Below are 72,089 nucleotides of genomic sequence, written 5' to 3' on the forward strand. Positions count from 1 at the left end.
ACCAGACACCATATAATCACCACCAGACACCATATAATCACCACCAGACACCATATAATCACCACCAGACACCATGTAATCACCACCAGACACCATATAATCACCACCAGACACCATATAATCACCACCAGACACCATATAATCACCACCAGACACCATATAATCACCACCAGACACCATATAATCACCACCAGACACCATATAATCACCACCAGACACCATATAATCACCACCAGACACCATATAATCACCACCAGAACCATATAATCACCACCAGACACCATATAATCACCACCAGACACCATATAATCACCACCAGACACCATATAATCACCACCAGACACCATGTAATCACCACCAGACACAATAAAATCACCACCAGACACCATATAATCACCAGACACCATATAATCACCACCAGACACCATATAATCACCACCAGACACCATATAATCACCACCAGACACCATATAATCACCAGACACCATATAATCACCACCAGACACCATATAATCACCACCAGATACCATATAATCACCACCAGACACCATGTAATCACCACCAGACACCATAAAATCACCACCAGACACCATATAATCACCAGACACCATATAATCACCACCAGACACCATATAATCACCACCAGACACCATATAATCACCACCTGACACCATATAATCACCACGAAACACCATATAATCACCACCAGACACCATATAATCACAACCAGACACCATATAATCACCAGACACCATATAATCACCACCAGACACCACATAATCACCACCAGACACCATATAATCACCACCAGACACCATATAATCACCACCAGACACCATATAATCACCACCATACACCATATAATCACCACCAGACACCATATAATCACAACCAGACACCATATAATCACCAGACACCATATAATCACCACCAGACACTATATAATCACCACCAGACACCATATAATCACCACCAGACACCATATAATCACCACCAGACACCATATAATCACCACCAGACACCATATATCACCACCAGACACCATATAATCACCACCAGACACCATATAATCATAACCAGATAACAGAGAAAGAAAGAAAAAAATATAGCGGTGTGTATTCGTTGTTGATTATCCAGTGATTTCTCATACATGACAGCTGCTTTTTGTGGCCTTTTAATGGGAGTGCCAATCAATATATTTTTCACCCACCAACTTAAAATCGCTGAGTTATCTCATATAACCCATAGTCTCGAGCTCAGAAGTCAATATTCAGGTCAGCCATCTCGTCTCATACTGTACATCAGATCACCCCTCCACTCAACAATTCAGAGACCTGTGGTCAATTTTTTGCAACCTTCTAAAAAATTAGTCCGTAAAAACAGCCAATTCAAGCAAGAACGTGGGTTTGATGAAAGGGAGAGGGAGTGCAGTATACACTACACTGCTATTCTTTAATTGGATCATTGATATATTTCTTATAGTATTGTTTTAACCTTAAAAAAAATATAGGGTCTAGTATTCATAAGTCAACTTATCGTCAGATTTCAATGCTTCTAAAAAGAAATCATTATAAATTGTCCGTATACAAATACAAAGTTTTTATTAGACCCTAGTAATAGAAATATTATAAAACCATTACTCAGAGCAGATTTATTAAATAGTCTAAGCATCACGCAACAAAAAACATGTTTTAATACATGGTTTATTCTGAAAAAGCCCATACACAGTACGCTACACAGTACACTACATTCAACACCGTAAAAGTCAAAGGAAAAAGAACTCTTGCAGCTTTATCCACTTGGCTGACGCTATTGCTAAACACCGATAGCTTCCCTTTTGGACGAACTCGTCTGCTTTTTGTCCTGTAAAGAAAGAGAGAAATTAATCGTTCGACAATCTGAAAAAATCTGACATACCAATTTTGAGTAATTTATAAATGGCTTCATGCACTTTTGCCGAAATTTGTACTAACCCCCCCCCCCCCCCCCCGCTCCACCCACCCACCCTCTATCGTCAGACGACGATCAAATCGCCAGACCTATCCCCATACAAGTTGTCATTAATTTACTCCATCAGAAAATTTGAACATTATGATTTTGATATTTAAGACCTATTCAGGCCTACACATTTTAAGCCCCGCCCCCTTCCAGTCACAAAATTAAAACAACCGCCCCGCTCTATGCAAGTGAGGTCATTTATGGACGAGTCCTTGCAAAAAATATTGTTATTGCAACTGGCTAGGCGATAAAGCTTTTTCCGAATAGAACAGGTGAAATAGAGTTCATCGACTCCTGCAACTACGGCAAATAAGAGATAGTTTGGTCACTTCTATGCCCAGAATGCCTTTATTTTCCCTAATTGGAACAAGTGCACCTCAATATCTAAACATCAATAGTATTAACCATCGAGCGCGACAGGTTGTAAAATATAGATGAATAGCTCCAAAATCAATGTACGAGTGTTTATTTGTTGTATATTGGTGAGCTATTTATAAGTTGGGAGAATACAACCTCACTATAGCAAACTGTCTGGTCAGGTTGTGGCACTATTTGGCAACTTTCGCATACTAGCTAAACTTTACCTAAACAAGACAGAGCTTGGTGAGTGTCCCAACATTACCTGGCCAAAACTTTATCTGGCCAAATGTTACTCGCCCAAAACATTACCTGGACAAAACATTACCTGGCCAAACATTACCAGGCCAAACATTACCTGGCCAAAAACTTTATCTGGCAAATGTTACTTGTCCAAAACATTACCTGGCCAACAGTACTGGCCAAATATTACCTGGGCAAAACATTACCTTGCCAACACTACCTGCCCAAATATTACCTGGTCAAACAGTGGCACAACTTGGCAAGTATCCCGACCTTGACATTGACTTGGTTTGGTGGCCAGGGATAATTTTGAACCTTGAACTTCCCGTTTTGCATTGTTAATGAATCCACTGGTGTGTTGTCGTCAGACAGCTAGAATGTAATGAGATACCTACTTAATTAATTACATGTAATGAGATACCAACTTAATTAATTGCATAAATTAATGTCATCAGATAGCTAGAATTTAATGAGATACCTGCTTAATTAATTACATACATTAAATGGATGTACTCATATATCGCGTTATAATCTTATTAAAAGATATATTAATTACATTAAAACAGTTAATGAGCTTATTTCTGCATCGTGAAATCATATAGAATTGTCGAGCTTATTATGTATTTAATTAAATCAATTTGATGAGTCAGATAATTAGGTGTACTATACTATAAATATAAATACAAGAATCTAATAAGACACCGCGAATTTTTTCCAACCAGTAATAAATTAATTTAGAAGATCATCCCGTTAGAATGCCACAGAATTAAATATTACTCCTTGTCATTTAGCATATAGTAGAATTTAAAAAAAAAACCGATTCTTTAAAACGCGACAAATAAAAATTTAAACAAATGGCTGGAATAAAAAAAGAAGTAACTGTTGTTTTATTTTACCTACTACAGTTACCTTGCTAGTGCCCTTCAAAATTAATATCCTAAGAATATGTGTGTGTGTGTGTGTGGGGGGGGGGGGGGTGTTGAAGAAACATCTGCAGTAGGGGTGTGGATGTGGATACATTACTTAATGGTGTGAACAAGGGCGATAATTCCTAGCTCATACTTGGGTCTGTGGACACAATCTTAAATATGCGACTAATTAACCGTTTCACTAAAACAACAGTGAAATAACAATCATAAATCTAGAAGCTAACGAATACTTAATCTTAAGCCCTTAAAATTATAACTTTTAACCATGCTTTAAAATTTTATAATCTGCTGGTTCTAATGCTTTTAAATACTTAAAAACCTAACATTTTTTTTGTGTTTGGCCACGAGGATTAGGCCATTGATAGATGGGGCCCCTATAGGTGGGCGTGCCTCTAGCCCAAGCAAATCTATATATAGAAAATAAATGTATCCGAAATGGTCCCCCTAGATGCGAACTCGTTGAAAAGCTGTGTTTATTTTAAGGGGCGAACACTCCTCCACGCCAACCATTTACAACTTGCGTCCCTTTCATCCCCGCTCACTCAACCCCTCGGGGCTAAAACACTTGTCAAATCGCGAGCACACGTAAAACACGCGCGCTGTTAATATTTCATAACCCTCCCCTATAAAAACAACTCCTACGGAGTCATTGGGTACACACACAAAATAATCTCCACGCCCGTTAATCTATCACTGTCAACGGGCAAAAATTAACTTCTCATTAACTCGTTCATGCAAGATTTCTTTTTTATTAAATTTCTGTGTTTTTTTTACCTCGTCGGTGGAACTGTCGTCATCACTTGATAGCATGAGAGGCTCGCCCGTGCCGTACTTGGTGAAGTAGTGGACCACGGCGAACTCCAGCGTTGTGGCGATGACGAAGACGAAGCAGAGCGCCACGTAGACGTCCAGGGCGGTGATGTAGGAGACTTTGGGCAGCTGGCTTTTGTTTTCGATGCCCAGGATGGTCATGGTCAAGGCCGTCATGGAACCTGGTACGTTGGAGAGGTTTGTTCATTGAGCGGTACACACTTTAGGCGTTGGTACAGTCAGGCACGAGTACAGCTGGACATTGGTACAGATGGACATTCGTACAGATAAATATTAGAACATCTAGACCTTTGTACAGCTGGACATTGGTACAGTCAGGCATGAGTACAGCTGGACATTGGTAGATATTGGACCACTAGACATTGGTACAGATAGTACAGTTGGACATTGGTACAGCTAGACATCTGTACCACTAGATATTGGTACATCTATACTTGGTACAGTCAGACATCTTACATACTCTAGTAGCCCCAGAAACCTAGCTCAAGACATCTCTCTAGCAAGCACGTGCTGTACCTCTAGACCACGGGCCAGTACTCACCTAGAGCGATCCTATCAGCAGTTGCCTCCCTGTTGATCCAGAACGAGACCCAAGAGAGGACAACTAGCAAGCAACAGGGGAGGTAAAGGTTGATCAGGAAGTAGCCGGCATGACGGCTTAACTTGAACGTCACACAAAGAACAGAGTGCATGGCTGGAGACAAAAGGGACATAAGTTCGTCTTGACAATAGTAAAGAAATTATATAATAATTTAGAGTTTAAACTTTAGTTCTAACAAATTTGTAAATATTCTGTACAATATATTGTAAAGCTTTCTGACTTAGAACTCTGTCGGTGAAGCTATGGTTATGAAAAGAAATTTGGCGTCGAAAGACGTTCTCCAACATCAAGTAAGAATGTTATCGCCTTAGACTAAAGAACAGCTGGGTAGCCAGGATACAAATTGTGGTTAAATATCTGCTTTATTTTAACTCATGTTCGTAAGGGTCAAGAAAAATTACAATAGTAAAGGCAGATATAGGCTTAGTGCCACTGCTATGCCTATACTTGTTCCTTCTAAAGTGGTTGCTGTATGAATGGTGAATAGGTTCCATGACTTAACCTCATACATACTCGCCCCATTTTGTTGGACTAAGTTTGACTTACTGTTGTATAGTCCACCCCCGCGGTCTAGGCTTAACGGGGATTGACAAAGATCAATACAAATGAAAACAAATGCTAAAACTGCTGTGTTTGCTCCATTTTTGATTGGCAAAATCGATGAGCTCTAGTCTCGCCGGACCAGACCCCAACCGACATTTATGGGTCGAAAACCATTCTTTATGTCGTCCGTTTATCGTCTTGTGGAATCTGCCAGCCGCAGCCCGTTTGTAACACCACTTTCTATTAGACACAGATGGTAAAATATGTCCGGCACAGCAGCTTCATCCTGACACCTTCGATCGCATCGGCTCCCGGGAAAATTATTTATTTATATCTGATTGATTTTCCTGACCCATGTTTTCCTCAAGCTTAAGATTTTTTTAAAAGTTTAATTTATTTCTTGAGACTTGATATGACGTGAATGGGGTGCTCGAAATTTAAATCTAATTTTAAGTTTCAACATTTTGCACATCATTTTCTGTTGCTCCCCTTTTCAAATAAAATATTGTTAATATAAATTGCATAATGTTTGAATGAATATGTTTGAAAATGAAAAAAAAAGCTCAAACAGAAAAACGATTGAATAAACTCTAAGACTAACTCTGGAATAAACAATGACACACACAAAATAAAATTCTAATGAGACTATATAAACAAACATTTCTCTAAAATTACATCAACTTATCGGGCCAAATTTAATGAGGGGTTTGCTGGACAAATCTAGATCGAACCAAAATTAGGACCAAAAACATTTTCGTTTACATAGTAACGCTGTTATATGGTAAGGAAAATCTCTCACCCTACCAAATTGAAAGCTTATGATGTAAGCATCAAAGGCCAGCATTGGAGTGGTGTTATTAAAGTTATTATTGTATTGCATGTTAGTCGTTGACCAGGCGAGGTACAGGTACAGAAACAGATTTTTAAAAAAATTCAATCTATTGAGATTCTAGCAGTTGACAGATGGTGAAGATATGTTAATTTAATTGGTGCAAACTGTTGACGGGTTGTTAAGATATGTTAATTTCATTAGTGCAATGTAGCCTACAGGGTCAAGCCCATACAAAATTTCTTTCTAAAAATCAAACTGCCATTTATCTTTATCAAGCTTTCTATTTTTAGTTTGGTTTTTATTGAATTAATCCGCTCTTTGCACTTCATTCGTATAGAACTTTCAAAACAAAATATGCGTAAAAATGTTTTATCGTTAAATTATGGAAATCCTACTAGTTTTCCTCCGTAGGAAGGCCCTATATAATCTTAATATTCTTTAATATTTTTTCCTGGTTTTCCCCTATAATGATGTACAATTTTTTACCCAACTGCACTTTTTTCCCGCCACTATCACACGCTGTTTATTTCCGGTTTAGGATGACAATTTAGCGTGTCATCAAGTCTGGAGCACGAGCCACCATAAATCCGGGCCGAGTTATCCCCCTGTTCATCACATCTCCCAGCTGGGAAACCCCAAAAGGGGCGCTACTCTTCCGGTCGTGGACGTCCCCGCAAGTTATCTTTTCAAGGCATGGAAAGCGCGCGGAGTGTTGAGACAATCGTCTGCTGAGAGAAGAGCCCCGACAATGGAGCACCCAAGACAAAACAGCCGACTCGAGACAGGCGTTTAAAAGCTGACCGGCGTAAAATCAGAACACTGGACGTCATTGCTTGCTAAAATACACATCTTTAGCTGGTAATGGATTTCACGGCAATCGATTTAAAAAAAAATGGTTTAATGGCATCTTGTGTGTTTAGCTTTGGTCTAGACACACAATTATATCTTTGATTTTTGGCGTTAGTAATCGGAAATCGCTAACGATATTTTCAACAACTTGTAAAAAAAAAACATAAACACATTTTACAGTACACGTTTTGTAAGTATTTGGATAATATGGTTTACATATATACCAATATATATATATATATATATATATATATATATATATATATATATATATATATATATATATATATATATATATATATATATATATATATATATATATATATACCAATATATATATATATATATATATATATATATACATATATATATATATACATACATATATATATATATATATATATATATATATATATATATATATATATATATATATATATATATATATATATATATATATATATATATATATATATATAATTCATTATGGACCGCTATTACAACCGAAGGAGTTACGTACTTTGAATTTGAACGCAGTATCTCAAAAAGCGACATGTTTCGTTATCTATTTATTTTGTTTCGTTCAATGCAGTCAAGTGCCAGTCAACTTTTGCCTGTGTCAGTCAGACGACATGAGATTCGACGGAAGAAGAATCGCAGCGCCCCCTAAAGTGAACGGCTTAAGTGACGGGTCGGGGATAAACGTGGCCAGCGGGAAAGAATCGAACCAGCCACACCCGCTTCAGTCGGGGAATTTTCTCCGGTGGTCAAGGGTTTCGATTACCGGATAGCCTTACACAATCTGTCTCGATCATCGATCGGGAATGCCGGGAAGTTTTCCTTGAGTCGGGAGTTTTAGGAAAGTTGGAATAATTTCTGTGCCCGTCGGATTATGACAATGTTGTCCGACAATGGCGTTTTAAACGTATTCTAGTTGAAACAAATTAAAAAATAATTTGTGTAACATTTGTAATTTTTTTGTAAATTAAAAAAAAAATTTTTTTCGCCGGGTATAGTTTTATAAATATATTTTAAAAGAAACACAGTCGACTTAACCCGTGACTTTCATCCGGGAAAAACAGCTAGTACATCTGGTAAAAAATTCAAATAACACATCCCAGTTGAAAAAGGATCTTATCGTCTTGCCAGTGTCTGGGCTAATGGTAACGTAACATACGTCAAGCCTTGTATGGGATGTTACGAACAACATTTTAATGGTGGCTTTTTGCAATCGATCCAAAATTCAATATTATTTTCTACTCTGGAAGTTTGTATTTTTTTAAATTTATGTAACCGAAGCCATCTTGTAAAATTGACGAATTATTACAGTAGTGCCCAGACCAATACGTCATATGTATGGGGAATAAATGATTTATCTTTACACAGATAGGAAAACACCGTCAATATTTAACCATCTTTAACTTCAGGCAATAATATATGTATATGTTACTGTATTGACATATAGCTTCCTAAACAACCCTGGATTACCGAACTTTGGCTGAACCATTGCGGTAAGCTCCCCTGGTCCCGAGTACTTAAATCTTGTCTTCCCATCTTCAAAGATATCTTTGCTGTCATCTCTCTCTAAATAAAACTCAACCACGTTTTTATCTCGCCAACTTTATGTACTAAACACTAAACTAGTGGGTGGAGGGTTTATTTTCTTGTGGGGTCCGACAGTTAAACGTTTCCTGCTAGAATGTGTATCTTACATTTGGTTTCTGTATGTTTTGTTGGTGTTTGTATTTTCATTTGGTATTTGTATGTTTATGTGTATGTTTATTTTGGTATTTATGACTGTGTTTTTTTTTGTTACTCGTATGTTGTGTTTGAATTTTTTTATGTTTATTTTTGTTGGTCTTTATGTGGATTGGTCTGTTTCTTTTGTTGGTGTCTGTGTTTTGACTGTTATTGGTCTGTTTCTTTTGTTGGTGTCTGTGTGTTTTGACTGTTATTGGTCTGTTTCTTTTGTTGGTGTCTATGTGTTTTGACTGTTATTGGTCTGTTTCTTTTGTTGGTGTCTATGTGTTTTGACTATTATTGGTCCTTTTCTTTTGTTGGTGTCTGTGTTTTGACCGTTATTGGTCTGTTTCTATTGTTGGTGTCTGTGTGTTTTGACTGTTATTTGTCTGTTTCTTCTATTTCCACACACACCGAACGACAAAGTATTTAGTTTGTTGTGTCGATAATGGCAAACTTTTTGTAAGTTGTACCAGCATAATGAGTTGTATGTTATACTGGTATAATTAACTATAATTTCTATTGCAACCTTTTTCAAAAATTGTACGGCAAATCCTGGGTCAGTCGTTTAAGATTACCGGTAATTATTTGATTCCCTACCAGTTCATCTCGCCAATCATATTATTGTTTGTACAATTCAAAGTCTGTTTGGTACGCTGGATTACATACACAAAACACGCACTCCAATTTATGGATCTGGCCTAAATCAATGACATTACCGGAAGTATGACATTTGAGTATGACATTTGATTCGGGGATCCAAGACAATGTCGGCAGCGGGCGGAGAATATTCCGGATCTGCCCTCAAAAATTTCTTCCCCTCGCCGGCCAACAAACAGGGGCTCGGGCAATTATGCTAAGCCGGGAATAAAATCAATAATTGTGTGTGGGTTATCTTATCTTGGTGTATTTACCCTCCGCATCAGCAGGGGGCGCTGTGTCTACAACAACGGCCAACAGCAACATGAGAAATGGTTGACGGCGGTTGGTGGAATGGTCGTGTTGGCGCGCATTTACAAATTCTTAAATAGCATGTCGGTCTCAATCTACCATAGGTCTGATTTGTTTTAGTATATTTTGTACTCAAGTGATTTTATTTTTCTTTGTCTAATACTTCAAAAGTTGTCGATTTACGGTCTGGTGTAGAGTAGTATAAAAAAAAGTGCTTTACCTCCCTTGATCATGCCCGTGTAGTTGGTGAGGGGGAAACCCACCAGGTCAAACTGTGACAGACGTAGGTCCGGTGCCAGTTCTATGGAACCTTTCTGACCATAGCGCCACTTGTAGACTACGTCATCAGTGGAGTAAGCGACTGTGTAAATACATGGGGGTTAATGGGCTACAGGCAGATCAGGGACAATCAGAACTCTTAATTGAAATACTTCTTTACATACTTTTCTACTTCTATAGACTTATAACATAAAAAAATATAACTATTACAACTTTATAACACAAAACAGGTAAACAAACACAACACAGGTAACCAAACACAACACAGGTAGCCAAACACAACACAGGTAGCCAAACACAACACAGGTAACCACACACAACACAGGTTACCAAACAAAACAGGTAACCAAACACAACACAGGTAACCTAACACAACAAAGGTAACCAAACACAACATAGCTAACCAAACACACCACAGGTAACCACACACAACACAGGTAACCAAGTCTTACAACTTCCAAAGAGCAGAGGACAGTGTTGGATATCCATTGGAAAGTTCTCCAGGTGCATCCTGCAAGTTGCTTGAATGGTCAGCCTACAGAAATACACATTTTAACGTCAGGTTAAATCAAGGTTTTTGTTTTTGTTTAATGGTTTTTGTTTCAGTGAAAATTGAGCTAGAAAACAATTGTTTAGAAAATTGGAGTATACATTGACACAATTTATAAATGAATCGTGAAACTGTATACAAAACTGTTACATAGAATCTAAAATTAATTTGAAACATTAGCAACAAGGCAAATATATTTAACGTACACAACAATTCTCTTATTTTCGAGGCAGTAAAACTATGTAAAAAGCAAACGAAATGTATTAATACGGAACTGACTTTCATGAGGGCAGATGAAGTAGAGCTTCCCTGTTTCTGTTGCTTCCGTTTAAGAGAGGATATACATGTCAGGTAATCCTTAAGACTGGGTTGTCCTGGGTATATCTTACTGATTCAAACATGATTGGAACTCGATATTTTCGAGTTAGTAGTCGTGAGCTCTACCGTATGACCACGATATTCAACTATGTTTTAAATATCTGCAGATGATTCCTACCTTTGAGAAAACAACACGGTTCCATTAGCACCTATTCTAAGGAACCGGTTGTGTGACGTAATGGCGTGCAGGTAGCTCTTCTGTCCGTTGTAGAAGACCGTGTCTGGGTGCCAAATCCGCTCTAGAATCTTGATGCCGAGGGTCAGATTCTCCAGGGACACGTTCATGGCCAGTCGTTGGTCGATCCATCTCTGCCGGAAGTAGCAGTCGAGTGTGTAGATCTACAGACACGAAGGGTCAATTAGTGCAACCAGCCATCGGGTTTAACAGAACAATTAAACTGTTTAGGGTAATTAGACGCACTAATTGATTATACACTTAGCTTGAGCTCGATGTACATGAAAATGATTTGTCTTAACCTACGCTTAAACGTTTTCACAACTTTTTTTACGCAGGACAGAAGCTTTTTGGTATTGTAGTTATTGAATATATCAACTTCTAAATTTATTACAAAACCTACCATATATATCACAAACAGCCTAGCACATCTATCTGCTGCAACTTACCCTATCCAGCTACCTACGATATCCATCTACAACAACCTACCATATCCAGCTCCAACAACCTACCCTTATGAAAATGCTAAAACCTACCATATCATCCTGCTAAAACCTACTATATCAAGCTCAGGTTGAACCCACACACTACCCTATGAACCGGCTAAAACCAACCATACCCAGCTCCCACAACCTACCGTATAAACCTGCTAAACCTACCATATCCATCTCCCACAACCTACCCTATAAACCTGCTAAACCTACCATATCCACCTCCCACAACCTACCCTATGAACCAGCTAAACCTACCATATCCATCTCCCAAAACCTACCGTATAAACCTGTTAAACCTACCATATCCATCTCCTACAACCTACCACATAAACCTGCTAAACCTACCATATCCAGCTCTGAGATGGGCCCCATCGACCGCAGGCTTAAATCAGCGTTCACCGTCACCGCCTCACCTGTCAATCAAAGATCACACGCATTATGAGAGCTCCGTGATATGAAACTGTTGGCGTGAGCTTAACGCTAGATGAGCTCAGCTCAACTGGAGCTTAACGCTAGATGAATGAATTCAGCGCAACTTGAGCTTAACGCTAGATGAGTTTAGCTCAATTTGAGCTTAACGTTAGATGAGTTCAGCTCATGAGCTTAACGCTAGATTAAAGAATTCAGCTCATGAGCTTAACGCTAGATGAGGTTAGCTCAACTTAAGCTTAACGCTAGATGAGTTTAGCTCAATTTGAGCTTAACTTTAGATGAGTTCAGCTCATGAGCTTAACGCTAGATGAAAGAATTCAGCTCATGATCTTAACGCTAGATGAGGTTAGCTCAACTTAAGCTTAACGCTAGATGAGCTCAGCTCAACTTGAGCTTAACGCTAGATGAGTTCAGCTCATGAGCTTAACGCCAGATAAATTCAGCTCAACTTGAACTTAACTTAAGATGTGTGTGGTTCACGTTGAGCTAAGTACTTCAAGCTGAGCTTTAGTCAACCGGTTTTGTCCATTTTAAGCCGATTGATTGACGTTTGGTTGTCCCTTTTGAGATGGCGTATCTAACATTTGTATTTGACCTTTGGGTACAAGTTAACCTTCAATGTTAGAGGGCAGATAAATCTGTTTCCACGATAAGTCTAAATGTGTAAAAACGTAAATAACCTCCACTCCACATCATGTTAAAGGTCTTTGACCTGTAACCTTGTGTACTCAACTTCTAGACGAATAGGACTTTAGAAAAAACCCTCTACTCACTTGTCAGTCAAGTCTGCAAAATGCTATGCCATTTTTTTTTACTCAAGTTGTGGGAAAATGTATACTTTGTTCCCTTTTTCCTGGTCTTCCGGTATAAACGTTTGGTATGTAAACTCAAACTTCAGACAATTGATCTGATGTAACTTTCCTATATTTAACATAAAGAGTTCTTGTGTATCCTTTCTATATTCAATTTACGGGCAACTCAGTTCTTACGTAAACTCTCCATAATCAGTTTCCGGTCAACTAATTTCTTATATAATCTGCCATAACTTCAGGTCAAAGCCGCTAGACTGCAACCTTCTTAACTCAAGTTCCTGTCAAACCGGCTAGACTGCAACATCCTTATATCAACTTCCGGTCGAACCGGCTAGACTGCAACCTCCTTAACTCAAGTTCCGGTCAAACCGGCTAGACTGCAACCTGCTTAACTCATCTCTTGGACAAACCGGCTAGACTGCAACCTCCTTATCTCAACTTCCGGTCAAATCACTTCATCTGTAAACTCTCCTCAACTTCCGGTCAAACGGCCCCTGGCCTGTCATCAATCTATCCCCTACACCCAATTACTAGCCGTCGGTCGGCGGTCTATCAGGGTAACGACGTTCCGATGATTCGGGCCAAAAGTAATGGTACGCCGCCCCCTACACCTCATCAACCAACGTCCCGCCTCGTAGACGCGAGAAACGACGAGATCATTACAGCTTACATCGCATCTTCATACGACGAGCAGTAGATTCTATGAAACAGACGTTATCGTCTGCCCTGAGCACGGGTTGCGGGGGTCCGTGGAGCAATTATTTTCCTTTCTATCCAACTAGGACGAATGAAATAGGATTGCGTTAGGGTATTTGGGACACAATTTGTAAGTAGATTGTAAAGAAACTGGAATTTTGAAGTCAGTTTTACTGTGATTGTTCTACATTAGATCTATATCGCGAACAACCAAAGATAGAGATAGGGTTGATAAAAATAGTAGACCAGAGAAACGAATAAAACTGAGTGAAAAATTTGACAATACTTGTAAATTTTGGTAGTTTTGGAGGGAATTCGAGTTTAGCACGGTGTTGGTGTATTGATATTTGTAAGAATATATAGCTGTATGTCTGGCTGATGAAGCTTCAGTATATTGTCGGCCAAAATACCGAGCAGACACAGACATTAGGCGAACATTTCCGATAGCAGACACAGACATTAGGCAAACTATGTCTATAGCAGACACAGACATTAGGCGAACTATTTCTGTAGCAGACACAGACATTCTACAGTCGGTAAAGTGTGTCGGTGTGTCTGTCGTCGTGTCGGGAAAAAACACACTTTTGTCGGACGCCCACTTCCGTTGGCCAAATATTTGTAAGAGACGTAAATGCACTTCCCTTGCCATCCCTGGCTTCCCCGTCAGAATATCTGGCCAAAAACTGACAATTCATGCATGATAAATATTGTATATGTCCACATTAGGCCGATTTTTATTTTTATTCGTTTCCCCTTTTTCATTCCATTCATGATTTTTATCATTTTCAAATATAAAAAGAATTGTAGAATTTCCATGATAATGTGTAATTTGCGAGACGCATAGGATCAAAATCAAACGAAATTAGCTTAGCTTTAAGATAGGCAGCCGCTTAGCAAATACAGGGAGGTAAGCAATTATTGATAATGAACTTCAAGCTTCATTCGACTGGAGTTAGTGTTCGTGGGGAGGGATATTTTCTCTGTATGGAGTTTTCGACATAAACATAAATAGGATCAAGACCAGATTCTTCCTATGTAAAGGAGAAAGAGGAGTTTAATTGTATGTGTTGCTGGCACGTGATGAGAGAGAATGCGCACGCATGCGGAGTCGTTCCGCTATTTCCTTTAAATCGTCACATCCGTGTTTTCAATCGGGATGTTTATTTTTAGAATCGGGGGATTGGGAGTTGCAACAAAGACAAGAAATAATCGTGTGTATACGTTTGGGGAAGGGTGGATGAGGGGTGAGCATGGGGGGGGGGGCGGGGTGAGTTGTGTGAAGTTTGAGGGGTAGGGGTTTGATAGCTGTGGGATTTTGACTTCAAATCGTATCCGTCTGGTAAGCCTGTAGACATGGTCAAGTCCGACAATTTCGTCTGCGAACCGGTGACTATTCTAGATGGGCAGTAACACCTATACATGGGCGGTAACTCTATGTGTAGATTGAAGATAGATTAGCACTGAGTTCTCAAGTCACATTTGCTGTGACCCTATGTCACGCTAACACCTGGTTCTCAAGTTAAATTTCTAGGCCATACTTGTTAAGCTTGTGAAGGCGAATAAAACAACCGTTTTTTCGGTTCGTATCTTTCTTCCAGAAATATATTTTAAAAACACTTATGAGAAATCCCCCCACCCCTCATCCCCTCCCCACAATCCAGGTTTCCGTTACATTTTGGCATCACGTTTGCCCAGTGGAGACCTGTTTGAAGATTGGGTCTCGTATGTTTAAAGAAATCTTCACTTCTCCAAGAGTTGGTATTTTTATTCGATCTAGTTTTTTCTTGCCCACCGAGGCGACCGTGGTTAAATATTTGCCCACTCAGACCCATGGCCTCGGCAAACCATCTGTGACAACTTTACTGTTCACGTTCAACATCTCACTTTTTAAAGTCTGTTTTGTGTCTGTCTGATGTATGTCTAAAGTCTGTCTGGAGTCTGTCTTATATCTGTCTGACCTTGCTTCATGTGTGAAAACTTCACTGTTCATGTTCAACAGCTCACTTTTTAAAGTCTGTCTAAAGTCTGTCTGATGTCTGTCTGACCCTTGCTTCATCTGCTACAATTGTACTGTTCTTGTAACTAAACCTTAGACATCTAAGCCTAACCTGACATTATCAGTGACCAGAGTTTCTTCCAGGCGAAGCCCCCCCCCCCCCCCCCCCGAAATTTTTTTACCGCCCTCCCCCCCCCCCCCCCCGAACGAAATGAAATTTATAAAATGTATATAGAAAATATATATTTTTAACAGTGTCCGCCCCCCCCCCCCCCCGAAGAAAGTCTACCGCCCCCCCCGAAAATTTCAAGTGCTCCCCCGGAGAAAAAAGTCTGGAAGAAACACTGTCAGTGACCATAATTATAATCCTAAATCTACTATCGTTTTTTAAAAATTGTATGGGAACGATAATGTCTAAATTTTTGTATAACCAGCTTTCGGCTTAAATAATGTCTTGAAGTCGTAGGATGATGGAACCATCACCAACACTGTAGTAGTAAAACCTTCCAGATCACAACACTTCAACCGACCCAATGTTCAAATTATACGTCGTCTCTCTACTCTGCTGATATCAAAGCCTCCCGGATTGGCTGTAAATTGTCGAATCAACACAGCTCTCTTAAACGCAGTAGAAATATAGCAAGCACTCAACGGCGATTGATGACTGGTTCGCGTCGCAAGAAAATAAATAAAAAATTAAATTTACGTTAGCTGCTAATCTATGTTGGGGTTCAAGAAGCTATATAATGTGTTCATTAACTGATTCAATTTCGTTAGGATTATTCCTCCCAGAAAAATGAACTAAAGCACAAAACTAAGAAGTAATCTTAGACACTTCATATGAACAACACAGAGATATTTTGCATTCGCAAGATTTGCTGCAGAAGTTACAAATATTTTAATTAGCACATAGGACGTGGAAAAAGAGGGAGGGGGGGGGGGAGGATAGTGACATATTGTCACGAAATACGAGATCAACAATAGTCCATTCACTTATTCGAACGTTTGAGAAAATCTTAAATATAAAGATAATCCTTATGTTAACCTTAACTTTTAAGCTAATCCGAATATTAAAGTTAACTCTAACGTCAAAACTAATCATTATGCTAACGTCATTAATGTGTCGTTAAAACTGCTTTTATTTGACAACCAAATTACACAACACCATCAACTTGTTATTATTTTCACAAATGTCGTTTTCAAAACTCTTCATCAAATTTCAATGTATCCTAACAAATCACATCAGAACGTCCCCGGAAAAAAGATGGAGAATCGCTGTTCTGACTTCCCTCAATAGAAAACCACAATTTCATTACTGTTTACGCCAAGTGCAAGAAATGGGATTCTAACGCAGCCTCGGGCGGTTTCTTTCTGTTATTTAAAGTGTGGGGGGGGGGTGCATCGTGATGCAAACTAGATAGAGTTGAAAGCAAAGGGAGAGAAATATGTTCTTGAAGATGTAGATCTTAGCATTATGTTGCCAGATTTATGTAGCGGAGGTGAGAGTGATATGTGAGACTGGTGTAAACATAGTGGAGTGGTTATGATATGTGGAATTGTTGGTTATGTTATCTTTAAAAGAAAATAAATTAATACACATTCTTTATCGCATGAAAGATATTTTACTAGCCACATACAAAGATGATACCGAATATGAAACAATATTGATATATATGAGACAACATATGAGACATTTTACTAGCCACATATAAAGGTGATACCGAATGTGAATTAATATTGGTATATATGAGACAACACATACACATGAGGGCCAGATGGATCATATGTTTGTGTATGAACATATTAATTCAAGCTACACTCAGAAGTTGTCCAACACACATACGTTTTGGCACAAGGCATAGGCATTGATGAATGTGAACATTTTAGTTCAAGCTACATACAGAAGTGTCTATACTATTCGATACAAGAAACACAACTTATGATGAACCTTGTAAGTAAAAAGTCTAGATATCTACCCCCTTGTGATGGGGTATTGATGTTAAAGAATGTTTACATTTTGGATGTTTAATGTATGATATTTAAAGCTAATAGAGGGTTAGATGAAACAGCATTAATTGACAAGTTCTGCTCGAGAGATGATGCGTAGTGGATTCAATGACGTCACCCAGTCCGGTAAACTGAGTCAATTGGTATGACGTCACCCAGTCCGGTAAACTGAGTCAATTGGTATGACGTCACCCAGTCCGGTAAACTGAGTCAATAAGTATGACGTCACACAGTCCGGTAAACTGAGTGTAGTTTTCCCCCACTAACCACAGATATGTATTAAAATAAATATGTTACCTTCATACTACAATGACTATGACACGTTAATGGTTCCCCCCCCCCCCTCCATCGTTAACACAGAACGCCCAGGAGAAATGCCGACACCACCTACTATAGTCTCTGTCTGGGGAAGATGATGAATTGTCTTAGCATGTCAGGAAAGTCTCTTTTATGGCGCCAAACTTCAACTCAGGTACATCTTCAGATATTTAACACTACTGTGTATCTATCGAGGTCCATCTATGACATTTAACACTCTACTGCCCACTGTGTATCTATCGAGGTCCATCTATGACATTTAACACTCTACTGCCCACTATGTATCTATCGAGGTCCATCTACTGCCCACTATGTATCTATTGAGGTCCATCTACTGCCCACTATTTATCTATCGAGGTCCATCTACTGCCCACTATGTATCTATCGAGGTCCATCTACTGCCCACTATTTATCTATCGAGGTCCATCTACTGCCCACTATGTATCTATCGAGGTCCATCTACTGCCCACTATGTATCTATCGAGGTCCATCTACTGACTTAACACTCTGCTGTCCACTGTGTATCTATCGAGGTCCATCTACTGACTTAACACTCTGCTGTCCACTATGTATCTATCGAGGTCCATCTACTGCCCCTATGTATCTATCGAGGTCCATCTACTGACCACTGCTGGAAACATTCCCACACTGGCTATAGGTCAATACGCGCTTGGTTTAAACGTGAGCTTTTCAGCGGCTCCTGGTGGAGTAGTATTAAAATTAGTAAAAGCTAATTACTTCCCTTTTACAAGTCTTTAATTGCAAACAAGGAAGGCAGCTTAATAAAAATTTCTCAAAAATAAAATAAATTAATTGAATTTTCGTTTACTTAAATAGAAATAGTTCTTTTAATTTTTAACTAAGTTCAATAACTGTGTCGAGACTATGTTGTAATGTTGTACATTTAAAAAAATATTACAATATGTGTTTCATTAAAAATAATAGTAAAAAACTTTAGCCTTTACTCATATTATTTATATTTAAATAAAACGTAGACAATTCTACAACATTCTCTTCTTCAAGTTTTCTTGTTATAAAAATAAGTAAAGTATTATTTACACGTAATACTAAATTGTGTTTTGTATTAGCGGGAATCTCTTCCAACACTAAACAACTAAAGAACAAATAAACTACTTGAGCAGTCGTAATCCACCTATTTTATCCGAAATTGATTTTTAAAAGCATTCCAGGCAGAAAACAAGCCTGCCAACACTGCTCATCAACGCAACACTAGACAAACCAGTGCAACCAACCACACCTGAAACCACCGCAGCAGACAACCCCAAAACCAGCACCACGATCAACCTCAAAATCAACAACGCATATTACAACAGGGATCGCAATATACAAAGTCATTTCCGTTCCCCAAAGCCCAACTATCGACACATCTGAGGTAACTGTCTAGAAGACGCCAACAACTGACCATGGCGAAGCAGCACAACAGCCAGTAACAAGCATATATGCAGTCACCACCCAGATCTCGACATAACAGAAAGAAACTTCCGGCCCTCAAATCTCACAACAGTAAACAATCGTGTAAACAACAACAACCAAGAGAAAGAAAGAGGACAGCCCAGAACCGGAGAGGACATCAAAAGCAGCTAAAGTCATTGAAGGTGACAACGAGTCAGCAGCCACCACCCCGTCCAAAAACACCGATTGAAAACCGACTCAACAATTGCCTGCTCTGCTCTTGTTTGTACTTCGGACCACGGGCAAACCATATAGTTAAGGAACACTTCGACACCCTACATTGTCGCAACTGCAAACGTACAATAGAGAAAAACGTGCTTGAACATTTTGCAACAAACATCCAAGGAATGGCCGGTAAAAAAATAAAAAGAGAAAATTTTCATGGCTCTATTAAAAAAAATCAAAGCACTGAACAGGCCTAGACACGTTATATCCGGTCAACGGGGATTTTCCCCGGTGTTCCGGTTGTCCAGTCCTGCCATGTGTGTAATAGCCCAGTGTATCCCTTGTGTGGGCGCTCTTTAAAACGAACGTAGGCGCAATAGTATTCATGGTGGACCGCGGATCGCCAGGGGACGCCCCATGTTTAGTTGAAATATTAGGAGGAGAGGCTCCACGGGTCTGTATGGTGAGGCGCCACAAGTTTCCCCGTCGTTACATAAACACTTGCAGTTAGCTGAATGGGCGTCCTGCACAGGGGGAGTGGCGGTGCTACTTGAATCAATGGTTAAACTATCACAGGGGCGTCGTCCACTGTCATATGACCAGAAGGGTTAGGGTTCGAAACATACAATATAGGGAACGGTGGAGCTTTATACAGCCTTTTACGGGCTAGGTAATCCTTAAAAACAACTTTATACTCTTTTCAAACTTTACCCAAAATAAGCGACCTCCCCCCCCCCCCCCTAAAATTAATTATATTTCAACAAATTCGAACATCACAATACCATATTTTAAATTATTAAAATCACAAATAAGTCTCTCTCAGTAGTCCTGGCTGTCTTGTAATCGTGCACACCCTTCACAAGGGGCATTAACAATATAGTGGTGCTCTCCCCTTGTTCACTACATGTAACAGTCCACTTGAAGATGTCTTACAGTATTCTGTAGTAAGCGGGGAGATCATTATCCGTCTGATACTTTGGGAAGCGAACATTAAGGGGCAATAACTACTGCTAGAAAGAGTTACGATGATTTAGGGACGACTTTTTCCTGTCCAATCTAATACACTACTTACGGAACCCTATCTAGTCTGGATCTGCCGATAACTGTATGAGCATAATACATATTACTTGAACACATACTTCTAACTTAATGTATTGACAACATATTTTCGTATGTAGTAAGGGCATGAGGTCAGAAAACAAGATGTTTGGGAAGAGAGCGATACAGTGTTTCATCCAGACTTTTTTCTCCGGGGGTGGGGGGGGGGGGGGACTTTTCGGGGGGGGGGGGGGGTCGGTAGACTTTCTTCGGGTGGGGGGGGGAGGACGAACACTGTTAAAAGTATATAAATTTCATTTCGTTCGGGGGGGGGGGGGGGAGGGGCGGTAAACTTTCTGCAAGGGGGGGGGGGGGCGAAGAGATGCCTGGAATAAACTCTGGAGCGATACTAATCTAGCTCAACTTGATCAGAACATCATTTTACAAATGCTGTACTCTACAGCCGAATCTAAGTCATGTCACACACATTGAAGTCAACAACTGGCCAAAAAGCAGGTAAATTGAAAATATCCTCATTAAATATCATCGGACCATCTACTCCCCCCCCCCAACAACACAAATTTCGTCCCCTATAACTCAATTGCCAACCACCACCACAATCAATCGCCTACGTATCGAGTTTATAAGATCAGCTTCAAGTGCTACCACATCAATACGAACACTCCAAGTCAGTTACTTTTTATACAAATGTATAATGAAGACGACTTTCAATAAATAAAATAATAAACCACTTCTGTGAATTGCATCTTGAGGAAAATATAGACGTTGATTTTTATATGTTAAATTTAATATTGTAACAAAATTAATTCTGTTCAGCTAAAAATCTCTAAAATCTGAAAACTGCTTCAAGTTTCTCTACTATGTGATTGGAACATAAAAAATTAGATCACTAAAAAATCAATAAACCTGGCAAATAAAAATATCAGTCTCTTATGTACAGAAAAATATCAATTTTCCTAGTACTAAAAATGATCACTATGTCTAATTCACGAAAACAGCAATGTGCATAGCACGCTAAAATATCAACATGCCTAGTTATTAGTACACATAATATCCAGCTGAACTTAATTAAATTTTCCAAGATGCAGCAATGTTTTGATCTGCGGGTACAGCCTCCAGCGAACGTTCGCTCACAAACACATCATTCACGATTGTGAGTTTTCAAATTCATTCACACAGTGAATTAGTCTGCCGAGAAAAACACCATTGGCCGGACCGTGCCGGTCTTCCGGCAAAAAAGTGTCATCGCCGGCTCGATAGAGTAACCACTTCTTCTTCCCAACTTGTGTTTGTTTTTCTAAGGGCTGCTCGATGCCAGAAAAACATTTTTAACACAATTTTCCAGCGAGTCAGGCGGTATTTGGGTCCGGGTGGCCAGATTTCAGCCGAGGTTTCCAACCATTTGGTTTCTCCATCTTTATATTGAATTCTTGACCAAGTTCCCTCCACATACCCGCCATTTTGTTTTCATTGGAAATGCGTGGCAGAGCTCCAGTACCCATCTCTGTACAAGTTTAGAGTTCCAGTACCCATCTCTGTGGAAGTTTAGAGTTTCAGTACCCATCTCTGTGGAAGTTTAGAGTTCCAGTACCCATCTCTGTGGAAGTTTAGACTTCCAGTACCCATCTCTGTGAAAGTTTAGAGCTCCAGTACCCATCTCTGTGGAAGTTTAGAGTTCCATTACCCATCTCTGTGGAAGTTTAGAGCTCCAGTACCCATCTCTGTGGAAGTTTAGAGCTCCAATACCCATCTCTGCTCTCTGCAAAAGTTTAGAGTTCCAGTACCCATCTCTGTGAAAGTTTAGAGTTCCAGTCCCCATCTCTGTGAAAGTTTAGAGTTCCAGTACCCATCTCTGTAGAAGTTTAGAGTTCCAGTACCCATCTCTGTGGAAGTTTAGAGTTCCAGTACCCATCTCTGTGGAAGTTTAGAGTTCCAGTACCCATCTCTGTGGAAGTTTAGAGTTCAGTACCCATCTCTGTGGAAGTTTAGAGTTCCAGTCCCCATCTCTGTGGAAGTTTGTGGCAGAGTTCCAGTACCCATCTCTGTGGAAGTTTAGAGTTCCAGTCCCCATCTCTGTAGAAGTTTAGAGTTCCAGTACCCATCTCTGTGGAAGTTTAGAGTTCCAGTCCCCATCTCTGTAGAAGTTTAGAGTTCCAGTACCCATCTCTGTAGAAGTTTAGAGTTCCAGTACCCATATCTGTGGAAGTTTAGAGTTCCAGTACCCATCTCTGTAGAAGTTTAGAGTTCCAGTACCCATATCTGTGGAAGTTTAGAGTTCCAGTACCCATCTCTGTAGAAGTTTAGAGTTCCAGTACCCATCTCTGTAGAAGTTTAGAGTTCCAGTACCCATATCTGTGGAAGTTTAGAGTTCCAGTACCCATCTCTGTAGAAGTTAAGAGTTCCAGTGCCCATCTCTATGAGAATTATTCTGATGCGGTTCCTGCATTTTTACCGGCCAAAAGGCATCGGAGTCTGACTTAAGTCAACTAGTAAATGTATGGTAAACATTAGCTGCGTTGTTTACAGCAGCTTATTACTTTAGTGTGTGTTGTGTAAGAAAAGTAATTAGATTTCTTACATCTGATTAGAATTCTTGTTCAACTTCTTTAATGGCTTTTTAATGGCTATGTAAATTATTTGTAATGGCAATGGATAATGTCCATATAATGCCCATGTGTTATCTCCATGTGTAATGTCCATGAAGAATTTCCATGTGGAATGTCCATATAACGTCCCTATGTAATGTCCATGTAATCTCCGTGTAAGTCTCTTTCTGTTCTCACAACAGTGAAAACGTTTTAATCGAGAATCAATGACGTAACTCTTAACCTCCACGTAGTTCCATACCTCTCATGTCCTAATGACTATTGTCTCCCTTACTTAAATCCTACACAGCTCATAACCAAATGTCCTTAATACTTAACACCATGCTCGCCCCCCCCCCCTCCCTGCCCCCCGTCATTGCTGGTGTTTACATCAAGCTCTAAGTGAATTAGAAAACAACCCCCTCCCCTCCACAACATCACTGTTTTATTTTCTGAAAACTAGCGAAGTCTCTCCGCCATTTCCCTGGGGAGCGATGGAATGGGGAGAGCGAATCAATTCCTGATGGAAGTCGGTGCAGAGGAATCCCTCTTGTAGTCGTAGACTGGGCCATCAAGGGTTAAAACAATCGTAGCCTCGGCAGTAAAAGGGTTAAAACAGCAAAGTTCGAAGAGGACATTAAGAGGCTGGTCAGGTGTTAATGTTTATGTCTGTGTGTCTGTGTGTTTGTGATTGAGGTGTTAATGTGTCTCTTGATGGTAAATGGCGAGCGTTATTTCGATGGGTGTATGTCTGTGTGTCTGTGTGTCTGTGTGTCTGTGTGTCTGTGTGTCTGTGTGTCAGGTGTTAATGTTTATGTCTGTGTGTCTGTGTCTCTGTGTCTCTGTGTGTTTGTGTGTTATTGTGTCTGTGTGTGAGGTGTTAATGTGTATGTTGACGATAAATTGCAAGCGTTATTTTGATGGGTGTGTGTCTGTATATGTAATAAATATTACCTTACGGATTCAATCTACACATCTGAAATGTTTACGTTGCATTTAATTAATCGTACATTGATTTGCATTTTCTGAATATTTAATACCTAAAGTATTTAAAAATTCAATGCAAACAACAAAGATAAATATTTACAAATATAACTGACTTGAAAGATTTCTGCTTCCAACTAATACCTGAAGTTTACCCATAAAATTGACAAGTGTTTCACTAAGAACACAACGATAGAAGAGATTTTTTTTTTAAACTTTTAAAAGTGCTTTCTTTAAAATTAATTTGTCTTTAGTTTTGCAACATTTTAATTTAATTTTTATGATTAATCTCATTTTTAATTAGTTTTTAAATGAAATTTTCTTGCACTGTCACCGAAGACTTTGCATTTGAAATAAATTTAATATGAATTAAAGAACTTACTACAAATCCACGAAAAAGCAAATAAATAATCAAACAAACAGACAGAAATACATCGTAAACTTAATAAAAACTTATAAAACACTTGCTTAGGTTTATTAGATATTAATATTATCATCTCAATTATGAATTTTACTTAACGCTACTTTTTTTTTCTAATTTAACTAATTGAGATATTTTTAGGAAATATACTTTGCTTCCAGTCTTTTTGTTCACTGTATAATAAAGAAACTTGCAGTTTGAATAAGGGTTGGATAAACCTCTAGAACATTCCAATGGATTATGGGTGTTTTGTTACTGATGGATAGGGCCTTGCATGCCAGAGACACAAAGAGCAGACGACGGAGCTCGTGATGTATCAGTAACATTGGGGGCGGGGAGGGGGTGTATCCTGTGCTAGATGAGTAACATTGGGGGCGGGGAGTAGGGTGTACCATATAACTAGACATGACCCAACCTCTTTCAGTCTGATCCAAGGCATTAAGATCAAATAACACACTTGGATTACATTTCTCTGTTTCTTTTAATAGACTCACGTAGTTCCAAAATATGTAATTTAATACTCAGTCAGCCAGTCCGTGCGTCCGTCCACCCGCCCGTCCATCCGTCTGTCTGTCTGTCTGTCTGTCTGTCTGTCTGTCTGTCTGTCTGTCTGTCTGTCTGTCTGTCTGTCTGTCTGTCTGTCTGTCTGTCTGTCTGTCTGTCTGTCTGTCTGTCTGCCTGCCTGCCTGCCTGCCTGCCTGCCTGCCTGCCTGCCTGCCTGCCTGCCTGCCTGTCTGTCTGTCTGTCTGTCTGTCTGTCTGTCTGTCTGTCTGTCTGTCTCTCTGTCTCTCTGTCTCTCTGTCTCTCTGTCTCTCTGTCTCTCTGTCTCTCTGTCTCTCTGTCTCTCTGTCTCTCTGTCTCTCTGTCTCTCTGTCTCTCTGTCTGTCTGTCTCTCTGTCTGTCTCTCTGTCTGTCTCTCTGTCTGTCTCTCTGTCTCTCTGTCTCTCTGTCTGTCTTATTGGGCTCTAATATTGGAACTCTATACTAAACATTATCCTAAAGCAGACAAATTGGACTCCCGTTGGAAAGGCTTATTAAACGACCGGAAGAACTGAGTGTGTTGCCTAATTACGTTAGCGGAAGTCCGAGAAGACACAGTTTTGTAAAAAAAAAAAGTTAAACAACGTCGTTTACTTAGAGGGTTGCCGTAAATGTCAAGGTCGCCTCACATCTTGAATAAAACATTTACGTCACGTGATTACCGCCCGTCACGTGACCAGACGCTCAATTTATTCACCTTTTGTCCAAACAATAACATTTTGGTTTATTAAGATGGTGGCCAGATGATCAATTTTAAAAAAAAAATTGTTTTAAAAATTAACATTTTAGCTCTGTATGACAATTTTTTTTCCGAACCATTAATTATTAACCAGACATAAAAATAAAGCGTTGACATCTTTGATAATTGTTGCATTTTGGGAATTCTCGATGATTTTGAAATCTCGGGATTATGTTCGCAACAATTAATTTGGCTCTAAAATTGATATTTCTCTCCCTGGCTTACGAGATTTAGAATTTTAAAAGCGAGAGACCGAGACTTACAACTTCTATTACATAACAGGCTCTTTATTCCAAAATAATAAAATAATACTTCGAGTGAAAAAAATCATGAAATAATTTTTGTTTAAAAATCGTATTTTTATAAAACTTTTTGACATTGCCGTTAAGAATTGTTTTCATGGACCTAGTTCGCTGCAGTAGTTTTAACTTCCAAACCTATTTCAAATTAAACGGGGTTTCGCCATAATGTTCCATTGTTTTGTGGCGTTTCAAGATCCAGCAACCGTGTTTGACTGCTGGAAATGTTGACTCGGGGTCTGCCCAGTCCACACCTCTCTGGCGCTTCGTGATCCCGGCAATGTGTTTGACTTATCGAAATGTTGACTTAGGGTCTGGGTCTGGGGGCAGGCGTCATACATGACTGAGCACCCCTCCCCTCACCCTCCCCTCACCCTGTTCTACGAGTGTCGCCATCTTTCGGTCAACATCGTCTGTGGTGCTATGTTTGGATTACGCCAGTTAATTGAAAATTGGGAACTGACCTCGACTACTGCTGGTGGGGGTAAGCCACACGGTGGGGCAGCTTGTGGGTGGGGTTATGGGTGTGGTGTGGGTGGGGTTATGGGTGGGGTGTTGGTAGGATTATGGGTGTGGTGTGGGTGGGGTTATGGGTGTCGTGTGGATGGGTGGGGTTATGGGTGTGGTGTGGGTTGGGTTATGGGTGTATTGGGCGTTTTGTGGGCGGGGTTATGGGTGTGGTGTGGCTGGGGTTATGGGTGAGATGGGGTGGGGTTACGGTTGTTGTGTGGGTGGGGTTATGGGAGGGGTGTGGGTGAGGCTATTGGTATGTCAATATTACACCAGGGAAGAGTACTTCACCACATGTTTGTTTAGCCATAGGAAAGCGTGGACGTAATGTGTGAGGTAAATATGGTGATGGTGGGATGGGGGAGGCTTGTTGGTCGCTACTTGTGTTTGGGTATTCAGAAGTAGCATAGTGCTGACCATACTATATTTTCATATGCCGAGGTCACAGAAACAAGTGAACTCTACATCACTTGCCATATAGACCGTCAGGTTTGAAAAGGGAACTTTATTTTAGTCAGAAGTAGGTGTGGGGTGTCTAGGTGTGAGTTGTTTAGGTGTGGGGTGTCTAGGTGTGAGTTGTTTAGGTGTGAGTTGTTTAGGTGTGAGTTGTTTAGGTGTGGGGTGTCTAGGTGTGGGGTGAGGTATGGGGTGTCTAGGTGTGGGGTGTCTAGGTGTGAGTTGTTTAGGTGTGGGGTGTCTAGGTGTGGGGTGTCTAGGTGTGGGGTGTCTAGGTGTGGGGTGAGGTATGGGGTGTCTAGGTGTGAGTTGTTTAGGTGTGGGGTGTCTAGGTGTGGGGTGTCTAGGTGTGAGTTGTTTAGGTATGGGGTGTCTAGATGTGGGGTGTCTAGATGTTGGGTGTCTAGATGTGGGGTGTCTAGGTATGGGTTGTCTAGGTGTGAGTTGTTTGGGTGTGGGGTGTCTAGTTGTGGGGTGAGGTATGGGGTGTCTAGATGTGGGGTGTCTAGATGTGGGGTGTCTAGATGTTGGGTGTCTAGATGTGGGGTGTCTAGGTATGGGTTGTCTAGGTGTGGGGTGTCTAGGTGTGGGGTGTCTAGGTGTGAGTTGTTTAGGTGTGGGGTGTCTAGGTGTGGGGTGAGGTATGGGGTGTCTAGATGTGCGGTGTCTAGATGTGGGGTGTCTAGATGTGGGGTGTCTAGGTATGGGTTGTCTAGATGTGCGGTGTCTAGATGTGGGGTGGCTCTTGTTTAACCCTACAACGAAAACAGCGGTAGTAAGCTCCCCTAAAGTTTATTTTAAATTCGTCTATATCAGCAGGGTCTGGGCTGGTTTGTGACTAAACCATCGAGCGAGCATTTCTTAGAATATGCTGCTTAATAAAAATGATACAACAATTCTCAGGATTTTTTTGAAAGTGAAAAATGAAGTAGGGTAAAATCTGATAACTTCTTTTATATAATTTGTCTATAAAAATGCTCTATTAGATTTAATTAGTTACTTAAGCTCATGTGATAAGTTGGCCTTTTCCACCACACCCTAAACAAAAGATACGTCTATAATGATAGGTAAAGATGGGTGTGACATTACACAATACCGAACACCAGTGCTGTAACCATTACACAATACCAACAACACTGCTGTAACCGTTGTTGGCAACAAACGCTGTACACAACATTCTCAGCCAAATGTTACTGGTCAACGATTATATTTTTTAGCCAGGAACATTGTTTCTTTCAGTCACCCCCCCCCCGAGCTAAAAATAATTTGATTAGAAAATATATACTTGAAATATCAAATCCTCCCCCCCCCCTCCCCTGAACAAAAAATGTCTTTGCTATAATACCTGCTGCTGGGTTATCAAGAAAGGAACTTTGCTGCGCTAGCATCTAGCGGGTAGCGAGTAACCTAACAAGCAGCCGCCGTGAATCGTGTAGTCCAACTACTTTAACTTTGTTAGTGAAGTTTTCTTTTCATCAGCGGACAATTCTGGTCGAAAACGTCATCAATTCTTTGAGCTACGGATCTACTAATGTCGTTAACAGGCCAGTCCTGCAGTGCGCATGTCTGTCGTCTGGTGACGTTTACTTCCGGTCCTTCGATGGGTTTTGTTCGTGAGTTAAATCTGGCGAAATTGGCAAATGTGGCATGTTTGGATTCAACCTGTCAGTCGGAATACACTCGAGGTTAAAATGTTAAATACTGAAGGTGGAAATTTGGACTTTTGTTGTTCTGCTTGCCACCCCACATCCACATCTTAAAGTTCGTTCTTCTATGATAAAACACGCTTATAATTACACCTAACAAATGGAACCCTACACGCAAGATAAGATATATACAATCCCAATGGAAAAGTTAAAATCACGCCTTTTGAGATTGAAATGGGATGCTATGATAATTCTTGGGAAAAAAAACAATCACTTTTACGCGCTAAATTTGTTAAAAGATCTCATGAGCGACCAAATTTTTTATTAAAGAGGGCAAGTGTTTCATTTTTTTCAGTGCATTTAAAAGTTTATTACTCTAGAGACTTTTTAATTTGTTTTATGTAATTACCTCCATTTTTACCATAATCCAGCAATTCCCAAATATTTTATTTCATCTCTACTTTTACTTAGCCAACCACTCCTACATATACTCTAAAGACAATATTACAAAGTAGGCCTATCTCAATCATAATTTCGGTACAAAGTACAAAAAGATTACAGTGTTCAATGCAATGATGTATAACTGTTTTGTTTCGTGTGGTGTTTTCTTTATTCAACTTTTTATTGTTAGTGAGCTTTTCTCCTTTTTTTGTCAAATACTTGTATTTCGTTCAATGTAATAAAAATAAAAACATGTTTACGGCAGAACACCGTGCACGGGTACGACGTACACCAGAGAGTACTCACTCGTAGATTAACATGAATAAAACATAACGTCAGATCATCTAACGAGTCAATTCTAAAAAAAAAAAAATTATTGTGAGTTGTAAAAAAAAATCGGTTACAATAGATTACTGGCAAGGGACGATACTCTCTAAGAAAGTACAAGGCCCTTAACCGTGAAAGGCCACTAACTCTGTTCAAAAAGAGGCTCCGGGAGTAATTGGAGATGCTGGGCGAGGATAGTTAATGAACGTTCTAATAGACGAAATACGTGACAGCCAAGCTAACAAGTTGCTTCACTTGCGTGACCAACGCCCTTCAAAAATAAAATTTGGGAGGGGGGGGGGGGGGGAGAAGGTGGGGGGGGGGGCACACTCTAGGAAATAATTTTAGAGCAGACGTAGAATGTCATAGTTAGCTGACTGGCGGAATGTATTAGAAGCTGGTTATTTTTTTCTATTTGATGTAGCTACCCAAAGCCCAGGGGGGATATAAGGGGAACCGGATGTGATCATACGGGGTGTTATCTAGAGGTCATGGGTTGTTATGGAAACGATGTGGTACTAGCCTCACAGACCGGATATCCTGTTGCGATTGGGCGTTATGACAGTTACATGATCCTACATGAGGCTGTTGCATCGACGTGTGTTGAAATGTTAGAGCTGGTCAGCTGAGTGGGACTGGTCAAGGGACTCTCTTGTTATTCCAGCGTGTGGGTTCATATGCGTCATTTCTGTAGCCCGAGCTAATAGCTACCCACTGGTCAAGGGACTATCTTGTTATTCCTGTGTGGGGTCATATCCAGACCCCCTTAACCTAGGTAGCATTCGCTCGTCATTTCTGTAGCCCGAGCTAATGGCTACCCAATGGTCAGCCCCTCACTACGAACTATTCAGCGGCTTCCTGCATGGTTGCCATAGTAACGACCTCAACCTCCTCCCACCATACAAGCTTTTGAATATGCTTTTATGTTTTATTTTTAACGGTTTGTGTGTCTCCTTGTTCGTCGATTTCAAAGTATTCGAAAAGGCTCTACCGCTCTTGCGAACAGAACAAATACATGTGATATATCGAACAGAACAAATACATGTGATATATCGAACAGAACAAATACATGTGATTTATCAGCGTCACGTGACCATGTTCACATTTTTTACCCCATCCATCAGCAGACTTGTGTCCTGATTCTGTGCGGGCTGTAAAGATTTCATTCAGCTCCAGAGAGTAGCTTCCCTTGTCTACATATTCGGCGAGTTATATCCCTTGTGTACGTATTCAGCGATGTGCGTCCCTTGTCTACATACTCAAACAGTTGCGTCTCTTGGCTACATGCTAAGTGAGTTGTTCCCCTTGGCTTACAACTCGATATTTAATATGAAAGACCCGCGTAGTCAGTGAATTAATTCCCCTGTTCCGTCTGAATGAAAGGTCAGTCTGAACGTTTAGCCTTGAGTTGGTCAGTAGACTATGCCAGTTGTAAGTATTCAATAAAGTCTACGTAGCTTGGGTCAAACAATTTATACAAAAATAATTATCTTATTAAATGGTTGATCAAATTTATCAATATCTTATCAAAATCTATTTTCTTTACATTTACCAAATTGTTTTTCATTTTATAGACACAGCTCAATTAATTTTACTATCAACACTTATGGTATGTTTTTATTTTTTTTTTACTTGATACATTTTCGTATAGGCCTAAAATTATTTTTACAAATGCATATTTATCGTTGTCTTTAGGTGTGTGTTGTATTTTAAAGAGCTGATATTTAAAACCCCATTTTAAAACTGGAACATGTAAACAGGATATTTTAATAAAAAATTAATAAATTTTAAAATACATGAAAAATTTTGGAAATTGAATGCAACACACAAACAATGCATGGGGTATACAGTTTGAATGGGTCTTTAAAAGAAATAAGACATTTCAAAATTTAAGGTAGCATTAAATAGAATAAATTAATAAAATCGCACGGAGCATTACATGAAAATAAATTAATGAAATCGATTACGGCATAAAATTAAACTAAATTTACCGAATTAAATAGAGCAAATTATAATAAATTATTCAAATTAAATTGGGCATCCATGAAATGGAACATTATATGCAAACGGTGCAATGAAATGGAACGATCTGAAGATGGTGTAATGAAATAGAACATGATCTGCAAACGGTGTTATGAAATAGAACATGATCTGCAAACGGTGCAATGAATGGAACATGATCTGAAGATGGTGTAATGAAATGGAGCATGACCTGAAGATGGGACTGACCTCCAAAACCTGGACGCAGTCTCTTGTCGTAGCCCTCCAGCAGCGAGTCGAGAACGAAGGAGATGTTGGTGGCGGTCTTCCCATCATGGATGATCTGTGCCAGGGACACACTGGGGGGACACAATCTAGGTGTACACATGGTCAAGTTGTACACACGTTCTAGGTGTACACACGGTCAAGTTGTACACATGGTCTAGTTGTACACATGGTCTAGGTGTACACACGGTCTAGGTGTACACACGGTCAAGTTGTACACACAGTCTAGGTGTACACAGTCGAGTTGTACACACAGTCTAGGTGTACACACGGTCTAGGTGTACACATGGTTAAGTTGTACACACGGTCTAGTTGTACACACGGTCTAGTTGTACACACAGTCGAGTTGTACACACGGTCTAGGTGTACACACGGTCTAGGTGTACACATGGTTAAGTTGTACACACTGTCTAGTTGTACACACGGTCTAGTTGTACACACAGTCGAGTTGTACACATGATCTAGGTGTACACACAGTCTAGTTGTACACACGGTCTAGGTGTACACATGGTCAAGATGTACACACGGTCTAGGTGTACACACGGTCTAGGTGTACACACAGTCAAGTTGTACACAAAGTGTAGGTGCACACACGGTTAAGTTGTCCACAAAGTCTAATTGTAGTTACAATGTCATATTGTAGAAATAAAGACAAGCTGTATACAAAGTCAAGTTGTAAAAAAAAGTCAAGTTGTACACAAAAGTCAAGTTGTAAACAAAAGTCAAGTTGTACACAAAAGTCAAGTTGTAAACAAAAGTCAAGTTGTAAACAAAAGTCAAGTTGTAAACCAAAAGTCAATTAGTAAACAAAAGTCAAGTTGTACACAAAATCAAGATATCTACACCAAATCAGGCTATACAACTAGTTAAGAAGTACACCCAAAGTCAAATTGTACACCAAGTCATGTCGTGCACACAAAGTCAAGTTATATTTTGCAGCAAAACATTCTAAAAGTATTAATGTAACCAGTTTGTTTATTTTGTGCTCTGACTGACCATGTGACTATTTTAGTCATTTTCTTTCTTTCTGATTATTTTCTTGTATCCTATTTTTTTATTTCTAGAAAAATATAACATTTACCTAATTCTTTTTATAATGTCAGTTTCTGATATGAATTTAATTTCATAGAAAAACCATGAAAATGTATAAGTTATTTAAGTCTGTCCTAGGCCTAGTTTGTTCCATAAAATCATCAAACAACTACAACGTTTGACAAGGCTTATCAAAATCCACATTTGAAGGTTCTACAGTTCATTACATCGGAGACACGGCAAATATATCGGCATGAATAAAATCAACTAAATACAGGTGAGACATGATCTGACACGTTTTGTGTGTGTGTGTGGGGGGGGGGGGGGGGGGGAAGAGGGGGGGGGCGACAGATCATGAATGGTCACTTCCATCAGAAGCTTTCAAAATCTTTTCACCTCACCTTCCTTTTGATAAGCTTTGATTTACTGTACGGTGTCTGCCGGTTTATTTGTGTGCTTGTTTGTTTGTGTGTCAGTTTATTTGTGTGCTTGTTTGTTTGTGTGTTTGTGTGCTTGTTTAGTTGTGTGATTGTTTGTTTGTGTGTTTGTTTATTTGTGTGCTTGTTTGTTTGTGTGTTTGTGTGTTTATTTATTTGTGTACTTGTTTGTTTGTGTGTCTGTTTATTTGTGTGCTTGTTTGTTTGTGTGTTTGTTTATTTGTGTGCTTGTTTGTTGAGAATCTCGTAACTCAGTATTTAACCCACTACTGATGGAGCCATTTCGTTTCAACTTAATGGATACACTCGTCTCCGATGACAGTGCAAGAATATCTAATTTGTAATCTAATTAGAAATTATATTATAATCAAAATTGAATGTAAAGATACTAAATTCTATAATAAACGAAGAGATAACAAGATAAAGCACTTGCTATTCGCTAAAACAACCATCAGACGCCTATTTACTGCTTTCTAATAGAAGCTCATAGAGCAGAAATAAATAATTCGGGATTAAAGGGAAATCATATTATAATATTATAAGGAGCATGAACTTTTTAAAATATTTTTTTTTTTAAATTGTATAATCATTTATTGATACAGTAACTGACCGCAATAGAGGAACAAGGAATAAATAAATACTGTAAAAATGAATAGTGGTTCAGATCTAATTATTTTGTTTACTGTAGATTGTGACCACAAATATATCCCAATTGTTTTAATTGTAGAAATTTGTTAAATCAGCTGTTTCTAGCCATCAAAGGCGTGTCTTTGGTTAATTATTAATATTTATGTTAACCTTTCTCTTCTCTAACAGCATCAGTAAATAAAAACACAGGTCACTTCGTTTGCTTCACCTTGTGGGACCTCTAACCTGAGACAATGTATCCACCAAGATTGTTTCACGATCCTATGTAAATATTGTACCCCAAATTTGCGCAAACTATTTTATTAAAATGATTTTTTTTTCTTTTTTTTCCATTTATGATTCAATTTACTATGCAATGTTTGCTTTAGTATTGCAGTTTTCATCATCAGCTTGTGAGGACTAATACAGATTTTGAATAGTAAGACTTCTTTCGGACATCTGATTTCATATGTTATACTTATAAATAACACGTCACATCTTATTTCGACTCTTTTATTTTGTTTATATTTATTTTAAACATTTAAAATAGTATTAATAGTTTAACACATAGTTATATAGAAGTAGACTTTCCGGAGAAACAAAGTAAGTACTGAATGTAAGAAATTTTTTCACTAGTGTATAAATTTACGTCTTTACAAGCCTATGGTTTTTCTATTTAGACTAGTGTAAAACTATAGCTAAATATGTCTTTGAAATATAAAATTTGAGAATATTTGGCATACGAATTAAAGATATATGCATTATTAAAAGATTAATAAAATTCATTATCTTTTTTGCTATTATTGCATTTATAGATTTAATTAGCAACTTTTCCAAACAAATGCATGCGTTTTTCCCCTTGAAGTAACGAGATTAACAAAATGGGAAGTAACTAGAATATTGATACTTTATGTAATACAATTTTCTTTTTCAACATGGCACCAAATTCAGTTGAGTTGATGAAGGGCAAATAATGTTTAAAGTTATTTTTATAAGATAATGTTAACGACAGTAGGGCGAATGGATACACATACTGTCTAAAACATACTTTTATCTAGTCATTAGTGTTGTCAAAAAAAACGTTTGCTATTTTTCAATCTGATCAAATATTGATTTGTCTTAAACATTAAGAAGATGACTAACTCGTACAACACATTAGGTGATAACTAAGTGGTTCAGTCAGGTGAGATGGTATATCAGGACCAGAGGCGTAGCGAGAAGGGGGGGGGGGGCGGGGGATGCGGACCGCACCGGGTGACACCATTTAGGGGGGTGACACCAAGGCAAAAAAATAGCAAAATATAAAGAGAAAGACTTGAGGGAAGGGGGGGGGGCGTGCAAATCGAAAGTTTGAGGGGGGTGCAAATCGAAAGTCTGAGGGGGGGGTGCAAATCAAAAGTTTGAGGGGGAGGGGGGTGCAAATCGAAAATTTGAAAGTTTGTCCCCGGGAAGGGTCGCTATGCCTCTGGGGGGGGGGGGGGATGACACCATTTAGTGCCGCACCGGGTGACACCCGACCTCGCTACGCCGCTGATCAGGACCATTGAGCCCAAATGGTCGCTAATAAAGGTACGGAATCTTCTAGTGGGGAGATTCTAATGGAGTCACATACTAGGTATTAAGTAGAGAATATTAGTGATTAAATACTCGATTCGGTTAGGAAATTTTCTAGTATAATTCTAATTGTTAATAAAACTATTTATTGACTTAATATTATATTTTTACAATATGTAAATAGGTTTATAATAATGTAAAAGAATTAAAAACGTCTCTGATAGCAAACTTCTAAATTCATTAAAAATATGAAAACAAAACTATATTTTCTTAACTATAATAAAAACCGATTGACCTGATATGTTACTAAGTTATGCACACAAAATATAAATAGATATTTCAGAAGCTAAAGGTCGATGTGACGATAGCGTTAAAAATCTGGTATTGTCAAGTTTCAGTTGAAAACAAAGCATTGATACATTTTCGTTAAAAATCTGGTATTGTCAACTTTCGTGACAAATCTTATTTTGTCAAGGTTTTGTTAAAAGCCTGATATTGCCAAGTTTCCGCTAAAAAATGAAGGTATTATTTAACCATAAAAAAAAGCGGACACGGTGCTTGGTAAAAAGAGTTGAATAAAAATCTTACCTGAGGATGAGTACTGTATCACAGACAACCAGTAGGCCGAGCATGATGGGTTCGGTGTATCCAGTGCTTGCAAACACAGCAGGATCTAGAGGCACATCGAAGTATAGAACACTACCGGGTCAGGCTCAGTTGGCACTTCCGTTTATACGCAAGACGCCAATCAACTGTGACGTCATCAGGTGGATGGTGAGATGTTTGTTTTTTCTTGCACGTCGCTAGTCTAGCATCTAGAGCTGTGGACGTATGGTCAATTAAATATAGTCTCAAACAAATCACCCGGTGTATGGGGGTCACACTTATCACGTGATTACTCGGCTGGTTGTGGCTGGTGCCAGACCTCGATGAGAGGCCCGGAAGTGGCGTCACGCTCTATGTGCTGCTCAGTGTTTATATAATGATCATAAGATTGTCATTACAACATTTCTTTCCACAGTGCCCTAAAACTATTTTTCTGCCTGGCATAAGTCCGCGGAACCCTGAAACATTTCTCTGCCCGGCGTAAGTCCACACTGCCCTAAAACTTTCCTCTGCCCGGCATCACGGTGCCACCAAAACCTCTGTGACCGCTATGCCGGCAGGTCCGTGAAAGCCAATATTGGCCCTCCCAGAAAGCGCGGGCTTTGATTTCTTGAAGAAAAAAAAACCCATGGCCTCGGCGGTGCCGCTACTACAAGAGCAATCAGAGAGTCGGCTCAAATACTGGGGCGGGGGTGCGTCTACAAGGACGAGGGTGGGGCGGAGTGGGGGGGGGGGGGGGGCTGAAACTTAAATGGGGTGAGTGATTGAGTGTAACATGAGCTGGATCACGTGATACCCATAGTTTGATTGAAATCGTCTGCTGTTGGTCTCATGTTTCTCGCTGTTCTGGAAATTCGATGAAAAAGTAGTTAAAAACACACGCAGGCTGGAATAGGGCCGTTTCAAGGTCATGGGGGGAGAGAATGAAGGTCATAGAGATGGAGGTCAGAGGAGACAACGGCTAGAGGTCACAGGAGAGAGGTGTGGTATCATAGAGGACTTGAAGGTCAAGGGGAAAGAGGGAATGAAGGTCATGGAAGAGTTTAAATATCATGTAACTAGAACTTGAAGGTCATGGGAGAGTTTGGAGGTCATTCAAGGGGAGGTATGAAGGTCATAACATTGTTTAAACGTCGTAGTAGAGAGTGTTTGGTTAGGTGAGAGATGATTTGAAGGTCACCGGAGAGTTTAAAGGTCATTTAGAGAGGGCTTGAAGATAGTGGGAGAGCTCGAATTACATGTGAAAGAGAAGCTGAACTGTCATGGATAAAATTCCAAAGATCATGAGCTGAATTTTCATGGGTAAAACTCTAAAGATCATGAGCTGAACTGTCATGGGTAACACTCCAAAGGTCATGAGCTGAACTGGCATGGGTAAAACTCCAAAGATCATGAGCTGAACTGGCATGGGTAAAACTCCAAAGATCATGAGCTGAACGGTCATGGGTAAAACTCTAAAGATCATGAGCTGAACTGTCATGGGAAAACGCTAAAGATCATGAGCTGAACTGGCATGGGTAAAACTCCAAAGATCATGAGCTGAACTGTCATGGGTAAAACTCTAAAGATCATGAGCTGAACTGTCATGGGTTAAACTCTAAAGATCATGAGCTGAACTGTCATGGGTAAAACTCTAAAGATCATGAGCTGAACTGTCATGGGTTAAACTCTAAAGATCATGAGCTGAACTGTCATGGGTAAAACTCTAAAGATCATGAGCTGAACTGTCATGGGTTAAACTCTAAAGATCATGAGCTGAACTCTCATGGGTAAAATAAAACTCCAAAGATCATGAGCAAGAATGGGTCCACTGGACGTTTTCAAGGTATGTGTGAGGTCAGAAAGGTCTTCAGCAGAATGTGGCCATGGCAAGTTTCGTCAAGGACCTGTACATGTCGCACGAGTTGGTTTGACCAGCAAAGGAAACACTGGCTAATTTAATTTCTTGTGTATTTATTAAACACATTCTTTAAGGCTACACACGTTATCTTCGTGTTTACTTCTTTGTTTACGGTAAACATTGCATCTGGTAATCCAGTAAAAGCATTGGTCATGTCAACTTTCGTTACTTCACTGTTAAACAAACTCGTCCTTCACCTTCACGAGTGGCCAGATCAAATTGAACCAATACTCGCCAAACGTTACCGTGGAAGCCAATTTGCTTTTTTTTCCAGGCAGTATTTAGAAGCCTGCTCGGTGTAGGTCTTGTGAGACTTCCCGCTTTATTTATAGTGACGTCATTTCCTTTTTTCAAGACATCATCAGCTGACTATTGTTCACTTGTAATGTTTCGTGTGTATAGGGGGAGAGGGGGGGGGGGGGGGGGGTCGACGTGTGTGGGTGTGTGTGTGTGGGGGGGGGGATTGGGGTGTGTTAATTTGGTAAGTTGGGGGATTGACAAAAGTATAAGTAAATGGATATATATGGGGCATGACTAAACTGGTAGAATATATAGGGGCATGACTAAACTGTCTGGGTATATAGGGGCAAGGCAAAACTGGCTGGGTATATAGGGCATGACTAAACTGGTTGGGTATATAGGGCATGACTAAACTGGTTGGTTAGATAGGGGCATGATTTAACTGTCTGGGTATATAGGGGCATGAGTTAATGGCTGGGCATATAGGGGCATGAGTTAATGGCTGGGCATATAGGGGCATGGCTAAGGGGCTGGGCAGATATGACATAACAAAAACTTGATTATTTTCCGGCTGGGCATACTGGCACGAATCGCAGCCTGGTGCATTGTATGCCACCTTCCATAAAATAAAATCAATAGTTTGCGTTATTATATTAGGCCTGGAATTCTACAATTTTCACAAAAACAAAAGCATCAAATCATTTTAGCCAGCAGCTTTAAACTATTCAAGTGTACAACTCTTTAAAAAAAAAATAATATAAAAGCCTTTTCTAATTGTCTCAATTTTTTTCGCTCTCTGTATAAATTATTCCTTTTCTAAAAACAAACACATCTTTACCCCTTGGCCGCTTAGGAATTTCTCGGGAAACAAATTGATGAAATTCGTTCAAAGGGCGAGCAACTCAGACAAATTAAAAACAAGAAATGATGTCTGTCTGTCTTTATTACCGCCCTTGCTGTGCCCGCTGGAGATTCTGTGGTGCAAATTAATTAAATCTAAGCAGCGGTTATATACAGCTTGTGCGCATGCGTAAATGAACTTTGGGAAAATGTTCGAGTTTCGTTAGGCTCATTTTGTCAACATTGAGCTCGATGATAAACACGTGAAATAAATGATTTGCTTGTGCAAATGTTCACTGTGTGGATGAAAGGTCAGTTAAAGAAAAAACAAACGTGCACAAAAATATCGATCATTTAATATTCGATTTTGTATATTGTATTGATCTGTTTTTTTTTTCTTTGAATGGTTAATTGTAGTTCTACGTCATGTGATAAAATACTGCGGGTCAAAAGGGCAGATGAAGTAGAGTTCATCTGATTATATAATTACTAATTATGCCCGTAGCATATTTTAATGAATTCGGAAATATTAGTGTTGCTGAATTGATGAATGTTATAAATTAAAACATCTGCAGGCTAGTTAAAAAGTCTTTGTAGGGTTAGAAAAAAAAATGTTTTTGGCTCGCTTACGTGCATGCACGCGATTGGTTGTTAGGTCACGTGCATGTTTCGCATGTCACGTGATGCGTGTGCTTTTGTGTGTCTCACAATTGGAGCATGATGTCGTCAGGTTTTACTAGCTAGTGACGAAAGGTTTAGAGATCATTCATAGAGACTATTTATAGAGATCATTCATAGATAACGTTTGCAGAGATAATTTATAAAGATCATTAATAGAGATCATTTATAGATATCGTTAACAGAAATCATTAAATGATCTATACATTGTATAGAGATCATTTATAGATATCGTTTACATAAATCATTAAATGATCTATAAATTTTACAGAGATCATTTATTGTTCATTAAATGGCGCTAGTTGTGTTTACTGAAGACGTGAGAATAATGGCAAAGTGCCAACGTCCAATCGTGATGTCTCAAGTCACTGGTGGCTGTCTCAAAGTCATAACCTAAGACATCTGAGACAGGTGTTGATCTGACTGATCTAAGACATAATCTGATCTAAGACATGTACTAATCTAAGACATAATCTGATCTGAGACGTGTACTAATCTAAGACATGTATTGATCTAATACAGGGGTCTCCAAACTACGGCCCGCAGGCCGGATGCGGCCCGCGAGGTCTTCTCATCCGGCCCGCAGATGTCCAGGGAAAAATCACTGTTCGTTAGATTTGGCTGAGGAACTTTGCCCAGAAAAATCAAAACAATTTAAAAATGTAGCTTTGGGTGCAAATACTTTGCCCGCCGAGTTACAGACATTGCTGAAGATGGTAAATTTAATAAGGTAACATGGGCTCATAGACATGCTGAAAGATACAATAACAAAATCGCGAGATTTACCATATTACACAGTAGTAAGATGGCTAGTTATGAGAAAGTTCTGAGCAGAGTATTTAAGTTAAGAAAGGAAGACTTTCCTAATGTCAAAACTTTTGCATCAAAGTACCTTTCAAAATTTGGAACAACATACCTGTGTAAACAAACAGTGAAGGACAATGGTAGAGCGAACATGGACCTCGAGTGTGTTGTCGGCCCCCGACAGTGTTTCTTTCACACCTTTTTCTCCGGGGGGGGGGCACTCTAAATGTGTATATATTTCTATATATATATTATATTTCATCGAGGGGGGGGGGGGGGGGTAAACGTTCTTCGAGGGGGGGGGGGGGGGAAGAGGGGCCCCGCCGTCCCGAAGAGCTGCCTGGATAAAACACTGGCCCCCGAACTGATATTTGATAGTTAATGCGGCCCTCGGGCTGAAAAGTTTGGAGACCCCTGATCTAATACATGCACTGATCTAAGACATAATCTGATCTAAGACATGCACTGCAACAAGGTCTAACACATACGACCAGAAATTATTTTGTGAAAATGGCTTTTTTAAATTCCATTGCACACATATATTTCTATTTAAAAATGTCAGACAACCAATCATTGATCTCTAGCCTGCGATCAGGCAGCATGTTTATTTGTTTATTTAAAGCATGTCCAAACACAATTTGTGCACAAAATCAAGTCAAGATTAGCACTGACACAGTGCTAACTCACTCACTCACTCACTCACTCACTCACTCACACACTCACTCACACAAGTTTTGGGCTAGCCCACACACAATCAATCAGTTTACTTGTTTTAAATGCTGACAATCAGTAAACACAAATGATATGACGACTTCAAATAGCAAATGTCATATGTCAAATAGTAGATGACAGATGTCACCAACATGCGCACGCCAAGCTGATGTACATTATCTTGATGACAATATAAGACACAAACATGACTGCTGTATTCAAGCAAATTACTTATGACTTTACTATTAATGCATATGAATTATGACTGAAAAAATATGGCTGCAGTAGTATTTAAAAAAATGCCTGCAGTAGTAAAGCATGACAACCTTAGTATATAAAGCATGGCAACCTTAAAATATAAAGCATGACAACCTTAAAATATAAAGCATGACAACCTTAATATAAAGTCTAAACCTTGGCCTAAAACATAAAGCATTTATTTTGATGCTGTGCACTTGAACTAAAACATGAGATACGTAATATGTTTTCTTTTTCATATGTCAGGTAAGACTGGCAGAGTGTCTGACAACGCCTACACCTGTCTGTCATCAGGTAAGTTATGTAGGCCTACATCAGACAACTGTCTGATATCAGACAACTGTCTGTCTGACATCAGACAACTGTCTGACATCAGACAACTGTCTGACATAAGATAACTATCTAACATAAGACAACTAGACATATCTGATTTCTACATCTGACAGTCATGAGTCATCTGACAGCAAGTCAGCAAATTTATCTTCCTTCTACTCATAATCATACAATCAGAATCACAGCTATTTATAGAACTAATATTATATTTATATAATTAATTAATAAATAAACCTGTACACATGTTATCACACAAAAACTTTTCACTCTTTACTACAAAGCTTACAAAAACAGAAAAATAAAAAAAATTCAATTGAAAACTTGACTTTCTGTACCATAAAATACAGGCACACAATGGTAGACTATGTTTCAAACTTAAATAAGAAATTAATAACATTAAACATAGGTTCCAAAATCTTAGAAATTAGAAAAAAAAATAGAAAGCTACATTTAGATTCTACAAACAAAATCTTGTCAGCAACATAATTACAAGCAAAATAATTAAGATGATATGCTTACTTGATCTATATTCATTGAAAGTTGCTAATGACTACATCTGCAAGTTAAGGAAAATATTAATTTAAAAACAAACCATATTGACTGAAACTTTAAGAAAATTACATACATATAAACAAAACATTGCACATAATCTGATTGTTGTAAAATAATTGAAATAGATTGTTTAAAATTTCATAAATTTTTCCATCAAATAAATGAGAGTTAACTCCCATTTTATTAGACTTTCTTCACTAGGATACTAGATCTATATTTACAAAAACAACTGCACACATAAAAAAAATCATTGAATCATTTCACAAGAAAAATATGTGGAGATATAAAATCTTTGGTTACTTAAAATAAAATTTCTACTGGTAGACCTACAAACAAATGAAAACAGAACTTCAGTAGCAATGTTTAAATCAGGAAGCAGAACACATGTGTAGCATAAAAATCTTATTTTAGTTTTGTGTACAAGGATAAAGCTAGATCCACAGCACTGGGAAAGTAGGAGATCCAGATGTTATATGTAACTGTGACATGACATCTCACAGGTAACGTGACATGTCACAGGTAACATGACATGTCAAATGGAGCATGACCAGAGGCGTAGCGATGGGGGGGGGGGAGCTTATGTCCCTGGGCGCCGACCTTAGGGGGCGCCAAAATGGGTTGTAAAAACAAATTAAAATGTCAATGGCTGCAAATCGAAAATTTGTTCCAGAGGGGGGTGCGCCCAATTGAAAGTTTGTCCCAGGCGCCGGGAAGGGTCACTACGCCTGTGAGCTTGACATGTTACACATGACATTTGATACGTAGCATGGCATGCCACATATTACATGACATGCTGAGAAAGAGTACAGGCGTAAGTCCACAGCCATCAACAACACACAACCAATATGAACAAATTATTACAAAACATCAACACACAACCAATATGAACAAATTATTACAAAACATCAACACACAACCAATATGAACAAATTATTACAAAACATCAACACACAACCAATATGAACAAATTGTTACAAAATGTCAACACACAACCAATATGAACATATTATTGTGACAAAACGTCAACACACAACCAATATGAACATATTATTGTTACAAAACGTATGGCGAGCATAATTTACATGGGTGTAGATACCAAGGCCACTGACCCTGACTAGCAGTCTGACCTAAATGCATATCATTCAAACTGGAATAAGGCAGGTTGATAAACAAGTAGGAAAGTTAATTGTTTATTTTTTTTAAAACAATTTTTTAAGTTGACAAGATTGAAATTGGGAAACTAAAGATGGGTTTAAAAATCTGGCCATTTTTTAAAAATCTTTGTGGCAACTTGACTAGAGTCAGTCACATTATATAGAAGGTGGGAGTTTCTGTTTTGTAACTATATATTTCCTTATACATAGATATAGATCTCGATATATATATCTATAAGAAAAATTCAATTGATAGTGCAAACTTAGTTGCTGTAATGTGTACTATGTCACTGACTAGGTTGCAGAAAGGTGTGGGAGTGGGGGAGGGGTGTGAAAATTAAATAAAATGTGTTTCATACCTCCTATTGATAAACAGACCTTAATGTACATATGACAGGCTACCGAACCATGACAAGGGAATTCTAATCTGGCTTAAGTAGTTGCCCTTTTCTTTGGTCCCAATAAAACATGATGATAGGCTCAAATTAAAAGTAAAAAAAGTTATAGTCTATGTTAGTATGTGTCAAAATATTGTGATAAATCCCTCATCACCTTTAACAATGTATACTATAATAGGCTTGTTGTCAACTGTAAATAGAAAGCAATGTGGGGATATTTACAGAAATAAAAATCACATTCGCTAATGGTTACACGGTATACTTGTCAAACAATTTCACACATTTTATACAATGTTATGCAAAATTATCTTGAATAAATTGACACAGTTTGATGCTCAAGAACAATTTAATTAAATTATTTAATTAGCTTAGCCTGGTGTCTTGTCGTTTAGCAATTATAAAATCTTTACTTCTGTATAAATTATAAGTTACCTTTTTACAATTGGAGATTCTATTTACATTCCTCTTGATATGGGTTTGTATTTTTCTCTAGGGTGTTGTCCATAAATGGCATCCCTATCCACCCAAGTCAAGGTGGTTGAATATGTGGGGGAGGGGGGGGACAGCATTTTGTTTTATGCAGTGGAATGGGGGAGGGTAAAAAAAAAATATAATAGCATATATTTTACATTTACAATTTTTTTTTTTTCAAAAGTTATGTTAACATAGAACTGTGATTGTCTCAAGGGAGGGAAGAATGTAAAAATCTTTCAAAATAAATTTTTTCTAGGGTGGGGGTGTTGTCTGGCTAGCTGTGACTGAACTTATGAGAGTGGAGGAAGAAGAGGATAAAAATCAATGAAAATCATCAGATGTCACTTATAGAACAAACCTTAGGTTCAATGAATTTGATCAATAATTTATTTATTATACACAATAGGAATAAAGTTTTGTCATCTCCCTTACTGAACTGTATACTCCATTAAAATAATATTGTATATCTTTAAAATAATGGCTACTAGTTTAAAAACTCTTTAAAAAATCCATTCAACTCCATAGTTCACCAAGAGCTAAGACTGCCAATCAACGATTTAACGGAATAGTTTAAAACATAAGTCGTATAAAATCTTTGAAACAATTTCTACAGTATGGCTGCAGGCTGTACAAATATTATGCACTAGACTCGTATCGTGCGCGGTTAAATAAGGCCTCTCTCTCTCTGCTCCTCTCTGGTGTGAAGCCGGTGTAGCCCGGCTTGAGAGCTAAGTCCTCCTCCTCCTCATTGGCTTCTGGGTAGGGAGGTAAGAGGAAGTCTTCCTCCATACTGACTGGCCTCGAGTCGTCAATCTCACTGATGACATTGTCATACCTGCGGGTGACCCGGGGGTCAGGGCGGGAGTCGTCAGTCTCACTGACAGCATGGTCATACCTGCGTGTGACATGCGCGTCAGGGACAGCGAAGCTTGAAAGGTTGTTAGGGTAGTTGTTGTTGTTGTTGAAAGTACTGTTGTAATGTAATCCATTGGCACTAGGGGTGTTGTTTGTGTAATGGTTAGACGACCCACTCCTGTATTCCGCTGGTAATCCACCGTGTGGGTGCGTGGAGTTACTGGTCAATGGACCGATGCTGTTGCTGGTCAATGGACCGATGCTGTTGCTGGTCAATGGACCGATGCTGTTGCTGGTCAATGGACCGATGCTGTTCCTGTTTGAGCTCCCGTACGCGTGATGGGAGAAATCAATGCCGAGGTTGAATGGGAGCCTGGGCACGCGGTTAGACCTGGACAGGGAGTTGGAGTTGGAGCCCGCATCACTCTGGTCCGTCTCACTCTCATACTGGTGGCATGTCAGAGGGGGCGACATCAACGACAGGAGGGGTATCCGACGAGGCTGTCTGGATGATCCTCCCTCCCCTCCGCTGTTGTATCCGCTGGAGCCAACATTGGGGCTGTGGATTGCGGCTGTGTACTGCGGCTGCAGCTGACCCCTGGTGAGAGATTCACTCCTGACCGGTGTGTTGGAGAGTGTGTTGGAGAGTGTGTTAGAGAGTGTGCTGCTGTTGCTGGCGTCTGCTGAGAAATCCTCCCTGGCCAGAGCTGGCTCAGCCCGGGGCCGCTTGCTGTGGGTCAGTGTGTCGCTGTCCGAGTCAAATTTAAAAGAGCTCGGCGATTCTCCTCGGAAAGTGGTGAACATTTTTTCACTTTTTCGTGGTAAGGGAGACAACTGGTGGGAGATGCCACTTTTCATTGACACAGGGGTGGCAGCTTGTGTTCGGGCTGAAACAAAAATTAAATTATTAATTAGCATTTTAGAACATTTTGATAATTTCTCTAATATTACAGTTACACTAAGAAATGAACGCCTCAATGTTTAATAGTATTTGTATACCTAAAATATATAGACTGGCCATGCTAAAAAATGGTTACGACAAAATGAATCAGTTTACTTCCGGTGTAAATTTACCTTTCTCTTTGTTCAGCTCCAAGTCACTTCCTCCTCTACCACTGTCACTTGTGCTTTCATCACAGGAGAGCTCCTCAAAGGTATCATTTCTTTTCACAATAGATGAGTTGTCAGACTGGGGAAAATAATATAGATGAATTGTCAGACTGGGAAATAGAAAATAGATGTCAGACTGGGGAATAGAATATAGATGTCAGACTGAGAAACAGAAAATAGATGTCAGATTAAGGAATAGAAAAATAGATGAGTTGTCAGACTGGGGAATAGAATATACATGTCAGATTGGGGAATAGAAAAATAGATGAATTGTCAGACTGGGGAATAGAAAATAGATGAGTTGTCAGACTGGGGAATAGAAAATAGATGAGTTGTCAGACTGGGGAATAGAATATACATGTCAGACTGGGAAATAGAAAATAGATGTCAGATTGGGGAATAGAAAATAGATGAATTGTTAGAATGGGGAATATAAAATAGACGTCAGACTGGGGAATAGAAAAATAGATGAATTGTCAGACTGGAAAATAGAAAATAGGTGTTTTCAGACTGGGAAATAGAGAGAGGACAGCGTCACACTCCATTATATCAACTTCACCACACAATTTATTTTAGTAAAAAAAAAGATTGAATTTTATAAAAATATCAAGTAAAAGTTAAAACACTATATTTCAATCAATCATTGTAACAAGGTTTATTTGAAACATTAGCTATCACAGCAGTTTAAAAGCATCAAAACAAAACCATCAACAGAAAACCACTCAGTGTCTAGTGCTGTCTAGCATACTGCCAGTCGAGCCACTTCTCACAGCTAGACTCACCTGTCTCTTTAGAGAACTGGATTTGAACCCGGGTGATAAAATATTTTCCTGTGACCTGAATGTTGAAAACTGTCCGTCATCTGTCTGGTCCAGGTCTGGGTTTAAAGTGTCATTGAACCCGTGCTGGTTGCCATTGCGAGATATCTGGACAACCTGAAATATGACCCAAACAAATTTTTTTACTGGACTTCATGTTTGTCTAAATCAGGTGGTGATATATTTGAACAAATAACTTGTAGCAGGGGTGAGACTCATTTTTTATGTGAATTCTGAAATTCAATCCCCCAATTTTAACAATTCCAATACTAAATTTATAAAATTTTTAAAACCCTGGAATTTAATATTGATTGAGGAAATTTACAAAAAATTTCCAAAACTTGTTTACATTTACTTTAATCAGCCAAAATATCAATATGACACAATGCTCTAAGTACTTAGTATCAGCCATCATGATATAAGATCAAAAACTACAATATGACTCAGTGCTTTACTCAGACTTCTGTATCAGCCAACACAACATCAACATGACATAAGATCAAGAACAAACAAATATGACCACTGAGCTCTAAGAGCTATCTCCTCACCTCTGGGGGTCCAGCAGGGGCTGGAGGGGGGATCATGACGACGTAGGGGTTTGTTGTTTTCATCCCCTCGGACAAGCCCGTGTTGCAGGACGCTTGGTCGTAGTCACTTTTTGTGATGAAGGACGAGGACGACTCTCTGACGCCTGGTGCCACGTAGTAGCCTCCCCTCAGTTTGGTGGTGGATGATGAGGAGGCTGAGGATGGAGGGGGTGGGGGGGGGGGGAGGTTACAACAACTTGAGGATTTATAAAATAATGGTTTCAAAATTTACATCAATTTCAGTAGGACTTTAATTTTTAAAGTGCTAAATACAAGCAAAAACATAACAGTTCAGAGGAATTTTTACAAGAAAATTATTTAAAAACGACAAAGAACTGCTAAGCTAAAGAAATAATCTGAGAATCAAAGAAATACTCGCTTTAAAATAAGAAAAACAAAACTAAGTCAAACGAAAAAATAATTATATCACTGAACAACATTTAGAAAGAAATACAGAACTGAGTAAAAGAACACAGAAAAAAACAAAGCCACATTAAAAAGTGTGAAGTAGAATATTACCAGAGTTTGGCATGCCTGTGTTCTTTCTGCCTTTCTTCCTGCGGATGATGTATATGAGCAGCACAATGACAACCACCACCACAAGCGCAGCAACAACAGCCACAACAATAACCCCCATGGCAGGTTCAGGTGACCCTGCCGTAGCCAGCACCGTGGAGTTGTCGAAGAAAACGTCGATGTAGAACGGCAGCTGCATGGACATTTCCTTCATCAGCGCCTGGTCTGTAGCGATTAGTGTCAGGACATGCATGCCAACATCTTTTGACGCCAGAGCAGCTGTCAGTGTCAGCACGCCAGTGATGGGGTCAAGATAGAACACACTGGTTGTGTTGACGTCCATGGAATATGTGATCTGACCGTTGACCCCAGCATCGTTGTCTCTAGCTAAAAATGTCACAATTGGATGTCTTGGTTTATACGTGTGGGGTATGGATATAGAATCATTTCCTTTGGTAGGGTAAACAAAAAATGGAGTGTTGTCATTGATGTCAATGATGTTGACAACAATAGTGGCTGTCCCTGTTAGGGGTGGGACTCCTCTGTCAGTTGCCAGGACAAGAAATTCATACCTCTCCTTCCTCTCTCGGTCTAGAACTACATTTGTTTTTACCACCCCACCACTAGGTTCTACCATAAAACTGGTTTCTTTCTGATGAGAGCCGGCAGGAAGGTGATAGAAAACTTCTCCATTTTTCTTACTGTCCTTGTCATGTGCCGAGACGATGCCAACGTAATGTCCAGCAGGCTGACCCTCCAAGACTTCCATGACAAAAACAGCCTGAGCGAACTCCGGCACCTCGTCATTGACATCCTGTAGGGTCAGCTCCACCGTGGCCGAAGCCGTGAGAGCTGGGACCCCCCTGTCTATGGCTCTGATGGTGATGATGATCCTCTCAGCTTCCTCCCTGTTCAGCGACTTCTTGGCGGTCATCAGTCCAGTACTGTCTATGTCAAAGTGCTGGGCATTGACGCCAACGACATGGAAGTCCACTTGACCATTAGGGCCAATGTCCTTATCTGTTACAATCACCTGGGCAATTGAAGCACCTGGCAAAAATAAAAAGTTTTTATTATGATAATTAATTTTATGGGATACATTTTAAATTTTAATATACAAAACATGTTGTAAAGTTATGGATATATTCCTTTAATTACTGCATAAATTAAGACCTCACATGTGTTAATCAGTAAAAATTGTGATCTACTAATATCATTGTTTTTTAACTTAGCACAGTGTTGGTAGTTATCAAACTTGTGACCTACCAATAGGGTTGTTTTCTACAACAGTGGCCATGTATGTCCTTTTGGAGAACTCTGGGGTTTGATCGTTTTCATCCAAGACTTTGACAGTAAAAGAGTTTCTGGCAGTGAGGGAGGGGATGCCCTTGTCTGCACACGTGACCTCCACATTGTAGGTGTCCACCACCTCACGGTCAAGCAACGACTTCAACACGACCTACAAACAGCAACAACATTTTATTTGGTGGACAACTTTTTTTATGTGGATATTTTTGGAGTGCTTTTTTTTAAACTAATGGGAAGTAACTCAAGAAATTAATAAAAATTATAATAAAAAAGGGATACTCTCCCTTTGTACAGTAATTTTTTAATGTACAGAGGTATTTAATTTTACATATACTAGTTCATGCAGTCATTATGTCTATGAAAATTGCAGTTTTAATTTCGTTTTAAATATTAGGCATACTGAGGCTCTTTTTTTTTAAATTTCCATTTTAATATTTAGTTCTAGCTCTCTGGAACCAAAGTCCCAGACCTACCTTAAATTTTCCCAGTAGAGTCAGTGGTTCCAGCTCAAATTCTGGGATATTCAAATGGCAGTCAGTCTTCCCGTTGTCCCCACTGTCAGGATCCCTGACGCTGACGTGGGCTATGACTTTACCCAGCTCGGCGTACTCAGACACCTCGGTACTGATCCCACCCAGGGGGTCGATGATGACCTCAGGCATGCTGTTGACAGTGTCCTCCACTAGAACCTAGGGACAGACAACAGGACACATCAACAATGGTCATAACATTGCAACACTAAAGACTACTACGTTTATTTTAATGTAGACATACAAATAACTGCTCCTTAACCTTGAAAGATATATAATTCATAAAATATTGGTGTAATTTTGTATGTGGGTTTTATTTTATTTTAAATTATCTTATTGCAGATATTGTAATACTTGTATAATATAATTTTTAAAAACTGTTTTACCAAACATTAAACTAAAGCAGGCAGCTTATTAAATACTTAAAGACATTTTTTAAAGTAATTTAAAAAGAATAACAAGTCGAAGTAGGCCGGCATATAATAAACGAAAAAAATAAAATCTTCCTGTTTTCAAGTATTTGTGTTTATTAAACATTATGGTGAACCATTATTTGTATTATGTCCGCCACAGACTTTCAAAATAAAAAATAAAAAAATTAAATCGTAGTTATTTACTCGAACTGTAGTTGAGGTCACCCGAGGTGGGTGACCTTGATCCCTGGCCTGTACGACCAGTTCGATCTCCTCCCCTGTCCTCGCCTCGACAGATTTCATGAGAGTTATCTCCCCTGACCTGGAGTCTATCTTGAAATAGTCCAGGTTGTCTGCCGGTTGGAAGTTGGAGAAGTAGTAGGTCACCTGGCCGTTAGGTCCTGAGTCGGCATCGGTTGCCTTCACCTGAGGGGGGCAGAGGTGGGGTTCATTCACAGGTAATACAGATTAGTTACTACAGGTAATATATAGTAATTTTCTTAGGTAGTAAAGAGTACTCATGGAAAATACAGCGTAGTTCTCAAAGGTAATACAGAATAATTAGCATAAGTAGAGATTAATTATCATAATTATCAAAGGTAATTATCAGAGCTAAAATGGGGATTTAACACAGGTAACAATAACTAACACATCGAATGCATTGCTGGCTAATGATGAGGAAAGAAAAATTATGTAACATATTTCGGTTAATGAGAAAGTGGTGTCAGCAGTCAGAGAACTTGATTTCTGGCACTAAACACTAGATGCCTGGCTAGAGTCCATGGCTTGTCTCTGTCTACATAACTCTGGTGCCTGTCTCAACTTGCACAACTTCAACGATTTGTAAGCACAGAAAACAGTAATATAGTCAATAAGTTGCATACATTTAATTTCTCCAAAATGTTTGATTACCTTTTGAACCAGCTGCCCAGGTATTTTGTCCTCAGGTATTTTGACAGTGTACATGTCAGTCTCAAACACAGGTGTGTTGTCATTAATGTCTGACACCTGCACGTTGACAGTCAGAGTGCCAGTGAGAGAAGGAATGCCCCCATCCTTGGCACCCACCAGCAGCTAATGAAAGGAACACAAATGGTACAATCTTGCTTTTACTGAAGGAGATTCTAACGCTAAAGTTTCTAAAGTTTCTAACATTAGTGGTACAATCTTGATTTTGTTAAAGGAGTGTCTAACGCTAAAGTTTCTAAAGTTTATAACATTAGTGGTACAATCTTGATTTTGTTGAAGGAGTTTCTTAAGTTTATAACATTAGGCTGTCATGAAAAACATGGTGTTGTGGATGTGTTAACATTTGGGGTAGATGTGTAGTTCGAAAAGTATTTCATCCACGCTATGTCTAATTGGGCCTGTGTCTTGGTTATTATTTTAACTTAACTAACATTGTTTTGATAACAAATTAAATGTTATAGTTGCTGATGATAATTTGATACCACCAACCACCTTACCTCGTAGGTCGGGGGGCTGTCTTTCTCCAGGGCTGTCAACAACATGAGGTAGACGTTGGTCTTGTTGAAGCCAGAGTCCACAGACTCGACCCCAAACAAGGAGGTCCCCGTCAGCATCAGGTACTCGCTGACCCCATTACCCGGACCCCGGTCCCGGTCAAACGCCGTGGGCAGCTGGAACGACCACCCGACGCCAGCATCCTCGGGGATGCTGACCTCCAGCAGCGACTGCGTGAACTCTGGGGGGTTGTCGTTCACGTCCAGGACAACGACCGTGACCTTGACCAGCTGGAAGAAGTCGCTGAGGGTCGAGTGGACGGCGACCTCAAAGCTGAGCTGGCACTCGTCTCTGAAGCTGCACACACTCTCGCGGTCAATGACCCGCTGGATGGTCACCTCCCCCGCCTCACGGCTCACGGCGAAAAAATTACTTTGGGGATTTCCCGATGTTAAGATGCTGTACTGCAGCTTAGCCGCGTTACGGCTCCCGAAATTGGCTTCCACCTTTTGGATTAAAGATGGCTCCGTGTCTAGCCTAGCGACGACGGCCCCCGGCTGTAGCCCCTCCTTGATGGAGACACTCTTCTGGATGGTGAAGGCCCGGGAGGCGGGGGGGAGCTGGAGCAGGAGGATGAGAGAGATGACGATCCCGGCGACTCTCTTTGAGGGCAGACGGCCACAGAGCAGGCTGTGTCTTGTATAAGATGGGCAGGACATTTTCTTTAGAGGGCTAGAGGCGCGGCCTTGACATTGGGGTGTGACGAAAGATTTTGGCTAAGCTGCAAACTATCAAGTTTAGCTTACACGACATTGATTATTGATTTTTTGCAAGAACTATTTTCATTCTTCTTTCTTTGAACCGTTTTCAAATGGATTCTTAAAATCTGAAATAAATCCCCTTCATTGCTCTCTGGGCCGACACTGCAATAGAAAAAGATGGTTTTAACACCCTACAACATAAAATCAGGATTTTAACAAAAAATGTTGGATGTTTGAAACCAGTTTTCGCCTGACATGGTATACCAAATTTTTTCTCCGCTTGTCGTGTATTATGTCACTTACGACATGTTTACAAAAGCATACAATGTGTTAGATGTGGTATACGACAATAGTAGTACAGAAAATTAGAAACCTGATACAATACATTCTATGACTTAACTCACAATTAAATTACCGCCAATGAAAAAAAAAATTCCAATACTGTTAATGATCATTATCAGTTCACTACATGTTAATTACACGCATTATCGACGCCTTTTTGTTAGAGATAGGGAAACGATTCACGCAATATTTTATTTTTATTTTATTTTTATTTTATTAATTGGTGTCGCCGGTGACTATAACTAATTCAATAGCTGAGCTTCACCCTAATTAAAACTTCACCCTAATTAAAACTTCCCCCTAATTTAAACTTCCCCCTAGTTTAAACTTCACTCTAATTAAAACTTCACCCTAATTAAAACTTTATCCTAATTAAAACTTCACCCTAATTAAAACTTAACCCTAATTAAAACTTAACCCTAATTAAAACTTAACCCTAATTAAAACTTAACCCTAATTAAAACTTACCCTAATTAAAACTTCCCCCTAGAATAAACCTCCCTGCCGCCCCAGCCCGTAACCTACGACTTACACATAGCCCAAACACGACGGCTTAATGAATAACATCTGTTTTAAAGTAAAAACTCTACTTTCTTATGTCATGTAACTTGATTTCAATATGCGATTTAATTTATAAGTCTAAGACAAATTATCCACATATTAAGGCTACATGTAATTTACATTATAATCTAAGACTACACGGCACAATTTTACACAAAGAGCTAAAACTAGACCAACAGCAACTGTAGTTTTATTAACGGACTTTCCATTTTTGTAGGGGAAAAAAACCCGGATGCATCTATTTCCATCAGTTATAATTAATACACAAGGATATAGATCTACGGTATTAATATACATTTGGGATAATCCTGTTTTAAATCACAAGTTTGGGATAATTCTGTATCATACATACATATCTAAGGCCAAACAAAGTGAGAACTTGGCAACGATTCCAAAAAGTAGCAACACAATCTACAAACAGACTTCAACAACAACAAAACTAGCAACAACAGTGCCGGGCAACTAGACAACATAGCAACAACAGTGCCGGGCAACTAGACAACATAGCAACAACAGTGCCGGGCAACGATACAACCTAGCAACAAGAAAACCTATCAATGATACAACCTATCAACAATACAACTTGTCGATGATACAACCTATCAACAATACAACTCGTCGATGATACAACCTATCAACCAGACAACCTATCAACGCTACAACCTAGCAACAAGAAAACCTGGGACAATCTACCACTGGGTATGCAGCCAACCAATAAACTTTCAACTGTTTATTTACCTAGATAAGAAACAAGTGTGCAGAAACTGGAGTGGGACACGACCATATGCCGCGACAAAAATTATGTAACAAACGTATGTCGGCTGCTAGGTTAACATCAAACGGAAAGTGTTTATTTTTAGCCATCACGTGACAGACAGCAGCGCCAGACGGAAATGTGACGTCAACTTTAACGGCCGCAGCGGCGGTGTTGGCGGGAATCTGGGTGAATTATTTATCAAGGTCATTAATGGCGACTGTGGTGGCAGAAGACAGATGTCGCCTGCTGACCAGACGATCGCTGGAATCAACGAGTCTCGCGCTTTAGCTCAGAGTCACGTGATTCGGCGATTCCCGTCCTTTGTAAACGACAACAAAGGGGGATTACTGCGATAGAAGTTTTCTTGGTGAATCCGAAAGTAGCGCTTCTAAAACCAAATTGGAGATTTTGATGTTTGTTGATGCCCTTTATAAGAATTCATTGCTTTATCAGCTATCTAGCATACGTCAACCCAAAACCTAACATGGTCTTAACAATAACCCTAACCATATATTTAAACCCTAACCCTAAAGAACAATTATCGACGAAACCGGCTATGCCAATATTGGGGTACTACTAATCGAAACGAGACGGTCTTAAAATTTGGAGTCCAAAATTAAACAATTGTAGCCATGTTTATCAGATAATCCCACTTAATCCTTGACATTCCCTTATCGCTTTTCTTATGTTTTGTGTTTGTAGTAGCTGTTTGGGAAAAAGTAATTTATTAAACACATAGTTTTGAAATGTGATCGTTGATGTCGTTTCCTCCATTACGTGTTGTGCGAAGTAGAATGGATACCCTAAGCCAATACAAGCTGGTAGTTCAATAACAATGGACAACCCCCTACATGTTAACCCTAAACTGACAACCCATGTACATGTAAACCCCCAATGGCAAAACAGTACATGTGAACCCCAAATTGACAACCCCTTTATATATTAACCCTAAATGACAATCCCTTACATGTAAACCAAATGACAACCCCACTAAATGCTAACCCCTAAAGACAAGCCCTCTACTAATTAACCCCAAATGAAACCCCCTACACGTGAACCCCAAATGACAACACCTAGACCACATATTAACCCCATATCACCGCACACATCTCACACACATGTATGAATGATGTTGGTGTGAATTAACCACGAGAGTACAGCTATCGTGAGTTGTCGGGCGTGTTTATGACTAGTGCCAGTGTGAGTATGTAAAACCGTATGTAGGAAGTATGATACTGTGATTGGTGAGTACGTCAAAACGTCAAAACGCAGGTAGGAAATATGCAACGACAGAAGTCAGGTACATTTGATTAGCACAAAGGATACTTAAATATTTCGTTCTCCACCATACCAAGTAATGGAAACGAGGGTAATGCTAACCTAGCCAGTGGTAGAGGGTTTCTTGTGTGGACACACTGAGCTTGAGGTAGAGGAAATAAGAGGATCTTTGGAGTGCAGTAGGTAATAAAATACTTAAAAAAAACTTTTTAAAAAACCACGTTTTTCTTGTGGACTAAAAAGTAGAAAATAACTATTTACATACATTTGATGACAAAAAACGTGGGTTCACCATCAAATTTCCCGACCCATCTGCCCGACCCACGTTTTTTGTCATCAAATGTATGTAAATAGTTATTTTCTACTTTTTAGTCCACAAGAAAAACGTGGTTTTTTAAAAAGTTTTTTTTAAGTATTTTATTTTCTCCTTTTTAGTCCGTTGCTACACATGAAAAACGTGGTTTTTAAAAAAGTTTTTTATATAGTTTATTTTCTACTTTATCTAATGACTTGATTAAGTATGACTTGACTAAGTGTATATAAATACACGGACTAAAAAAATCTTGAGCGACCAGGATTCGAACCTGGGTTGTCGCGGCCACAACGCGAAGTACTAACCACTATACGATCACGGCCAGCGCGCTCACATCGATTGGGGCCGAAGTAACTGTGTCTATAAGCCTCCAGTCTTGTCGGTATCTTTAGAAATCATGTCCTCAATTTTATGGTCCTTTGGGCGTAATTAAATTAAGCTAATTACGGTCTCTAATTGCTAGTTTTTATGATTGCATCTGAAATTGTTAGGCGAAAGTAACCTGCATGCCAAATTTCAGATCTATAGAGCAATCAGAAGTGGGCTAATTTTCGATGTCAATTTTAACAACAAACACATCCACGCGAAGCTGAGTTAATAATAAAATACTTAAAAAAAACTTTTTAAAAAACCACGTTTTTCTTGTGGACTAAAAAGTAGAAAATAACTATTTACATACATTTGATGACAAAAAACGTGGGTACGTTCACCATCAAATTTCCCGACCCATCTGCCCGACCCACGTTTTTTGTCATCAAATGTATGTAAATAGTTATTTTCTACTTTTTAGTCCACAAGAAAAACGTGGTTTTTTAAAAAGTTTTTTTTAAGTATTTTATTTTCTCCTTTTTAGTCCGTTGCTACACATGAAAAACGTGGTTTTTAAAAAGTTTTTTAAATAGTTTATTTTCTACTTTATCTAATCACTTGATTAAGTATGACTTGACTAAGTGTTTTTAAATACACGGACTAAAAAAATCTTGAGCGACCGATACGCTTTAAACAGAGAAAGGGTGTAATTTACGTTGCTGGCGTGGAGATCTACTCAGGAATCACGTGATCAAATCTCCCATAAACAAACAAATAAACGCGAAGCTGAGTTAAGGAAAAACGTGTTTATGTGTATTTTAGCATGCCCAGCGTACCAACCGTGTCACCGTTAACAATGTGTTACCGTGTCCGTTCTCCTTTTTAGTCCGTTGCTACACATGAAAAACGTGGTTTTTAAAAAAGTGTTTATAAATACACGGACTAAAAATCTTGAGCGACCAGGATTCGAACCTGGGTTGTCGCGGCCACAACGCGAAGTACTAACCACTATACGATCACGGCCAGCGCGCTCACATCGATTGGGGCCGAAGTAACTGTGTCAATAGGCTTCAAGTCTTGTCGGTATCTTTAGAAATCATGTCCTCAATTTTATGGTCCTTGGGGCGTAATTAAATTAAGCTAATTACGGTCACTAATTGCTAGTTTTTATGATTGCATCTGAAATTGTTAGGCGAAAGTAGCATGCATGCCAAATTTCAGGTCTGTAGAGCAATCAGAAGTGGGCTAATTTTCGATGTCAATTTTAACAACAAACATCCAAACAAACAAACGCGAAGCTGAGTTAAGAAAAACGTTTTAAAAACGTGTTAAAAATAGCTCACATAGGGACCTTGACCCATGACCGGAAGTTGATCTACAACACCATCTAGTTCAGCACTTTACAAAAGGTGAGGGTCGCCATAATTTAATTTGTTCAAAACTCTCTGACAATTTAATCGAATCACTACATACACAAGGACGCTAAATTATTCGATCGAATAAAACGGGGTCGGAAGCCCACAGTTCCACAACCCCCAGCTCCCCCCTCACGATAGCATGCCTAAACCCTTGCCTAAGCCCATGCCTAAGCCTATACCTTAGCCCCGAGGCACAGCAATACATCACGTGATGAGCTCAGAGAATCCCCCAAAATACGTGATGTTCTTTTAATAAAATATAGCATAGCTCCTGGTCAACTAAACAAAACAAAACATCAGCTGAGTGAGGCTATAAATAGCTACTCATTCTTCCATTGTATGTCCTATTTAGAAGTTATCCACCCTTGTTGTTTAAATAGACTATATATTATGGTGCATTTGATCGTTTAATATCCTGATGTAAAATTTACTTTGAATCATAGCAAATCATTGCGAAAACGTTTCGAGAACACGCGTCATTAAGACTTTGGCATACAAATAAATAATAACTTTGTATCCTAACATATGTGTTTCTTGATATGATATCCCTGCATGTCCTTGTCATCATTATTGTATTAGAAGAATATATAAACCTAACAATTCATCCTAGCACCACCCAAACCCCCTCCCCCAAACAAAATCACAAAAACATCAACCTTTAAAAATCCATCAATAAGAACAATATTTTCCCCTATAAAAACTTTAAAGCTACAGTAACACAGCTCGAGCCAACAGAGTGAAGCCAGAGAGACGTTTAAAAAATCTTCGGACTCGATCTTTCGGTGATTGAATAAATCAGCTGATAGAATCGTTGGCCAGACGGGATTCGGTCAATCCTGGAGCACTTATTTTAAGGTCAAGGTCACTGTGACCTGTCCACGGGACCTGATGGTACCAGGAGTAATGGAACTTTCGATTCGGGGATGGGGTTTGGGTGGGGGGGGGGGGGTGTGGACGAGAAGGTGTGAAGCAACAGAATAGTGATTCGATTTTGTGGTGTACATTTTTTGTGATACAGTATCAAATAACGTAAGCACATAATAAAGTGTCTGTATCAAATATGTCACATACAGAAGTTCTGGACTTCAGTAAACAAAAGTTACTCATTTAAAAAAAGTTTTAAAATTTCTGAATAGAATAATGGACTAGACCAATCAACCTAAACACACATATAGTTTGTATGTAGATGGTACGTAATGTTGACCTGTACGTGACTCTTCAATCAACGTTCAGACAAATTGTCTTCATCGTGTTCGTGGTAAACAACGATGACTCCTGCTGGGGTTGTTACTGAACCAATAATCGCGGGAAATGGGGGCTTTTAGACAGACATTTGGGAGACAGACATTTGCTCTAGACGGGCATTTACAACAGACAGACTAATAACAGCGCGTCAAGTCTAAGAAAGGAGATGTTCTACCGCAGGGTTTATTTTCTACTGGTTGATGTTTGGGCTACCGAAAATAGTCTTGATGACGTCAACAGTCACGTTACTGTTGGGGGCGGGGGGGTATTAATGAGGGAGGGTGAGGGGTATTGTCTTTTGAGTAATCAGACACAGTAGGTTGCAGTTCATGGGTGCTCGAAATGGTTCATATTAAATGTCGCTCTCTGCAAATGTTTGGTGAATGTGAAAGGAGGGGGGGGGGGGGGGGTGGCTCGAAATCTAAACACGGACTACCAGTCATTTAGATAATCCGCAACTTAGATAATCCTAGCGCTGACCACGTCACTTGAATAATCCTAATGCTGACCCCACCCCTTTAATGTTTATAGTATCCAGTAGTTATTCCATTATTTTTACTCGAATACTGTACACACACGGGCGTAGTGAGGGGAGGGCGGGTGTGGCGGCCGCACGGTGCCGACCCTAAGGGGTGCCAAAAACAGGGGGGAGGGAATAAAACGCCCACTCTGAGCTGCCTTACTTTTTAATACAGAGACCAAGTTGAGTAACTTTGACACTCGGCTTTACGGACTTATTTTAAATGTTTTCTTCATCAATTGTGTAGAACAAAAATAAAAACTTAACGTCCCCTCCCCCCAACAGACCTTTACAATCTTGCGATTTTTTTGCTAACGGAAATAACTATACATAGATTAAATAAATGGGGTGGGGCGTAAAAGTGATAGTTGGTCCCCGGGCGCCGGAACTTGTCGCTATGTGTTTACACAACATCACATGGTAAGAGAGAAAAAAAAATGTTAATTCTCCCTATCTACAAGGGATTAAATACTACTGTACACAAGATTCTATCCCCCATGTTTATAAACCTTATCGAACTTAGTACTAAAAAAAACATTTTTATAATCATTAATTATTAGTTACCTTGCAAGTGCCAATGTTTACAAATTTGTTATCATTTCCGGTAGATAATTTTAACCTTCTATTTTTAACTGTGTGACGTAATCCAAAAATGTATCCACAGTCGATTTTGTTTTCACTTCAGCACTTAATTCGGATGGCCATTGGTCAGTTATCGTGTGGTAGTTTGATCTACTGTTTGTCGTGCTTGATATTTTTGCCTACTCTTGTGCGCCTTCAATCTGTGTAAGAAAAAGTACAGAATTTATGTTTGTTGATTTCAAAGTTAATTGGACCAAGAAAAGTCAACAGTAACCTGTTTAAAATGACAAGAACTGTACAGTTAGAAGCTTAAACAATTGTCAGTGTGCTAGTTAGCTCAATTCTTTGTTAGTTTTCTATATTAAAATAAGCTAATGAGAATTGTAAAATTAAAACTATAACACAAAAGTATGTCCACACATGCACACTAAGTAGAGAAATGAACAAAAACATGTTGCAACAGCTGAGTAAACACAAACGTTGCGTTATAACTATAAAAGTAAAGTTCACAACACAAAGTTCTTAAATCACTACCACAACCTGAAGAACAATCCTTTAGAATAGTAAACACAGCCAAACTAAAACTCCATTGTTCTAAAGTCATACAGTCACCGTCTCTGTCAATACCTTCACTCATTAGTTAAATCAACACCTGTAATTAAATTAATTACTCAGCGTTTAATGCCCGAAACTTTGACCGTTAAATCACCACCCCCAGCAGACGATGAATATGCGCCAACACGGTGCGATCTAGTAACACATCACCAACTTTAACCTAAGGTGACCGCTGGCCCGACTTTGATCCGGTGAAAACATTGTTTTATCTGTGTCGTGTGTCACACACAGGTAGATAAGGTACACACTAGTGTACACACTACCAGGTCACGACGGTTTCACCTGCCTATCCCCCCTGCTGTCATTTATAGCTCTGTACTGCCGAGCAGATTATAAACCGTTTATAACTTGTTGGCTCGGCGTTTATATGCAAATCTTTATTGATGTCTTCAAGGGGAAAGTTCATACACTTACAGGTATTGTTGATATACAGACAGGTATTGTTGATATACAGACAAGTAGGGTTGATGAATGTACAGGTACTGTTGACTTACATCAAGGTGTGGTTGACATACATGTATCCGGGTTGATAATCACATAGAGGTTGATAAACATTTGGGAAGGAGTGTTATACATACAGGTGAGGCTGAACTACATATAGGTGAGATTGATACATATCCTGGTAAGGTATATAACCATACACGTAGGGCTGATATACATACAGGTGCTGTTGACATACATTCATACAGGTACAGGTAGAATTAAAAACCGTGCACGTAAAGTTTATACACAAGGCAGGTAACTAAATCAATCGTCAGGTGTTAAAAAAAGGCTAGGTAAGTTTAAAAAAAAATTCTTTTCGAGCTAAGTTTTATGACTAAAAAATCAATCTGTACAGTCGAACTTTTCGCACGCAGTTAAAGGGGCATATGTGCATGTAGTGTGGGAGTGGTGGGGGGGGGGATCAATTGACTGATCAATAGAAGAACAGTTGTGATGAACTTGGGCTGTATTTAAAGGTAGGTAAAGTTCAGATATAATTAGCGTTAGACAACTTAAACACAGACAGCTGAGATAGGCTAACAGGATCGCCCTCTCTGCTGTGGTAAGCCATTACTAGAGTGACAGCTGAAATTGGCTGTAAATTATCACTTACCGAGGATGGTGCTGAGTTTAGCTGACACGGACGTTACAGCGGCAATAGCAGAATAAAGGGGAACAACTCGGATTTAATGCGGGCGTTGTAATCGCTACACATACTCGCCACGTCTTTGACGAAAATAAATTTTAAAAATTTGGAGTTTTTCAGTCATGGGTGGTGGCCTTCAGACATTATTTTTTTAAACAACTTAAGAAATCGCTACTTTTATGAGATTTCAGTTAGAACGTTAGGATTAGTTAATGTTTTACTTAATCTTAGGGATTTGAATCAGTTCCGTGACTTTTGACGCGACTTTTCTTCAAACCTAGGCTTTACTGAAACAGTTCGCATTGTTAATGTTATTATGTTATCGAGGAGTAAAGGGCCCTTGTTCACTGTGGTGAAGCACTCATACCCCTTTGGTGAAGCACTATCCCCGTTTCTGTAGGTTTATTTTTTACCAGATCTGCAAACTCCAAGAAACCAATTCCACAGACTTGAACCAGAGCCTAACTTAGTGTAAGTGTAATTAAACATATTTTCCTTCAAAATGTAAGCTTACATTTTACCGTTGCCGACGCTCGTTTGTTTAACACTCCCATACAAATTAAATGAGAACCCAAAAAAAAGCATTAATTTTTGTCAAAACAAACTTCCTCTACATCTGTATACAACTAATTTCGTTTCCCGTAGCCGGTTACCAGTTTTTAAATTTTAACGACAAAACGGTTTTTTAAAGTCGTGGAGATTTTTTAAGGAAAGCTATTAATTAGACGCAGGTGTTTTAAAAAAATATGTTGGTAAATTATTTTCCTTATAACTACAGTAATGTGAACACAGTTTTAATTACTTCTCAACAGGCGTGTTCATGTTACACTAACATTATAACCTCTTCAAATCAACGCCGTCAGCGTTCCGTTATGTTATCGTTAGTAAAGCTCGTATCGTGTAACAATGCTTTAATGTGAACAGGTGGTTAATGTCTTCACGGCTGCAACTCAGGAAAATTTACAAGACAGGATCTCTCTTCACCCCCCCCCCCCCCTCCCCGTCTTCCGCCCGTATCATATTGCCTGGTGCAGCGATAATTACGTCACGTAGCGCGTGATCAAAATTAATTAACCTCGAGTTGTTTTAAATGCCTGGACATGTTGAGGGAATGTTGTAAGAGGTCGAGCCTTGTTGTGTTTGTCTACACTCCTTAGAGGGGATGTTTCGGGGGAGGGGGGTGTCATTTAGTGCTGGCCGGGAGGGGGTGTCATTTACTGTTGGTAGGGGGCGTCGGTGAAAACTAGTGGGGTGTCTGTAGAACTAGTGGTGGTGGGGTGGGGGTATTTATGTAGAACAAGTGATGGTGGTAGGGGGTGTCCATCTGTAGAACTATGATCGTGGGGTGGGGATGTCCGTAGTTTGAGAACTAGTGGTGGTGAGGTGGGGGTGTAGGTTTGCTACTTGACTGTTATGTGGAGGGGGTGGGTCGTCCTATTTGAAATGTGATAGTGTGTCGTTGTGTGCTTTGAGATCTTCTACCGGAGGGGGGGGGGGGGGGGGTCCGCTCTGCAATGAAACATTAAGGTATGTGGATACATTCTGGAGTCCAATTACACTAAACGTGTTCCGTTCTAGAAGTACCGGTTATAATGTCTGTGTGTGTGGGGGGGGGGGGGGGGGAAATCAATGGGGCGGGGGGGGGGGGGGGGGGGGGAACACTCGCAACATTGGTGCTTCTATTTTAGGCTTATGATTTTCATACAGTGAACAAACACTGATAAACATTTTTTTTTAAATGTCTATACAAAATACTTTTTCACAGTTGATACTGTATTTTTCGCACCGTGTTTTTTTTTTAATTTAGTAATATTTTTTTTATTAAATTTATTTACGAAATTTTTTAACAAAAAAGAAAACGACCATTAACATTATGTATTATTCAATTATTCCTTTAAAAAATTCCACAATATTGACTACATAGCTAGAGGATTAATGATTGAACCGATAGTGAGGGATGATCAAGCTTATCAGGTTTAATCCTTTAACCCCCCGGGCGATGATTTAAATTCGCGGAGAAATCACCATGGTGAATCTATTTGTAAAGTTTTCTTAAGACTCTATTTGTAAAGTTTTCTTAAGACTTACTTTCTTGGCCATAGTTTTGTGAGGCTGGTTTCATTTCATTAGAATATGTTTGTTTGTTTGTTTGTTTGTTTGTTTGTTTGTTTGTTTGTTTGTTTGTTTGTTTGTTTGTTTGTTTGTTTGTTTGTTTGTTTGTTTGTTTGTTTGTTTGTTTGTCGGTGATTTTGTCCCCACCATCCCGGTATCTTGATCTAGAAGTCTGAAGTGTTTGAGACAGTGTGGGGTTAGCTAATTTAAGGATTTATCACGTGACTAAGTTAATTAAAATCTGAGGAGAAAGGGGAAGGTGAGGGGTGGGGTGAATATGGTAAGAGGTGAGGATGGTGGGAGGGGGTTGCGAGATTGGTGAGGGGAGGGGGAGAAAGCGGTATGAAGTGAGGATTTCGGGAGGGGAGAGGAAGGTGAGGATGATGTGAGGGGGGGGGGGGGGGGCCTGAGTAATACTCAGGTGGGATGATTTAAGTTCGTTGAATAAAAATTATAATGAGGTAGATAATGAGATAAGAAGTTGCGAAATTTAAAAATGAGGTAAGTGTTGAGATTAAAAGAAGAGATAATACAGAGAGATTACTAAATTCATCTGGTTATGTATTGGATTGCTCACAGATTCTGTACGGGCGGACAACACTGGCTAATTAACTGCTAATTAGTTCACATAGAGCAGACGCTTAGGGCAGTAATAGCCACACCGATGTGGGGGGGGGGGGGGGGCGGTGGGGCTACATCGACATGGTCAGCTTATGTGAATCACTGATTGTAATTATCACGTGGACATTGATTATGTGTGTCCATCTTTGGACGGCAAGCTCCCATTAAATATTGACCATAGACAACATCACCAACACGTGACCAGACCACAGCATCAAGACTTTGCCAACAACCGGGCTATTGTATGTTTTAATAGACTGCTCTAGCACTACCAAAATACTTTTTGTAGAACAATTGGACTTTGTTTTGTTCTTGGCTAACCCAAATATTTCATGTCAACGCTGCATTCTCGGGTTTAACTTGCATATAATTAGCATGACTGCCTGTTCAAAATTTCAAATCCTTGCCAAAATATTTCTAAGAGTTGGCCAAACTTGGCCAAATAAGAACTAATTGTGTTAGAGGGCTGTTAAGTTATGTTGGGCGAGAAAAAACAAGTTAAATTATTTCAAATATCGCTGTACTGGTCGAGAATTGTAAAATCTTTTGAGGCTGTGAATATAGGCGGTTTTTTTTATTATCGGATAATGCATACATTTTAAAGCATTTAAGTTACTGTAGCTGCATGGCCAGTATTCTTGAATCTCATATTTTATAAGTAACATATCAGCTACCAAGTTGTTTTGTTCACTTGAATTTGAACACAATAATAATTTCAGAATCTAAGTAACGCAAATTTATGCACACATGGTTTATTCAGTTTTCAATCAACTATTTTGTATGGTTTTTGCCGTACGCATATACATCAATTGGTCTTGTCCTATAACAGTGTGTATTGTGACCTTTGGGACCAAAGACGGCCTTTATATCAAGTCTGCCTTTATCTCGTCGGTTTTTATTTTGTTACAATTGGTTGTGACGGGTATCATATATTTAACGATTATTTCAAGTTAGTGTTAAAAACCCAATCATTAACGATAACTGAGTAAGCTTGAAAATTAATTTAAATACAATCGGTGTTTGTTTTTAAAAAAAAAAACATCCATTATACTATTTTTACATGTTTGTAATTAAGAGCACTATATAGAATGCATACATTTGTTATCTTCAATTTGTATTTTTAAATACTTTTTAAATCTACATTATTAACAAATTATATGTAAACGAAAATATTTTTTTTACTTTTTTTCGGCGATATAATCCCGCTATAATCATAATTAGCAAATTGCGATGGGAAAAAGCAACTAGGCCTAATTAACGAGCTGTTTAATAATAAACACGTGACCATCGATGTAATCCGAACCCACCTTAAAAAATCTTTTTGCTAAAAATAGGCTTGGAGTTATATTACAAAATTAAACTATTATTTTTTTAACGTGAATTAGCGTTAGGTGACAACATCCCCATTTCACCACATTACATACCACAGCCACTTTTGGGCTTGTCAATCTAATAATACACCACATCAAATCCGGCTCTATTTCAACTCTCTACTGGTGGTAGCTATTTCAACTCTCTACTGGTGGTAGCTATTTAAACTCTCCACTGGTGGTAGCTATTTCAACTCTCTACTGGTGGTAGCTATTTCAACTCTCTACTGGTGGTAGCTATTTCAAATCTCTACTGGTGGTAGCTATTTCAACTCTCTACTGGTGGTAGCTATTTCAACTCTCTACTGGTGGTAGCTATTTCAACTCTCTACTGGTGGTAGCTATTTCAACTCTCTACTGGTGGTAGCTATTTCAACTCTCTACTGGTGGTAGCTATTTCAACCCTCTACTAGTGGTAGCTATTTCAACTCTCTACTGGTGGTAGCTATTTCAACTCTCTACTGGTGGTAGCTATTTCAAATCTCTACTGGTGGTAGCTATTTCAACTCTCTACTAGTGGTAGCTATTTCAAATCTCTACTGGTGGTAGCTATTTCAAATCTCTACTGGTGGTAGCTATTTCAAATCTCTACTGGTGGTAGCTATTTCATCTCTCTACTGGTGGTAGCTATTTCAACTCTCTACTGGTGGTAGCTATTTCAACTCTCTACTGGTGGTAGCTATTTCAACTCTCTACTGGTGGTAGCTATTTCAAACGGCATTTTAAAAAACCGAAGGAGGCAACTTAATTAGCATATTTTTTAATCTCATTTATTCACATCAAATTTAATTAAATAGCTATAAAATGCCGAGTTTAAAATTTAAAACAACCTTTGGGCTTATACATTGTTAAGATAAAATACATTAACAATCTAACATTGTTATTTATTCAGAGATATTGAAACAGTCGTTTGAAGGCATCTTGTATTACCCCCTTACACATTTTATAGTGTATTGTATTACACCATTGGCAACTTGATTTAGTATTGCGTTACACCCTTACAAACATTAGAATACGCTGATCACAGGCCATACAATCCTTATAGCGGCGTCCCTTCTCGAACTTAACTAGATCTACTGACTTTAATATACCCAGCTCATTGCTATAAAAAGTAAGACAGATCTAAATCTAGAGTCTAGATCACAACTTGATCTATTTTTTCATTATCTCTCGGTGTCGTTAGCGATGGGAATTCCACGCAGGTAATCTATCGTTTTAGCGTAATCAATTCGGCTGCAGTAGTAATGTGCGGGAGAGGTAACTGATGAATATATTTGTTTAAATAAGTATAGTTAAGTCAAATTTTACAATATATAACAGATAATTGATTTAAAATAACAATCAGTGAACAAAACAATTTAAAATATCATGAAACTAACTTTAAACAAGGTGTTTGAGATAACAATTAGCAGATAAAAACAGCGGCCATCTTTCCAAATAAAATTTAGAGTAGTTTCCCTTGATACACATGTCTATTCGTATGTATATTGTGTTGATTTTGTAGTTTAATATACATAGCTGTCTTGTTTAATAAAAGAAGGACAGAGGGCCGTCTTAGTTTTAATTTCAATTGAAATTAAGGCTATGCATGTATGTACATCCAAGATCTCAAAGACTTTTGGGAGGTCCAACATTTATTAAACCCTTTTGTACTGATTATCTTGTCAATTATTAGGACTAGGTCGTCCATATTCCTCATAAATGACGTTGGACTCAAAATATGGGACGGGGTGAAATATTTTTTTTTTAAATGATGAAGAATATATTCGTTTTCGTTAGAAATTGTGATTAAGGGTTGGGGTATAGTACAACTGCATTATGATATTAAATCATCATCTTGCTTTTAGTGACGATAGGGGGAAAGGGAATTCATCGGGAAAAGTATGACGTCATTTATGAGTGATCCATTAAGCCTAGTTGTTTATTTTGTCTGTAGACATTAGTCTTAGGCCTACACCTTTTCTGAATTAAGATTATTGTGTTTATAAAAATAGGTTCAATTTTAATTAGTTACATTTGAATACCACATGTTATTTTTCTTTCTTTGCCTTCTGCTTTCATTAGTTTTTTATTTGTTCAGTAGTCGATGTTTACCCCTCCCCACCATACATTATTAAAAAAAAAAAAAAAAAAAAAAAAAAAAACACCCACTGTATGGTGATATCTCCCTCTAGAAAAAAACTATATCAACCTATAGTTCGTAGGAAAATAAGAATCTATCACTTATTCGTCTGTTAAAAAAAAAAGAAATACGTCATTTTTTCTCAACCCCGCCGATTCATCCCCCACTAAGCACAACATCAAATAGTTCGCGGCGCGCGTGACGTCATTTGTCATTAGGCTAATGTTAAAGAAAGAGATACCGCGTAATTAAAAAAAAATCAAAACACGCACTATGTTGTTGAGACTTTAGCGACGTTTAGCCTGACGAATAGATCTAAATGACTTTAGTTCGGTGAATTATATTGGTGTTTAATTTATTACAGTGGCATGCTGTTCTCCCTCTACTATACAAATTCACGTGCTTTTAATTTCTGCAACATGCTGCCCTGAGACGTTCGGCTATAAAAATGCCCGTGACACAACGGCTTCCGTAAATGCATTTAGGCTCCCAGTCCCACCTATAAATTTCGTCTGCCGATTAAGCTCCACGCGAAACTTGTGATTAATATGTGGACATAAGCGGCGCTAGTGGGGGTGTCAACAGGGGCCAAGCTCAAGTCTTAAAGAAGCGTGAAACGTTATGTATTTCGTTTAATATAAAAATGCTGAAAAAATTATTTTTCGTTAGAATTATGGCTTGACTTTTTAACAGGCAGGGCAAAAAGGTAATTTTCGACATTACGACTATTTCGTGACGGCGAAAATGGGGGGGGGGGGGGGGGGGGGGGGGTTAAGGTGAAGAGGTCAAAAAACGTGACGTCATTTATGATTAAATCACTAATTAAAGAAAAAAAAAACATGAAAATATGAAATAAAAAAGCAAACAAACGATAACAATTAACTCAAACTAATAAACTAATAGTTAATTAAACATTAGATTAATTTAGATCTAGTATTAGTAGCTCTACAAAAATCGGAACTTCATTAATTCCTTAATTTTGCATCTCATAATAATAATTCTAGAACTGATGATGTTTATTGTCAGTCAATTAAGTTATTTAAAGAACAGAAATTAAAAAAAAAAGCATACTCTGTATTTAAAAACAAGACAATCGCATTCACTAGCAAACAGCAATACATTTTCATACAAATAGAAATTAAGGGGAAATGACTCAAAATAATACATTCTTAAGATGGCCGCTGTTTTTGATAGCAAATTTAGTATCTGGAACATCGTTGTTAAACGTTAATTTCATGATATTTTTATTGATTTAACCTTAAATTATGGTTTAATATTCAATTATCTTTAGTATTTTAATACAATATGCAAAAATATATTCATATTTAAGCCATATTCATTAGTTACCTTATCCCTACATTACTAGCACCGGCCGAATTGATTACGCTAAAACGATAGATTACCTTCCACGCATAATTAAAGGCTAATGAGAGGTAAATGGGTCTCCAATTAAAAAGATCAAACTTATGTCAGTAATTAATATAGACGTCTATGTAATAGTATGTATCTCAACTGTTTAAAGCAGAATAACACCATTAGGTTAAATTAATCTTAATGTTAAGACAATACAACCGTTGAGTCAGCCTAGTCAACCAGATTTGGTAATCCTAGATTTAACAGCTCTAGTCTATAGTTTAAAATTACTTCGAGTCTTTCTCAAATCGAAGTTCGTGTTTTCTATACCGTTAACGCTTAATCAGTCAAATCCTCTTACCTTGTGTGTAATTAATTAAATCCCTTAATGATCCAGCTGTTTTCACTGTAAGACCTGCGCTACCTGTAGACAAGCCTGTGAATGAAGAGCTAGCTGTGTTGACATCACACGGCAGATTAGCCCGCCCCGTACACCTATGACACAACACGGGCCCCACCAAACCCGGACCTACATCTGCTTGTCTGGAGTTTTGACAAGCCTACCGCGTCTCAATGATACAATTCTATAACCTCTTCACCGAGCTAGGCGAGACAAGTGTCAGACAGATATGGGGGGGGGGGGGGGGGGATCTCGTCGAAGTCTCGCATGGCTGAAAAGCGTACCATCAATGCATGAAATCTATCGTCTTTTAGCGAATTCACGTCGCAAGTATACACACACGAGCGGGGGTTGTGGTACTGAAGTTCAGTCAAACGTGGACACACAAAAAATGTTGACTGAAAGAGGAGACACTATTTGGACAGACACGAGACACAGGGATGGGCTGTGTTGTTTTTGTGAGGCGACACGAGCTAGGCTTTCAGTGCCGTTGACGGGTTTAAACTAACACAGTCCTAATCGTATTATGTCGGGGTTGTAAAAAAGTTGGACCGGAGACAGCCACTGTACGAATAGCCGGTACCATTGTACCTAAGTCATATTTTATGTCTTAACGTACAAAATGTATCGATTTGTAAAACCCATATTACCGTAACGTGTATCGCCTGTAGTGATATTTATTAACCTTATGGGTTAGATTGGGGTTAGAATAATGCAAATATGTGGTTATGTTTAACCAGCGAGAACAGATTAGATTAAAACATCACTTAGACACAGGCCATTCTGGTTACAAAACTCTATTAAAAATTTAGCACATCGGATGCTTCGATGGTTTTCAACAATGGCATTTTCCAGAAACAAATAGAGGTGAAGTGGTTATTTCATAGGTAGCTCTACATATACAGTTACATATAGGCCTACTTACAACTACATATACAATTACATATAGACCTACTAACAACTACATATACAATTACATATAGACCTACTAACAACTACATATACAATTACATATAGACATACTAACAACTACATACAAAATTACATATAGGTCTACTAACAACCACATATAGTTACATATACAAACAAGCGTAAACAGCTTACAACCCTTGGGTCAATTGCTATTTCAGAATTGCCCCTCCCCACCTGCAAGACTACAAGACATTAATCTTAGCTAATTTTTGTGAGCCACAATTCAGTACCCAGCATGGGAAAAAACTACAGGTGTTATGCATGAAACGAGTTTCACCCCCCCCCCCCCCCCCCCCCCCCCCCCCAACACACAGCGAAATGGAATTAGCGCGAGGAGTCAGCAGCAAATGAGTAGCCCGGAGTTAAGTCCCCTGCCATGATACCACCAAAGGGAAATCATTCCTGACAGGCGGCCCCATCACGTGACCAACACAAAGCAACAACACCAAGGCCAACCCGATCCGATTACCGCATCAATCAATGGATATGTTCTGAAACAGACATCACCCACACCACCTATTGATTAGTGCGTATGTGCCGGCAACTTGGCCAACTCTAAACACGCGGGATACTTCTGGTCAGTCGCGCGCTGGACACACCAGGAAGTATTACGTCACGTCTAGAAATAGCCCAGCGTCCGGTAAAGAAGTGCTGAAACAACATCGTTGCTATTGGGTTACGTACCACGCATACAATGATTACGTAGTACCCAAGACACGAGCGAGGAGCGCAGACATAGCCTTGAAACAAATTGACATGTCTGGGCGACAGACGCGTGTTGTTTTTAGCGTCCATTAAACTCTGAACTGTTTTTTTTATAACTGTCAATTTGTTTTTCAATTTGTTTTTCAATTTGTGCAACTCGTAAATTTTGGTTTACAAGGGTGAACGTCCGATTTCCACATATGTGAAGTTAGCATGGAATAAGAAGATAGGGGTCGTCCATAAATGACGTCACACTCGTAGGGGGAGGGGGTCAGTAATTTTGTGACGGAAGGGGGGGGGGGGGTGACGTCACTTTTTTGCATTGTAAAAAAGAAATGTTAGAAAACGAGTTTTAGCCGTTATTTCGCGTTTTAGAAAACGGTTTTAATAAATTGTAATAAGAATTGAAAAAAAATACTCTATGTTGACAGTTCTGACAAGATTTTTGAAAAATATCGATGTTTTAAGAAAATTTCAACAGCAA

General features: G+C 39.1%; 2 protein-coding genes across 2 annotated transcripts; both read right to left on the minus strand.

Moving 5' to 3' along the window:
- Positions 1–1,703: 1,703 nt before the first annotated feature.
- On the minus strand, positions 1,704–36,328 carry LOC131938309 (gamma-aminobutyric acid receptor alpha-like). Its single transcript, XM_059296315.1, has 10 exons — positions 36,160–36,328; positions 31,886–31,995; positions 12,096–12,163; positions 11,200–11,420; positions 10,606–10,688; positions 10,095–10,235; positions 4,900–5,052; positions 4,302–4,519; positions 2,834–2,970; positions 1,704–1,863 (listed from the first exon to the last, which is right to left on the minus strand). The coding sequence occupies exons 1-10, from the start codon at positions 36,201–36,203 to the stop codon at positions 1,704–1,706; spliced, it is 1,335 nt and encodes a 444-aa protein (XP_059152298.1). The 5' UTR covers positions 36,204–36,328.
- An 8,399-nt stretch (positions 36,329–44,727) lies between these two features.
- Positions 44,728–70,000, minus strand: LOC131938856 (protocadherin-11 X-linked-like). Its single transcript, XM_059297083.1, has 12 exons — positions 69,890–70,000; positions 60,189–60,406; positions 52,123–53,043; positions 51,569–51,730; positions 50,861–51,082; positions 50,187–50,402; positions 49,672–49,864; positions 48,409–49,455; positions 47,851–48,044; positions 47,267–47,419; positions 46,449–46,563; positions 44,728–46,261 (listed from the first exon to the last, which is right to left on the minus strand). Exons 3-12 carry the CDS (start codon positions 52,837–52,839, stop codon positions 45,156–45,158), a joined length of 4,125 nt encoding a protein of 1,374 aa, XP_059153066.1. The 5' UTR covers positions 52,840–53,043; positions 60,189–60,406; positions 69,890–70,000; the 3' UTR covers positions 44,728–45,155.
- Positions 70,001–72,089: the final 2,089 nt, after the last annotated feature.

This window comes from Physella acuta, unplaced genomic scaffold (assembly GCF_028476545.2).
Source record: "Physella acuta isolate Inbredline_101_S28 unplaced genomic scaffold, ASM2847654v3 ptg000017l, whole genome shotgun sequence".
Lineage (NCBI taxonomy): Eukaryota > Metazoa > Mollusca > Gastropoda > Physidae > Physella > Physella acuta.

Coding starts and splice junctions, on each gene's coding strand:
- LOC131938309 (XM_059296315.1), bottom strand. CDS start 36,203: ATGCTCGGCCTACTGGTTGTCTGTGATACAGTACTCATCCTCAG. Junction 10,689..11,199: donor ACCGTGTTGTTTTCTCAAAG/GTAGGAATCATC, acceptor GTATTTCTGTAG/GCTGACCATTCAAGCAACTT. Junction 2,971..4,301: donor ACGACAGTTCCACCGACGAG/GTAAAAAAAACA, acceptor ATTACATTCTAG/CTGTCTGACGACAACACACC.
- LOC131938856 (XM_059297083.1), bottom strand. CDS start 52,839: ATGTCCTGCCCATCTTATACAAGACACAGCCTGCTCTGTGGCCGTCTG. Junction 50,403..50,860: donor TGACCTCAACTACAGTTCGA/GTAAATAACTAC, acceptor GTCTGTCCCTAG/GTTCTAGTGGAGGACACTGT. Junction 49,456..49,671: donor TGTAGAAAACAACCCTATTG/GTAGGTCACAAG, acceptor TATTTTTGCCAG/GTGCTTCAATTGCCCAGGTG.